The sequence below is a fragment of the Grammomys surdaster genome, unplaced genomic scaffold, assembly GCF_004785775.1.
Source record: "Grammomys surdaster isolate TR1022 unplaced genomic scaffold, NIH_TR_1.0 125463, whole genome shotgun sequence".
Taxonomy (NCBI): Eukaryota; Metazoa; Chordata; class Mammalia; order Rodentia; family Muridae; genus Grammomys; species Grammomys surdaster.
Genome location: NW_021620326.1, coordinates 831,166 through 886,781, shown reverse-complemented (window position 1 = coordinate 886,781; position 55,616 = coordinate 831,166). Strand labels below are relative to the sequence as shown.

General features: G+C 49.1%; 2 protein-coding genes and 1 pseudogene across 8 annotated transcripts; 2 read left to right on the top strand and 1 right to left on the bottom strand.

Annotated features, from left to right (window-relative positions):
* Positions 1–11,215: 11,215 nt before the first annotated feature.
* On the top strand, positions 11,216–11,453 carry LOC114637981 (annotated as a pseudogene).
* A 6,188-nt stretch (positions 11,454–17,641) lies between these two features.
* Positions 17,642–35,714, top strand: Adgre5 (adhesion G protein-coupled receptor E5). 6 transcript variants are annotated; one of them, XM_028786271.1, is made up of 20 exons: positions 17,642–17,725; positions 23,288–23,338; positions 23,538–23,666; positions 24,110–24,262; positions 26,357–26,491; positions 28,101–28,247; positions 28,886–29,032; positions 29,111–29,157; positions 29,262–29,339; positions 30,097–30,262; positions 30,333–30,449; positions 30,638–30,861; positions 32,868–33,032; positions 33,577–33,768; positions 33,948–34,177; positions 34,259–34,328; positions 34,418–34,509; positions 34,632–34,800; positions 34,915–35,013; positions 35,091–35,714. In XM_028786271.1, the coding sequence occupies exons 1-20, from the start codon at positions 17,695–17,697 to the stop codon at positions 35,118–35,120; spliced, it is 2,472 nt and encodes an 823-aa protein (XP_028642104.1). In that variant the 5' UTR covers positions 17,642–17,694; the 3' UTR covers positions 35,121–35,714. The 6 variants fall into 6 exon arrangements, with proteins under 6 accessions (XP_028642104.1, XP_028642106.1, XP_028642108.1 ...); XM_028786270.1 differs by having other exon boundaries at positions 17,670–17,725; positions 23,520–23,666; XM_028786273.1 differs by lacking the exon at positions 26,357–26,491.
* Positions 35,639–43,844, bottom strand: Ddx39a (DExD-box helicase 39A). Of its 2 annotated transcripts, XM_028786277.1 has the most exons (12): positions 43,684–43,844; positions 39,385–39,596; positions 39,026–39,153; positions 38,313–38,405; positions 37,805–37,988; positions 37,384–37,444; positions 37,058–37,176; positions 36,554–36,685; positions 36,359–36,468; positions 36,126–36,270; positions 35,877–36,024; positions 35,639–35,791 (listed from the first exon to the last, which is right to left on the bottom strand). In XM_028786277.1, exons 5-12 carry the CDS (start codon positions 37,832–37,834, stop codon positions 35,775–35,777), a joined length of 762 nt encoding a protein of 253 aa, XP_028642110.1. In that variant the 5' UTR covers positions 37,835–37,988; positions 38,313–38,405; positions 39,026–39,153; positions 39,385–39,596; positions 43,684–43,844; the 3' UTR covers positions 35,639–35,774. The 2 variants fall into 2 exon arrangements, with proteins under 2 accessions (XP_028642110.1, XP_028642109.1); XM_028786276.1 differs by lacking the exon at positions 37,384–37,444.
* Between the last annotated feature and the right edge of the window lie 11,772 nt (positions 43,845–55,616).

Here is a 55,616-nt window from a genome sequence, read left to right as displayed (position 1 = left end):
CACACACACACACACACACACACACACACACACACACACACACACACTAGAGGCAGAAGCTGGCGGATTTCTAAATTTGAGGCCAGCCTAGTCTACATAAGGAGTTCCAGGCTAGCCAAGATTATACAGTATGACTGTCTCAAACACAAGCAGGCTGGGAAAATGGCTCAGTAGTTAAAGTGCTCTTACAGAAGACCTAAGTTCAATGCCCAGTACCCACCGGGTGGACCCTGACCACAGTACCCACTGGGCGGACCCTGACCACAGTACCCACTGGGCGGACCCTGACCACAGTACCCTAGCTCTAAGAGAACCTGCACCGTGTGCATATATATACCCATGCACACAAGCATACATATCATTAAAAATGAGAATAAGCCAAGGAAGAGGCTCACATCTTTAGCCCCAGCACTCCAAGGACAGAGGCAGGTGGATCTCTGTGGGTCTGAGGCTAGCCTAATCTACAGAGCGAGTTCCAAGACAGCCAGGGCTACCCAGAGAAACCCTTTCTCAACCCCTTTCCCAATATCCATCTGTCTGTCTATCTATCTCTATATCTACATATTTATAGACATATAGAGAAATTTATTCTATAAGTTCTGGTCCTCTAGAGAGCCCTGACTAACACAGTGAGAGTGTAAGACATAGCAAGAGAGAGAGGTGTGAGCTTGGTGAGTCATAAGAAGGACGGGTAGCTGGCAGGAGGGACTCCCCCGAGCTGGATGGGCTTTAGATAGGGGAGGAGGTGAGAAGGGCAGGATTTGATGATACAGAAGAAGCCTTGGGGTCAGTGCGTGCTTTGATATGCTGATAGGTGCCACAGGTAGCCTTGTGTCCCTTCTGCTACAGGTAAGGCAAGTGACTTCCTTTTGATAGATGAGACTAGGTTTCACAGGTTTCAGAGGAAGGCTGGCTTTTATCTAACCACCAGAGATGGTTGATCTCTCCAGGTTGATCTCATTTCCAGATAGTTGGACAGCCTGAGAGACTTAATGTATACTGTTATCTCCTCCCTGTGAAAAATTCTGTGTGGCTGTGTTTTCTATCAAAGGTAGTTACCCCCAGGACTCAGATTCTTTCCTGAGTCTTCTGCTTCTCCTTTTCATGGATTAAAATACACCGAGGTCGTAAATTTCTGCTCCAACCAATAGGATGAGTCGCAGTCACCACCCACATCAGGAGTAAAAGACGGAAGTCTCGACTAAGTGTTCTTGCCAGCCTGGCCTGGATTCTGTTGAACACTTTCTTCCACAAAAAGGATCGCCTTGTCAAGCTATGTTGGCTTTGTGGGCATTCTCCTTTGTGAGCACCAAGATTGCTCTTTATTTCTAGTGTTCCTTAATAGTTAATCCAAAGGGACACGGGTTCAATTCCTGGCACCCACATGGCAGTTTACAACCTTGTGTAACTCTAGTTCCAGGGGATGATGCCCTCTTCTGGCCTCTGTGGGTACTGCATGCACATGGTACACAGTCATACACAGGCAAAACACCCCCACACATACAATACTTTAAAAATAAATAATAAAGCCGGGCAGTGGTGGCGCACGCCTTTAATCCCAGCACTTGGGAGGCAGAGGCAGGTGGATTTCTGAGTTCAAGGCCAGCCTGGTCTACAGAGTGAGTTCCAGGACAGCCAGGGCTACACAGAGAAACCCTGTCTCGAAAAACCAAAAAATACAAAAAAAAAAAAAAAAATAATAATAATAATAATAATAAAAGATTTAATGCAAAGGTGGGGAAAGTACTTGCATCTTCCAAGTCTGGCACCCACATATGGCCTCTAAGGGCAACTGCACATACATGCACGGGCGCAAACATGAAATAGTAAAATCTTTAAAAAGAGTTAATTCAGTTGGGTCTGTCAGTCACCTCAGGAAGGGGGATTCACTGTAAGCCAAGCTAAAGAGATTGGAGAAATGATTCTCCCCTCAATGAGATAATGTTATTTTCCTTCCCAGAAGCCCCTGCTCTCAGCTGTCCCTTACAGTGTACAGTGTAACTCCCATGTACTTCTGCTAGATGTGCCCACTTTTCTCACATACAAAAAAAAAACAAACTTTTTTTTTTTTTTTTTTTTGAGACAGGGTTTCTCTGTATAGCCCTGGCTGTCCTGGAACTCACTCTGTAGACCAGGCTGGCCTCGAACTCAGAAATCTACCTGCCTCTGCCTCCCAAGTGCTGGGATTAAAGGCGTGCACCACCACCACCCGGCTAAACATAACCTTTTCTTTTCTCTCTCTTTTCTCAAAATCCAGACACACTTGTCCTGACACTCCAGGCTTCCTTGAAGACAGTCCACCATATGCCACCAGGCTGCTTGGCCTCTCACTCAGAAAGCACAACCTCGCCTCCTCCAGGCAGCTGCCAAGGTGTACAACTCTCCTGCTATGTCGTTTTCCTCGTAAACTGATTAAATTGTCCCAGGCTTCCTCCCGCGTCTATTTCCAAACCTTTTATTATGAGACTAATAAACGAGAAAGGGCTCTTAGCCTGGTGACGTAGGGAGTGTATAGGGGCCAGGAGAGGGAGGTACAGCCGAGAGACTGAGGCCACACGGAGGGTTTGGGATTCTGCTCTCAGAAAGGAATCACAGAGGGTTCTGAGCTCAAAGGTATCACATGACCAAGGAGGGGAGAATCTGGATTTTTTTTTTTCAATTTTTTCTTTTAATTTCTGAGATGTGGTCTCACTGTGCATCTCTCAGACTGACTTGGAATTCAAAGAGACCTTCCTGTGTCTGCTGGAATTAAAGTTGTGCAACACTATGTCCAGTCTATTACATTTGTGTGTGTGTGTGTGTGTGTGTGTGTGTGTGTGTACAAGGGCCACAGCATATGGACAGGTGACAGCTTTGGGGAGCTGGTTCTCTCCCTCCACTATATGGCCTGGGGATTGAACGCAGGTAGTCAACCTTTATCTGTTGAGCCATCTTTCTGGCTCAGGGCATCTGGATTCTTGAATTTGCCCAGAAGTCCCACCCCTACCTCAGGGTAAAAGAAACTGTCATTGACCCTGCACTGTCCCATCCATGACCCTGAGCAATTTCTACTCCAGTCTCAATCTCCCCGCCTGAAAAGCTAAACACAGCCCTTCCTGCTTGGCCTTTTGAAGGCAGACGCTGCTCAACGTGGAGGGGCTAGGAGGGCAGGTACAGACAGCCCGGGGACCTGTGTCTTTCCTGCATCTATGCACATCCCATGCCTGGAACACGACAGCAGCCAAGGCCATCAGCAGCCTCCCTCATCGCTGAGAGTCTTGTTGGGACACTGAGGATCCCTGTTCCCCACTGGTGCTTGATAAGCAAGGGCTCTTTACTGGGTGACTCCCCAGCACGGGGTACAGATCTCTCATGCACCTTCGCCCTCCCTCATGTTCCCTGGTTCTAATCTCGGAACCTCCTGCTCCAGGGACGCCGCAGCCCAGAGCCCGCATGGCCTTTCCCCAAGCTTGGACATTCTTCCTAAGCTATTCTCTGGCTCTGTTCTTTTCTGGCTTTTTTCTTTTCTTTTAAAAATATTTTATTTATTGTTTTCATGAGTATGAATATTTTGCTTGCATGTATCTGTGCACTACATGGAGACCAGAAGAGTGTGTTACATCCCTGGAACATGAGCCACCATGTGGGTGCTGGGAATTGAACTCAGGACCTCTAGGAAGAGCAGCCTGTGCTCTTAACCACTGAGCCATCTCTCCAGCCCCCACTGACACTTTATTCAGGTATTATCCTTTCCTTCAGCTTTATTGTACTTGCACTCCCTGGTCCCCTCCTTCGCTTTCCCTGTTTCTCAGTTCCAAACATTCACCTTATTTTAGTATCTGCACGCATCGCCTTGCTTTCTGCCAGTCTGCAGTGTCTGCCCTACAGGCCAGGGGTTTGATAGGGTAGGTTCACATGTACATGTTTCCTAGAGTGTCAGCGATGTATGCAGTGGTCACTGGCTCACTGACTCAAGAGGGAGAGAATGGGTACCTTATCTCAGGACTGTGTCGCTGTGGATGACCTTTTTTTTTTCTTTTTTCTCTTTTTTTGGTTTGGTTTTTCAAGACAGGGTTTCTCTGTGTGGCCCTGGATGTCCTGGAACTCACTCTGTAAACCAGGCTAGCCTCGAACTCAGAAATCCACCTGCCTCTGCCTCCCAAGTGCTGGGATTAAAGGCGTGCGCCACCACCGCCCAGCGGATAACTTTAACTCTCGATTCTCCTGCCTCTGTAAGTGGGCCTGACATAGAGCTTTCTGAAAGCCTCCCAACAACCTGCGGGCTCCAGTGTTCAGAGTGGACAGTACACAGCTGACAGCTATCAGTACAGCAGCCCTGGATGCAAAAGAAACAAAAGCTCAACTGAGTGCCTGGTGTGGAGGTACACACCTTTAGTCCCGGCACCTGAGAGGCAGAGGCAGGCCCATCTCGAGTGTGAGGCCAGAGTGGTCTACAGAATGAGTTCCAGGACAGCCAGGACTACACAGAGAAACTATCTTGAAAAACCAAAAGTAAATCAACAAACAAAAATCATCTGGAGAGACAAAGCAAAATCATGGGGTTGGGTGGGGGGAGGGAGCAATGGTCCTCCCAGGAGCACTGTCATGGCTTCAGGAACTAATATTGTTTAACAAGTATCTGCAGAGGCAGACTCCTATAGACTTGGCTGGATACTTTTTGTTTTGTTTTTGTTTTGTTTTGTTTTGTTTTTTTTTTTTTTTTTTTTTTTTTTTTTTTTTTTTTTTTTTTTTTTTGGTTTTTCGAGACAGGGTTTCTCTGTGTAGCCCGGGCTGTCCTGGAACTCACTCTGTAGACCAGGCTGGCCTCGAACTCAGAAATCCGCCTGCCTCTGCCTCCCGAGTGCTGGGATTAAAGGCGTGCGCCACCACCGCCCGGCCCTTGTTTTGTTTTATTGTTCTTTGTTTTTTTCGAGACAGGGTTTCTCTGTGTAGCTCTGGCTGTCCTGGAACTCACTCTGTAGACCAGGCTGGCCTCGAACTCAGAAACCCGCCTGCCTCTGCCTCTCAAGTGCTGGGACTAAAGGCGTGCTCCACCACCGCCCGGCAGGCTGTATACTTTTAAAAATAGATTTTATTTATGTTTTTAAATTATCTGTGTATGTGTGCATCTGTGTGTAGGTGTGTACACGTGAGGACAGGTGCCCATGGAGGCCAGAAGTGGGCATCCTATCTCCTGGAGCAAAAGTTACAGGTGCTTATGAACCTGATGGTGCTGCTAACTAAACCCGAGTCCTCTGCACTGCAGCAAGCTTTCCTGAGAGCTTGTCTGGAGGATCTAGCAGGGGAGCACAGCTACTCTATACTCTTGACCGAAGACCAGGCCTTCTCTACTCTGGGAAAGTCATCTGCATCAACTGAGCATCCAGCTTCGGGCTGGATGCACATGGGGAGGTGAGGGAGGAAGGGGACACCGCCCTAGCCAGCCAGGTCAGCCAAATCAACCCTGGTGATCAATGGGGTGACAGAAGTCGTAGCCAGATTGACTTGACATCCCAGCAGCAAGCATTTTTAACTGAGCTGTCTCTCCATGCCAGACCGGGAACTTTTGGTGGGCTTAGGGTTCTTGCCCCCGCCACCAAGCCTGAGCACTCTTTCTTACTTTTTCCTCCTTATTTGTCTGCCCACATTCATCCAGCCGGCAATCTATAACCCTAGGCTCCAGCTCACAGGATGCTGTAGAACTCAACAGAGGAGGAAGGGAAGACTGCCTTAAACTTGCTGAGAAGGCACAGGCTGGAGGTGGAATTGCACCTTAGACTTTTCTCCTGGGAGTTCATTCAGGCTCCACTTCGGGACTCAACAGGACTCATTCATTCCTCAGCCTCAGAGACACCATGTTTCAGCTAAGGGAGGGAACTCTTCAGAACTTACCACCCTCTAGATGTGGAGACACACAACCTAGAGACCTGTTCCCCAGGGAGCCTTAGAGGGCTCTCAGGAGTACTCACTGCCACCAGGACTTCAAACCTTCTTTGTTTAAAACCAGCATGGCAGTTGGTTCTAAGTGGGTTTAATCCCATTTTCAAATTGCTAATCTGGGACTGACAATAAAGTGCCCCTGGTTTGCACTCTTCCAGTCTGCCCACTCCATTCCGGGAGGAAGGTAGGACAAGAGCCCAGTCGGGGACAGGAGATGGTCCCCACTGACCCCTTCACCCCACATCCTGAGTGCTGGGATTATCGGTGTGCTGCAGGAGTCTCGTTCTTTATTCCTTCTAATGACTGAATAATATTCAGCTACAGAACGGCCCATTGTGTTTATCTATTGGAATCTGCTGACTGACACTTGGGTTGTCCCGGCCGTTGGCTACTGTGAACTGTGCACCTGTGAATAAACAGATATGGGGTCCCTGCTGTCAATTATTTTATTTGAAAAAAAATTGCATTTGTTTATTGCATGTTTGTAAATCCATAGGCCTTAATATTCATAGCTAAGGAAGTCCAAAGATAGCTTCTGGAAGTTGGGTCTCTCCTTCCACCACGTGGCTTCTGGGGATCTGGGGTCCTCAGACTCGGAGGCAACTCACTGAGTCATCTCACCAGCCCAATTATTTTAAAATTACGCTTTCATCTCCATCCCCAGACTGGAGTATTCTAGGCAGATACTCTATGCTGAGCCACGCCCCTACCACCCCCCACACTCCCACCCCGAGTTGTGTACCACTGAATGAAATGGCAGTCTCTCTGGGTAGCTGAAAGCCAGTTTGTGTGTGAGAGGGTTTATAATGGCAGGGTCTGACTATCAGTTATGGAGACCTCAAAGTTATGATCCTCCTGCCTCAGCCTTTGGCTGCTGGGTCTGCTGGTGTGTTTGCTAGCTGACATCTTCCTTTTTAGGATTTGACACATGGTGGTCCCCAAGGCTGCATACCCACACCCCAACTGGATGGGTACTTGGCCCTGCCTCTTTCTGGGATGGTTGTAACCTTCCCCATTCCTGGTGCCAAGAAACCCCACACAGAGGTGTCTCAGAGGGAGGAAGCTGAAGCCCTTCGAGAAACTGACCCTGGAGCTCACTGTAAACCCCTTCTTCCCTAGCATCTTGCAGGCAGGTGCAAGGACCAGGACACCCCCAAAGAGGCCTGATCTTCACCCTGACTTTGCCATGAGTTCCCAGAAAGCTCCTGTAGAACGAGGAGGCAGGAGTCTTCAAGTCACAAAAACACACCAAGTGTCCCTGGTATCCAGCAGGGCTGCAGAGCTTCAAGTTGCCTGTGCCCAGCCCCACTCCCATCCCTGGCAGTGGTCTGGCAGCCAGCTGGCCCAGCCCCTCCCTTGCTAGCCCCTCCTCTTTCTTTTGTTTTATTTCAAAACAGGATTTCACTGTGTAACCCAGGGGGCCTTGATCTCAGTTTGTAGCTCAGGCTAGCTTTTAACTCACAGTGGTTCTCTTGTCTCCAACAGAGCTTCTCCAGTGTTGTGATCAAAGGGGTGTACCCATCCCCCCCCTCCCCAGCTCTCCAGCTTCTTAAAAAGAAAAGGAAGGAAGAATTGAGGCAAGATGGACCATGGGTAAAGGCGCTGGCTGCCAAGCCCAGTGACCAAAGCTAAAGGCTTAGATTGGAACCCATGTACTGAAAGGAGAAAACAAATCCCACACTGGTAAGTTGTCCTTTAACTTCCACACATGTGCCAAGACATGTGCACCCTTCCCACACACACCACACACCCACGGAAAATAATTGTTTCCTCAAGACTCACTTGGTCTTGAAAGTAAGGTTAGCCTTGGCCTCAGAGTTAGCCTGCCCCTGCCTCACAGCACTGGGAGGAAAGGAGTGTGTCACCACACCTAATGCCAAACAAAATTTTAATGTAAGTAAAGTCAAATATTAAGTCAAAAAAAAATTGTGCCAGGCACAAATTTTAGTCCCAGCACTTGGGAGGCAGAGGAAAGTAGAGCTCTGTGAGTTCGAAGGCTAGCCTGGTCTACAATAGAGAGATCCAGGACAGCCAGGGCTACATAATAAGAACTATCTCAAGAAAAAGAAGTGTGTATATATATATATTCACTTGCACAAATGTGTGTGTGCCAGAGTTCTATGTCTTCTCCATGTTCTCGGTGTGCATGAACTTACGCAGGCATGAAAGGCCCGAGGGCTGCGTCTTAGGCAGTCTTTCTCCTCGCCATTATTTTGTTGGAGCTAAGGATCAACCCCCAAACTCTGTAACCTGAGTCTTTGAGACAATCACTCTCTGAGAACCTGGAGCTTGCCTATCAGGCTAGGCCAGCCAGTCAGCGAGCCCCCTACCTCCTCAGTGCTGGGATGACAGGCATATGTCACCATGCCTAAATTTCTACACGGGTTCTGGGGGATTGAACTTGGGTCCTCAGGATTGTGTGACAAGCACTTTACTGACAGAGCCGTGTCTCCACCCCAAACTTTGCTTCTTCTGCTTCTCCCTTTCATATATTTATATCTTTTGTTTCTGTAATTTTGAGGCAAGCTCTCACCGAGTAGCCCAGGCTGACCTCAAGTTCTTCATCCTGCCTTGAGATTCCCCAGAGAGGGGATTTTAGGTGCACTTCACTCTTCCTGGCTTTTGTTATGTGTCTGTGTTGCTGTGGATACAATCCACAGCCTCTGGAATTAGCCCCTCAGCTTTTAAAGTAAATAAAAGGAATACAACATGGAGCCATCTTGCCGTCTCCCCTTTTTCACAACCATATAACATTCCAAAGTACTTTACACACTACCTCCGAGGAAGGGTTAAAGTTGCAACCACAGCTGTGCTTGGTTATGATCAACAGTCACTCACAGGACCAAGCCTGTGGCTCTGGGTGCTACCTACACTTCACCACTTAGTCTAAGTGAGACTCCGGGTTCCTTGTTGGCCCAGAACAGAAGGAAGAGGAGGAGGAGAAAGTCCATGATTTTCCCGTTAAGAACCTCAGTCTTGAATTCTCCCACCCTGCCCCAAATCTTGGTGATCAATGACTTCTGGATGGGGCGCAGCTGGCTGCGAGGAGCCTTCTCTGCAGGGCTTCCTGTGGAACTGTGTGGCAGCAGCTGCTTATATTTGGTCTATTTATAACCCACCCCCACTCCTGCCCCAGCCCCCAGCTGTTGCCACTAGTGAACTAAGAGGCCCATGGGAAAGGGGAAGTGTGTTGCTAGGTGCTAGGCTTGCTTGGGGTTCGGGGATGCCCCTGCAGCTTCCTGAAGCCTTCATTTCTTAGAAGCTGAGAACATTCAAGTCATGTCACCTTTCCCACGTTGGCAGGGAGGAGGTGGGTATGAGACCCAGAACCCTAAAGGGGTGTGCTCCCCCAAAACTAGTTTGTCTCTCCCAGGGACCATCACCCCAAGTGCCTTTCCATATATGTGGAAGTGACTGACTGCTGACTGCCCCTTTCCTGCCCCTTTCCTGCCCCTTTCCTGCCTCTCCTCTGCCCTCCCCTTCTTTCCTACCTTCTCTCCCCCTCCCCCACCACCATAGACTCTTCTTGCATAGCCTGGCTGTCCTTGAACTCAGGATCCTCCTACCTCAGCTTTACAAGTTCTGACAGGGAAGCAGGCCTCCCTCACCACCCCAACTTTCTACTATGCTTCTGCACATCCTTCGACAACCTCTCCCACTTCCCCAGGGGTGAGAATTCCCATGGCTCCAGCCCCGGGGAACTGTCAGGCCGGGTGACCTTAGGGACAACTCAGGTGGCAGGTGCGCTTCCCTTCACTCTACTTCAGGCCCAGGTCTCCAAAGAGCCTAGCTTCTATATTTAGGTGCTGTCGCAGCCCCGTCAATGACTATAAATACAGCCGCTGCGTTGACTGCCGACACGCAGGCAGACTGGGATTCATTACACAGGGTGAGGAGACCGCTGCGGCGAGGAGGAGTCTGCAGCTGTGAGGCGCCAGACTTGGGGGAACCCGGGTGCTGGGGACTGTAGGAGGAAGAGCATGCTTCCCGCCCTCTTCCCTCTCCCATGAGGCTTCCTGGCTCGGTGACAGCTGTCCCGGCTCACAATTGCGCGGCCGCCCTGCTGGAGCCCAGGGCTCGCTCATCTGCGCGGAGCTGCCCGGCCTCTTCCTCTGCCATTGTCTCCAGTCGGTGGCATCCTGTTATGGCCCCTCCGCCCGGGATCCTCTCCGACCCCTGCCCTGCCCAGGCTTGTGCGTGTGGTGTTGGACCTGCGCTGTTGGGGCATGGAGGCCCCAGCATGCTCGCCACACCCCAAAGGCAGCTGCTGCTCTTTGCGGTCGCTTTGATGCCAATGCCAGTGCAACAGAGTCACTCTGTCAGGATCCCAAAGAGCTTTGTGCCACCAAGCGAGTCATTATACTCTTGCTTGCCTCTGTTCCCCCATCTGTCAGGTGGAAATCATACTGCCTGCCTCCTGGAGCTATTGGGAGGATGAGTATGTTCCGGGGTTGAATCGCTTATGAAAGGCTACAAAACGAAATAGAAATGGCTGTCGGTCTAGTCAGTAAAGAACCGTGGATTCTAGGTTCCATCTCCAACACTTCAGGAAAAAGTGGGGTGCACAGTAGCTATCAGGAACTATTACAGTTGTAATAAGAATAATTATATTATGAAAAGGAGATTGTATAGCTTAGGGCTGGCTGCTTCTAGGCTGCTGGGGCATTGACTTTAATCCTAGCACTCAGGAGGCAAAGGCGGGTGGATCTTTGAATTTGAGGCCAGTATGGTCTGCAGAGTAAGTTCTACGACAGCTAGTGTTACATGGAACCCTGTTTCCAAAAACAAAACAAGCAAACTACAGTTCTGGTTGCTCTTGCAGAGGACATGAGTTCAAATCCCCACATCCACCCAACACTCTCTTCTGGTCCCCTTGGGCACCTGAAGAAACATGCACATATTCACACAGAGACACAAGTAAACAAAAAAAATTAAATTAAAATAAAATTTTACTAAGAATAAAAAAGATAGGAGCTGGCAAGATGGCTCGGTTGCTCTTCTGGCTTACACTCCCAGCACCTACGTGGGTGGTGGCTCCTGGCCTTCTGTAACTCCAGTTCCAGGTGGCCTCTGTGGCCATCAGACACACAGTGGTGCATATACATGTATGCAGGCAAACACCCATACACATATCATTAAAAAAAAAAAAAAAAAGGTATGAGCTCCTGAGTTCAAATTCCAGCAACCACATGGGGGACTCATAACTGTCTACACTGGGATTCTATGCCCTCTCTGCTGGCATGCAGGTGTACACGCAGACAGAGCACTCATACACATAAAATAAATAAATTAAAAAAAAATAGTATGAGGTCTCTTGCTGCAGCAACGCGAGTGGGAGCACCTGGAGCGCGAGCTCGGAACGAGAATCCACGAGTTGTAAGAAAATGGCAGACAAGCCGGACATGGGGGAAATCGCCAGCTTCGATAAGGCCAAGCTGAAGAAAACCGAGACGCAGGAGAAGAACACCCTGCCGACCAAAGAGACCACTGAACAGGAAAAGAGGAGTGAAATCTCCTAAAAGCCTAGGAAGATTTTTCCATTCCACCCCACCCCGTCATCTCCAAGACCCCCTCGTGATGTGGAGGAAGAGCCACCTGCAAGATGGACGCGAGTCACAAGCTACACTGTGAACCCGGGCACTCCACGCTGATGCCACCGGCCCGTGGGTCTCTGAAGGGGACCCCCCCCCCACTAATCGGACTGCCAAATTTCACCAGTTTGCCCTGGGATATTATAGAAAATTATTTGTATGATTGATGAAAATAAAACACACCTCATGGCAAAAAAAAAAAATAGTATGAGCCAAGTATGGCATTGTACCTGTAATCCTGCACTCTGGAGGCTGACACAGGAGGATCGTGGGTTCAAGACTAGTTTGGGCTACAAGGCCAGATTTCAACTCAAAAAAAAAAAAAAAAAAGAGAGAGATGACAAAAATCCTGCCTGAGGACTGACAGCTGAGAGGAGGGGTCAGATATACAAACAACATAACCCAAGAGACTGTATGGTAGACAGATGTTAGAACTGTGGAGAAAAGAGAAGACGCCCGGTCCTGAGAGTGAGGCAGAGTCAGGCGAATCTCAGGGCTCCATGTCTAGCCCAGTGGGTGAGTTTCAGAACCAGGGAGAGACTCTTGTCTCAGAAAATAATAAAAAGGGCTGGAGAGATAGCTCAGTGGTTAAGAGCACTGACTGCTTTTCCAGAGCAGAGGTCCTGAGTTCAATTCCCAGCAATGACATGGTGGCTCACAACCATCTGTAATGAGATCTGATGCCCTCGTCTGGTGTGTCTGAAGAGAACAATAGTGTACTCATATACATAAAATAAATAAATGAACAGTGTTTGAGAAAGACACTAGGCGCCGGGCGGTGGTGGCGCACGCCTTTAATCCCAGCACTTGGGAGGCAGAGGCAGGCGGATTTCTGAGTTCGAGAGTTCGAGGCTAGCCTGGTCTACAGAGTGAGTTCCAGGACAGCCAGGGCTACACAGAGAAACCCTGGCTCGAAAAACCAAAAAAAAAAAAAAAAAAAAAAAAAAAAAAAAAAAAAAAAAAAAAAAAGAAAAGAAAAAAGAAAAAAAGAGAAAGACACTAGGCATCCACACCAGCACGAACAGGCAAGAACACAAACATGCACATGTGCGTGCACGCACACGCATGCACATACACACACACACACATGCTGCATAGGAGAAAGAAAAAGAAAAGAGAAAAAAAGCAAGTAGCTAGGAAGGACTGCTGGTTCAAGCCAGGGAGGCCTGGGTGGACAGTCCTGATAAGGGTGTAGGAACTTCATCGATATTCAAACCCAAACCAAAGAGCAGGAAGGCCTTCAGAGGTTACAGTCAATGAGCCTTTCAGAATTCTCCAACTGTGCAAGGACCCTGAGGCCAGACACTCCCAGGGGCTAGGGATTTGGGTCAGTGGTGACCAGTAGTCTGGCATGCTTCAGAGCCCAAGAGTGTTCCCTAGTGCTGAGAAAACAACCACCACCAACAGAACACAAGCCAGGTACCCATTAAGTGCCAGATAACCCCTGTAAGACCTGTGACAACAACAGCAATGTGACTAAAGACTCACCAAGCAGGGTGGTGTACAACTTTAATTTCAGCACACAGGAGAAGAGGCAAATCTCAGTGAGTTTGAGGCCAGCCTGGTCTTCGAAGTGAGTTCCAGGCCAGCCGGGTTATGGTGCACTGGGGAAGAGATGGAGGATGGGAATAAGGCAATGAACCAGGGTAGGGGGTGAGAAGTGGAGCTGTGGTTCTGTTTCAGCCTGCAGACAGGTCAGACTTGGGATACGTAATGGCAGAGGAGAGGATACCATAGAGCCATCAGCCTGAAGCCTTTCTCCTGTCACTCTGTCCCCTCCTCGCTGTCCCTTAAAACACTGGAGTTTGTAGGTGGACCTGGCTGTTTTAGGGGTTCTTCTTTTTCCCACCCTTTATCCCCCTCCCCGTCTCACCTCCCATCACTAGATAGGAGAGAAAGAATAGAGGAGAGGGAGAGAGGGAGAGGGAGAGGGAGGGACAGAGAAAGAGAGAGGGGAAGGGGAAGGGAGAGAGAGAGGGAAAGAGAGGGGGTGGGGGGAAAGGGAGAAAGATAGGGGGAAGGGGACAGGAGGAGAGAGAAAAGGAGAGAGAAAGAGGGAAGGAGGAGGGAGAGGGAGAGGGAGAGGGAGAGAAAGGGAAAGAGAGAGGTAGAAGAAGAGAGGGAGAGGGAGGGAGAGAGGGAGACATCTATGGGGCACTAACATTTATATACCCTCTGAGAAGCTCCCAGAATTCCAAATGTCACACAATCACAGAAACTATCTGGAGCTGGCAGAACCTTCTAGCTAGAGCAGGAGGCGAGTCACAGTCAGCAGCTGTGGACGATCTGAAGTAGCCCCGCATCCCACACCTGGGATTAAAATGAAAACACACTTTTACAGTATTCTTGTGTTTTTAAAGAAACAAAAATTCCAGAATTCTCACTACATCAATCAGATCTTTTTTCCTGTTTCGTTTTTAAAGATTTTTTTTTTAATTTTGTGTATACATGTTGGCCTGCGTGCATGTCTGTGCACCATATGCCTGCCTAGGTGGTGCCTAGGGTGGTCAGAGGAAGGTCTTGAGTCCCCTGGACCAGGAGTTACAGATGGTTGTGGGCCACCATGTGGGTGCTGGGAAGCAAACCCAGGTCCTCTGGAAGAGTGGCAAGTGCTCTAACAGCTGAGTAATCTCTCCACCCTTTTTATTTTGTTTGAGACACACTCCATCTATAACTTTGGTTGGCTTGGGATTCCCAGCAACCCTCTTGCCTTTGCTGCTGAGTGCTGGGATGACTCCTGTGGGCTACCACACTTGGCTTTTTTTTTTTTTTTTTGAATCTAGTTTTTGTTTTTGAGACAGTATCTCATGTAGCCCTGGCTAACGTTGAGTTGAATTTGATATGTACAGTTGTCAGAGTTCAGAGTTCTCTAAAATAACACAGCTGATAGCATGAGAATTGTATGGGCTTTATTAGGGCATACAGGTGGTGGCTCAGGTAATCCAACAATGACTGTCTCCTGACAGGCCAAGAATCTAATAGTTGTTCAGTCCATGAAGCCATATGCCTCAGGTGCTCTTATGTCTCAGAATCCCTAAGAAGTAGGCTGTAATGTAAGTGAAGGAAAAAATTTGTCAGTGACATGGAGAACAGGCAGGCAAAGGACAAGAGCTTCCTTCTTCCATGCCCTTTATATAGGCTGCTACCAGAAGGTGTGGCCAGATTTAAGTTGGATCTTCCCAATTCAGATGACCTAATCAACTAAAATTATCTCTCATGGGTGTGCCATTGTCTTGGGCTTTTTCATTTATTTCAGAGGTAGTGAAGGTGACAGCCATCACACCATGTGAACTCATAAACCCCCGTCTCTGCCTTCTTAGAACTGAGATGACAACCATGAGCCGCCATGCTCGGTTTAATCTTCCATTCAACAGACAGGAAAAATCAAGTCCCAGGGAGGCTCTGCCTGCCAGTCCGTGGGGACACTGAACCCTGAGGTTACACCATGTTTGGAGAAAAAAGACCCAATTCCACTTAAGACTCGGAATGGCCCTTTCCCTTCTCATCCTCCTCTCTGCTGGCTCTTGTGCAAACCCCAAGGGATTAAACCTTGAACGGAGGGTCAGCTGTCTCACAGCGACTCGTGCCTAATGTGGCCACTGGTCACTTTTCAATGTCCCCTATGACTTACTATGTCCCACACATTTTCTTTTAAATCCACACACCAAGGTTTAAAAAGAAACTTCTATCATGCTTAGAATTCTTGGCCTTAGTCTTCATTCCACAAGCCTTAAGCTTCACGTCCTTTTCAAATAAGGGAGTGGGGATGTTTCAGTGCAAGGACAGATACACCAGAGTGGAATTGTCAATATTTTTTAACCCTTCTAAATAGAGGAAAAAAGATACATATATGTCACAGTCAACGAAATGCATTTAAAATACCATCATAATTAACATTTAAAATCGCCGGGCGGTGGTGGCGCACGCCTTTAATCCCAGCACTTGGGAGGCAGAGGCAGGCGGATATCTGAGTTCGAGGCCAGCCTGGTCTACAGAGTGAGTTCCAGGACAGCCAGGGCTACACAGAGAAACCCTGTCTCGATAAATAAATAAATAAATAAATAAATAAATAAATAAATAAATAAATAAATAAATAAATAAATTTAAAATCTATGTAAGAAATTGACTTTTCCCAAATAAAACATTTATTTTATTTCTATGAAATGCTTCTTCTTCTCTGTGTTCATTTGACAGGAATACTGTGTCTTTGCTTTTGTTATTAGTTTTCAGTTTGTCCTTTGTCAGTTTTGCCTGCCTGTTTTATCTGTGCACCAAGTATATGCTATGCCTGCGGAGTCCAGAAGATAGCATCAGCTCCCTTGGGACTAGAGTTACAGGCTGCTGGGGATCTAACCCTGACTCTGGAAGAGCAGCCAGTGCTCTCTCTCTCCAGAGCCATCTCCAGCCCCAATAGCACACATCTTCTACAACTTCCCTTCACCTTTTCTCTCACACTGTGGATCAGGATAGCCACAGACTCCTGGCAACCCTCCTGCCTCAGCCTCGTGAGCTCCCCATTACCATCATAATCAGCTACAGCCCTCACTCAGAACTTGGAGTTTATTTTTTATTTTTACACTTTGTTTTTGTTTTTTAAGATAGAGTTTCTCTGTGTAACAACCCTGGCTGCCCTGACACACTGTGTAGACCAGACTGGCGTCCGACTCACAGAGATCCTCCTGCCTCTGCCTCCCAAGTGCTGGGACTAAAGGTGTGTGCCATGGCCTGACTTGAACCCAGAATTTTTTAAGGTAAAAGGGAGACCTGACACCCCACCCATCCCCGTGGTGTATGCCTGTGATTGCAGCAGACTCGGGCTTTGGAGGCAGAAAATCAGGAATTCAATGCCATCCTAGGCTACAAGGAGTTGAAATCTAGCCTGATCTATTTGAGACCCTGTTTCAAAGAAAGAAAAGAAAATCAATAATATTTTGAAAAGTCACTAGATGTGTCTGGAAATGTAGTTCGCTTGGTAGAGTGCTTGCCCAGCATGCACTGGGTTTAGCATCCTTCCAGCTCCCAACACACACACACATAAAAAGAAACCATAGTTACACAAGTAACTTAAACAGGAAGCCAGTGTACATCACATGATTCTCTATAGATTGTAGCAAGGTCAGCGTGTGTAACCAAAAAACCCCCACAGTGGTTAGCGATGTCAAAGCTCTCTCTTCCTCTACTTTAAGTCCTTATTACGTTTTATTTATTGACCTTTTGGTTTAGTGTTTGGATAGATATCTGTATGCACAGTGTACCTGTGAAAGTCAGAGGACAACTTTCAGGACTTGGTTCTCTCCTTCCATCCTGAGGTCCTGGGTATCAGAAATCAGATCGTTAGGTTTTGGAGAAAGTGCTTTTACCCGCTGAACCATCTTGGGTGTCAGGCCTCCCTTTTACCTTAAACCCTCCTTTTATTATTTATTTTTGAGATGGGCTCTTGCTTCATACACCTGGCTATCATGGAACTCCTATGTGGTGGGCAAGGATAGCCTTGGCTTTAGCCTCTGCTTCCCAGAATAATTACTGTAGGCCAACGCAACCATGCGGTATCCCTCTTCTTCTTTGTGGGACAAAGGTCTCTTTTAGAGCTGGCAGGCTTCAAAAGTCCTGATCAGCGCTGGGATTACAGGTCCTCCGCCGGTTCATGTGGCTTTGAGGCTAGACAGGGCCTCGAGCAGGTTAAGCCACTGAGCCACATCTCCAAACCATAAGGTTTCTCGTTCCCTCCCTGTCATCCCGGCCGGACTCTCAGTCTATTCCTCTAGTTATTTGGCCTCTGGCTTCTCTGTGCCTCAGTTTCTCTTTTGGAAAAGAAGCCGGCAAGTCCTGCTGATGGGAATGGGGCGGGGGGGGGGGTGTTGCTTAGGAGCCCAGGACATCGCTGCGGTGGGAGCTCCACCCAGCTCTTTCCAATGTGCCTGGTCCCTGTCCCCGGGCGCCTGGTCCACACCAACCAGCTCCCCGCGGGGGCGGGTGCCGGGGCCGCGCGCGCGGGGGCATTGCGTTTGTTCCAGACGCGGTCGCGCGCCGCGCCCTGGGTCTGTTTCCCCGGCACTTTCCTGTTACTTTCCAGCGGGGAGGACAGTTCCGGGGAGGGCCCTGCCCACGCCCGCTGCATAAAGGCCCAGCCCAGCCGGCCGCCACAGCCCTCTGTCAGCCCAGACGCTGTCCGGTCCGCGCCACCATGAGGGGCGTCAGCTGCCACCTCCTGCTCGGTGAGACCTTGGGGTTGCGCGGGGCCGGGAGGGAGCTCGCGGGACGTGGCCGGGTGGGCCAGGGACAGGCAAAGCCCGCGCACCTGTGCGCCCCAGAAGGCTCCCAGGGGGTGTCAGGTCCTAATGGGCTTGAGTGTTGCTAATTTGGAGGCTAAGAGGGAGAAACTGAGGCAGGAGGTGGCAACGCGGGCATGGTGTCACAGGGCATTAGGGAGGCTGAGGCAGGTGGGTCACCAATTCCAGGACAGCCTGGGCTACACCGCAAGACCCTGTCTCAAAAGAACAAAAGAAAAAGAAATTCAGGCTAGGGGCTGGGGTGGTGCCGAGGTTAAGAGCTTTAAGAGAGGACTTGCTTGAATCCTAGCAACTATAATGGTGGCTCACAAGTGTCTGTAACTCCAATTCCAGGGGATCCACACTCTCTTCTGCTTCCACAGGCACCAGACATGTAGTGCACAAACATACATGTAGTGCACAAACATACATGCAGATCACAAACATACATTCAGGCAAAACACATACAGTAATAAAATACAAAGCTGAAAAGAAATGTAGGTTAAAGTTCACTTTGCAAACTGTTGCCCATACAGATGCTCTTAAGTGAAGTAAAACCCGTGTGAAGATGCACATTTCTTTGAGGGTGGGCACTCCTCCTCCAGTGTGTCCCCTGCTGTCTCAGTGCCAGGAACACTGCAGAGACTGTCCTTAGGACTTGCCTGGAACTGAGCTGCTGGCTGAACAGATCTTCTCAGGCTGTGGTTTGAACTTGGCTTTCATTGTGACTTTCCTGGTCTCCTTTCCCGCCCCACCCTGGACACCTCAACCGTCGTTTGACTGCTAAGTTACCTAAGTAACTTGACAACAAACAGTGAAAAAATGGAACTTGGGGCACACACTGGAGTTACCCCAATATATGCAACTTAGGGAACAAACTGGGGTTACCCTAACCACAATGACTGGCCTGTGTACTAGTAGCAGGTGGCAGGTGGCAGGCCAGTGGCCATGGGCTCTGAAGCCAGGAAATAGAGTCCCGGCGGCGTGTCACAGTTGGTGACAAACAGCTGCAGAGGCCTGCCTGGCTGGGTCACAGTGACCTTGGGCTGCACTTTGCTCCTCTGTAAAATGGAACAAGACCACCAGCATTTGCCCCTAGTGTTTCAAGGGCCAAGAGTTTGTATAGTAACATTCTAGTTTACAGTTTGAATTACCTGAGCATGTGGCTGTAGTGTCTGTGTCTGCTATGGTAGTACCCAGGTAGTAGAGGCAGGAGGCTCAGAAGTTCAAGGTCATTTTCTGCTGCACACTGAGTTTGAGGCCATGTAAGACCTTGTCTGGAAAACCAACTAACCAGCCTAGCTAGCTTGTGTCTCAGGTTTTGAATCCCAGCACCAGAGAGGCTGAGGCAGGAGACTTCTGTGACCCTGGGAGTTGAAGGTCAACCTGGTCAACATAGTAAGTTCCACGACAGCCAGAACTACACAACGAGATACTATCTCAAAACACGCCACGCACCACACACAGACACACACACACAGACACACACACACACACATGCACACACACACTTAAGTGGACACTGTTTTTTCATTGTGATTATTTTTTCTGGGTGAGATGCTGGGATGTCTCTGGCAGGAAGCACAAAGGCTGCCCTTCCCCCACTTCTGGATTCCCTAAGCAGGAGTCCCCGGCTCCAGTCTCAGCTGGGGAATTTGAACCAGATGTGTCTGGGAGCAGAAGGGAACAGCTCTGCTCCTGTTTGATTCACTTCCAAGTCTCCAGATGTGGGCAGTCTGACCAGTGGCTGGGGTAGAGCCCAGCCCAGCCCAGGGGACAAGGAGCCTACCCTGGCTCTGGGACTCTATTACTCCAGTCTCTGGCCTTTCTCTGGCCTGGTTTGACCACTAATCTTTTTCCAAGCTCCAAGCCTCAGTTTCTCTTTGTGTAGAACAGACGTAACCCCAGCCCCTACCTCCTGATCCTCCCGATGGCTGATGTTGCTCTGAGTCTGTTTGTTTGTTTTCTTTTTTTGCAAACAAGCTTTCAGGGTGACTAAGATGACTTTGTACCTCTGGTCCTCCTGCCTCCACCTCTGGTTGCTGAGATTACAGATTTGTGCAACAAGGTCTGGCTTCATTCTGAGTCTGTTTTGGTTTTAGTTTTGAGACGCAGGCTTTGGCGTTGTAGCTCTGTGGCCCTGACTGGTTTTGAATGTGTACTAATCCCCTTACTTCTGTCTTGTTAAGATAGGGTCTTCCTACATAGCCTTCACTTCCTGGGTAGACCAGGCTGGCCTCCAGCAGAGTTCTCCCATGGTGCTTCAACAGTGTTGGCTCTGAAAGTGTGCATCACCAGGCACAGCCGAGGTTCTGAGTCTTAAAGAAATTACTTAAGGGGCTGGAGAGATGGCTCAGTGGTTAAGAGTGCTTGCTGTGCTTTCAGAGGACAGAGATCATCTCCTTGGAACCACACAGTGGCTCACAACCATCTTTAACTCCAGTTCCAAGGCCTCCAGTGCCCTCTTCCTCCTTATCTATGCGCCAGGCAATATGCATCCAGACAGAACATCCATACACCCAAAAGTAAATCAATATTATTTTTTCAAAAGTGACTTGAGGGCTGGAGGGAGGGCTCCGTCAGTAAATGATTTCTGTGAAGGAAGCTGGATGTGGTGACACACACTTGTGATCATAGTGTCTGTCCCTGGGGCTTGCTGGCTAGCTAGCCAAGCCTGCTTGATGAGGTCCATGGTGAAGGTACCGAGGCTGTTCACACAGACACACACACTGGTACTGGACTTTAGGAACTGTGAATTATGCCAGGGCCCAGCATGAAGGAAAGGTCATCTTGTGGTCTGTCCCACAAAGAGGAACTGGGTTCTGATGGGTGTGGTAGGAGAAATCCAGCTCAGTGGCCCAAGTGGAGGCAGAAAGAATTCTGACAACTGCCTGGCTGGAGTGCTCTGCCTCAGAACACCCCAGCTTTGAGGGGGTGAGTTTCACCTAGAGCCTCTCCATTGGCCTGAAGGAAACCCAGTCAGACAAACACCAAGCTTTCAGGGGACCCTCTGAGTTCACTGCCCCTGCCCCAACAACCCTGCTCATAGTGGCTGACCCCAGAAGTCTCCTGGGAACCTGGCATGCAGCCAGCCCAGTGGTGGGTGAATCATCAAGGAAGTGAGTCACCCATCCCCCCCACCAGCCCTTCTCCCGAGGGCTCCCTCTAGGATTCCTGTTCCTGGGATTCTTTTCTTGATTCTGTATTCCCCATACTGGGATCAACTCTGTCCCCTAACTGCTCTCCAGGCCTCCTGCTCCCCGGGACACCTTCCTTCCCAACTTTCTGTCAGTAACCCCCAACCCCCACTCCTTTCTTCTTCTGTACTGAGAGGGAAACCAGGGAGTCGCAGCTGCCAGACCAGCACCTTCACAGGTACTACACGTCAGTTTTTTCTTGTTTTTTATTCTGAGACAAGCATCTACGTCCTGTAGCCCAGGTTGGGGACTTCCAATCTTCCTGCGTCAGCACCCCAAGTAGTTGGTTTTGCATAGCAGCTCCGTCTGGGGGGGGGGCCCGCCCTTGGTTTGTGTTTATCAGTGTTCTGCTTGCTTGCATATGTGTGTATGCACCACGTGCATTCCTGTGCCCTTGGAGACCAGAAGAGGGCACCGAAGTCCCTGGAACTGGAGTTACAGGCTGTTAGGAACCACTGTGTGGGTGCTGGGAGCTGAATCCTGGGTCCACTGGAAGAGCAGCCAGGGGCTCTTAACTGAGGAGCCATCTTTCCAGCTGCCAGTTTGTTTTTGTTTTTGGTTGTTTGTTTGGCTTTAGTTTTAGTTTTATGTGGGTGGGTACGTACGTGTACATGTTCGTGTGTGTGTGTGTGTGTGTGTGTGTGTGCGTGCGTGCATGTGTGTGTGCTCACATGCCATGACACCCATGGTGAGGTCAGTGTTCTCCTTCCATCGTATGGGTCCCCACCCCCTTTCATGTTTTGGTCCTGGGCATGGAACCCAGGGCCTTGGTTCAATCAGGTTCCCAAACTATCCAGGCTGCCCTTGAGTTTTGTGTAGCTTTTAATTGAGGAGCCTCCTGCCCCTGCAGCCTCCTGCCTCAGCCTCCAGCCACCGGGTCACGGGTCACCCTGCTTGCCTTCATGTCCTGCTTCTCATCCTCCCTTCCCCCCCCCCCAGTCATGTCCACCTCTGCTTTCTTAGATGCCTGTCTCTAGTGACTGCTCTGTTACCCAGTCTTGCCTTGGGTGGGATGCCTGCCAACAGCAGCCAGCAGTCACCCACCCTCCACCACAGCCACTTCCTGTGAGTAAGGAGCCCTCTCTGACATGCGGCCATGGGGTCACGCGGTTAACAGTAGGTACACATGCAGTGTTGGAGTGTCAGAGCTCGGATGGGACCTGGGAGATGTAGCCCAAGCTTTCATTCTTCCTTAAAAAATTACAAAGGTCCGGCCTGGTAGCATAGGCCTGTACCAGCTCCACAGAACACTGAAGCAGGAGGATTTCAAGTGAAAACCCAGCCTGAATTTACAAATAAAGTAAAAAGAGGGGTTGGGAATGGGCTCAGTGGTAGAGCACTTGGCTAACATGTAAGTGCTGGGTTCTGTCCCAGCATTTTGAGACAAAACAATAGAAAACAAATTAAAACAAAGAAGTGTAAAAGACAGTATCACACTGAGGTGTGGTGGTGCACCTCTAATCCCAGCACTGGGGAGGCAGAGGTATCTGGATCTCTGGGAGTTCCAGGACAGCCAGAGCCAGTGTTAATTGTGGGGGATTGGTCTGGTGCTACTGTATATTCAAATGCTGTATACTGGCCCCCAAGATCTGGTTGCCCCATGAGGAGATTCTCATGTACACCAGTTTTGTTGTATAAACCTTGACCCCCCCCCCCTTCCCAAGTTATCCTTCATTGTTTGTATTATTCTGTTATTTTTATTTATTTAGAGATAGGATTCATGTAGCCTAGGTTGGACTTAGCCTTGATATGTGGGGTGATTTCAGACTTCTGATCTTCCTGCAACACCTCCCATATATTGGGGTTTTAGACATGAACCCCATTCTTAACTGTGCAGTTTGTTGTCATTGTTATTATTATTTGCTTGTTTAGTTTTTAAAAGATCTATTTATTTATGTATATGGGTGTTTTGTCTGCATGTAACCTCTGCTTACCAGGAAAGGGTATCGGGTTCCATTACAGATGGTTGCTGGGAATTGAACTCATGACCTCTAGAAGAGCAGCCAGTGCTCTTAACTGCTGAACTATCTCTCCAGCCCTGGCTGGTTGTTTGTTTGTTTGTTTTGTTTTTGAGATGGGGTCTCAGTATGTAGCCCAGAGTCAGCTTTGAGCTCCTAATCCTCCTGCTTCAGCATCCTGAGTAATTGAATTATAAGCAAGTGTCGTTAGGCCCACCCCCTGGGTCTGTCATTTCATATTAGCTACAGAACCTCAGTCTGGGCAAGGTAATCACCCGATGCCCACAGATGCACAACTTGGGCCTCCTGTCCCTGCTCTGGCTTCCCGCTGACCGTCTTTTACTGTTTTGCAGTGGTGTGCATTTTACTGAATCTCTCAGAAGCTGGACCCCAGAAGGCAGAGAGTAAGTCCACTGGACACAAGGGCTGCACAGCCAGAGCTGGGGAGAGAATCCCGCTCCCAACCACAGAGCCTTGGGAGGAGATGAGCAGATGCTGGGGAACTTTAGGGCCTCCTTACACCTTCCTAACATGCGTTCTCGGTGCCACTTCCCCTCTACTGGGCCTCCTTTACTTTCTTACCAGGGTATCTGTCCCCCACAGACTGTGCCAAGTGGTGCCCTGACAACTCAATATGTATCAGTAACAGAAGCTGTGAATGCAAGCCAGGTTTCAGCTCGGACAGCGATAGCAACAGCAAGTTGGTCACTAGTCCCTCAGGGAGCTGTGAAGGTACAAAGGCTGGGGGATGGGCACGTGAAGAGATGACAGTGTTTGGTCTGGGGCCAGGGGGTTAGCCTTTGTCAAAGACAGAGAAAGAAAGCAAGGTGGGGGAGGCAAGAAATGAAAAGATGGGCTCCCTGCGAGGAGTTCAGGGGTCTGTGCCTGAACTTGGCTTTAGGAACTGGAAGAAGAAGGCCGGCCTTCCGTTCCACTCCCACATTGGTATTGTTCAACCCTGGGTTCCATCCAGAGGACCAAGAGGAGCAGAGCGGACCAATCAGCTTCAGGAATAGCTTTCTAGACCTATAGCTCAGCCTTATGAGTAGAGCCCATAATTTTCCCCAGAAGATACTAACTCATCAGCATGTCCCAGACCGGTAGTCAGGTAGGGATGGGAGTCTCCTCCTTGGGAGAACTTTCAGGTGTGGGAGGTGACCCTTGTTTTGTTGTAGACATCAACGAGTGTATACAACCTGACTTTTCCTGTGGACCGCATGCCATTTGTGAGAACTCAGAGGGGAGCTACTCCTGCACCTGTAACCTGGGGTATAAGCTCCTTTCTGGAGCAGAATCTTTTGCTAACATGAGTGAGAACACATGTCATGGTAAGACCGCCCGCCCTCTATGCCTCACCTCACCAATGTCAGCTTCAGGGTCACCAGCATATGTACTGTAGCAGCTGCAGGGATCTGATGTTGGTTCTGCCACTGTGGTTTGCTCTGGGTCATGTGTCACATCCACAAGCAGGGAGGAGGGGAGATTCGGGACACCCTACCAAGGCCTCATCCTGATGTCTATGTGTGACTCAGAAAGCCCTGTTTAGTTAGGTAATGTGGCACACGTCTGTGATCCAACACTTTGGAGTTTGAGGCTAGAATATGAGCTAAGTAATGCATCTGTAGCAAGTTCCAGGACAACCAGAGGTTTATGGAAAGACCGTGTCTCAAAAACCCAAAAATAGCCTGGTGGAGGTGGTACATACCTTCAATCACAGCATTCGGGAGGGAGAGGCAGGAGGATCTCTGTGAGTTTGAGGCCAGCTTGCTCTACATCATGAGTACCAGGATAGCCAGGTTTACACAGAGAAACCTATTCTTGAAAAATAAAATCAATCAATCAAACAATCAGAAAGAATTCTCCACTTCTCTCCCAGGGTCTTCTGTCTGTCTTTTGTTTGTTTTGTTTTTTTGTTTTGTTGTTGTTGTTGTTTTTTGAGACAGGGTTTCTCTGTGTAGTCCTGGTTGTCCTGGAACTCACTCTGTAGACCAGGCTGGCCTCGAACTCAGAAATCTGCCTGCCTCTGCCTTCCTAGTGCTGGGATTAAAGACATGCTCCACCACTGCCCGGCCTTCTGTCTGTCTCTAACAAAGAGATTTGTTCTGTATTTATTAAACAGCATAGAAACACACAGCATGGCAAAGGATTGAGGGCTTCTCTACAGAAGTCTTTAAAGAATTATACAAGGGAAAAATAACTTACTCAGAACACCAAACAGACATCACCCTATATCCACATGCTATTTCTAGCATCTCTGGGGAAGATTTGTTGTATAACATTGTTCTCAACCTACTGGTTGTTTTCAGGAAATGATTACCACAACATGTGCTCTCACTCACAAAGGCACGCGTACATTATTCTGGGTCAGGAGCATGGAAGAGTACCTAACTTAAGATTGACGCTATGCATTTAGCTTAGGTTGTAAAAGTTGATTAAATGGGAAATCTAAGGAATAGTAAGGTTGGCAGCATTGTTCTCTTAAAGGTAGGTTAAACTTTTAACAGGCAGAGCACACAGTAGGGCAGCAGGTTAAGTACATAGTCTTAAGTGATCTCAAGGCAAATTATTAACTTGATAGCAAGATCTTAGAAAAAGTTTGTTTTCTTTTTTTTTTTTTCTTCTTCTTTTTTTTGTTTGTTTTTCGAGACAGGGTTTCTCTGTGTGGCCCTGGCTGTCCTGGAACTCACTCTATAGACCAGGCTGGCCTCGAACTCAGAAATCCGCCTGCCTCTGCCTCCCAAGTGCTGGGATTAAAGGCGTGCGCCACCACCGCCCGGCAAAAGTTTGTTTTTTTTGAACACAAGAGACATTTGCAAAAGGAGTGAGGCATACTCCTTTAAATTCAACACATTAGAGGCCGGCAGATCTCTGTGAGTTGGAAGCCAGCATGGTCTTCAGAGTGAGTTCCAGGATACCAGAGCTACATAATGAGACCCTGTCCCGAAAAGAGAGACCGAGAGAAAGAGATTGATTTTCAGAAAAATGTTACCCTACATGAGGTGACACAGGAGTCTCCACAGACCCCAAGGAAGGTGGTAGAGAACATCCAGCTTAGAGCAGAGCTCATTCGATGCCCCACGGTGCTGAGCCAGCACCGAGAACTCCCGACATCACCGAGCACTCCCGAGTCCATCCTGCATCACTTGGAAGCCATGCTCATCTGGACCGCACTCAAAAGATGGCAGGATTCTTCGGGCCATATCCTCTTCTCCTTCTCTACTATGTTCTGGAAGTTCAGAACTCCTCGTGTCCATCTGCATCTCATTTGCATAACCCACCATCCTCCTGTCATCGTCTCATTTGCATAAGCCACCATCCCTCTGCCCATCTGCATCTCATTTGCATAAACCAAAGGAATGGCATTCAGAATGCTCTGCATCTACCACAAGCACGTTCCAATGCAGTGTCCGTCCTCTTCCCAGCATCAGTGGACACTGGGATGACACCGGTGCCCTCCAGGAGCCACACAGTTACTACTGCACCTGGAAATCTCCCCAAGCAGCCAACTACAGTGCACCATTCACAGCTGGGAGACTCAGAAGAGAGGACACCCAAGGGTAGGCCACACTCCCTGCCATTACTTCTGCTGGAAGACAACACTTGATGCCCGGACTCCCATTTTGGTCAGCTTTATCCATTGCTCTACCCAGTCACCATTCTGACTATCCCCAGCAATTCTGGTTCCTTGACTACAACATGGTATGGTCAGATTGGGCAGGGTGACATTAACCCCCGCCTCGCCAACACATACCCAAGAGAGTTGAAGGCTAGCACAGTGCAAGAGAAGGTGTTATGGAGGGTCGTTGTTTCGTTTCCTACCCTTACCTAATGATGCCAACCAACCACCCACAGTTGCCAGGCCAGACAAGTCGATAGAAGAAAGCCTGGCTACACTCAGCACATCCCCTGGTCTGTGGCCATGGCAGAAAAAGAGAGGACAGAAATATCTACCACTCCTGCCCCCAGCAGCACATCTCCCTCTCTGGGCACTGTGATCTTGAAGGGCTTCAGTGGAATCGATGTTCTTACCCTCTGTAACTTCTGCCAAGTGATGCCTGGCTGCCCAACAGCTTGTCAGCCCAGAGCTGGCTTCCACTGTGTGGTGTCGTGGCCTCTCTAGTGCTATCCCTCGTGCCCTACCTCTCCTGTTGAGTTTCTAGAGGGAGTGTGGCTTGGGGACAGCACTCAGTCCTCCACTGACAGAGGTCTGGGGCCCTGGTGTGACTGAGGTTCCTGGAAGTATGTAGAACTCTGCAAGAGTGCGACAGAGGCTACCATGGGGAATACAGGGCACCCCCCAACCCCTCGCACTGATTCCTAAGAGTCATATGTAGTCTTAACCCCAAATCTTCAGGCTGGGATACTGATGGCTGACACATTCCTATTGCTGGCAGTTAGGGAACCCTTGACTGCTTCCCCCCAATATCCAGACAATAGAGTCAGAACGACCATGGACCCTATTTGATGTCTTTATATGAATTAGAAGGTGGTGGTCTTCCCACAAGGCGGAGATTGAAATGTTCCAGATGCTTCTGTGTCATGGCTTCAACTTCAAGGACATAATCCCCTCTGTTTCTTCTCATGAGCAGATGAGGGTCTGAACCCTAGAGTCTGTAGGAACACAGCATTTGCACCAACCCAGGGCAGCTACTCATACACGGGTGTGTACCCTGAAGGTATACAGGTGGAAGTCCACCCAGACGAAGCCGTAAGACAGGACCTGGGGGGAGGCAAGGTCTGTTAGCCTGAAGAGGGAGATCTGCAGGGTCCCAGCAGCTCCAAGAATTATGAAGACTCCCCGAGGACTCAGCTCCTAGCAACATGTTACTACATGTTAGGGAGGCCCCAGGAACTCCATGGAGCTCTCAGGCCTTCCTCAGCTCTGAGAGCAGTATCACATCCTGTTCTGAGAAAGAGTCAAAAATAACAGAGGCCTCGGCTAAGAAGTCCAGTGCTGTAACTCAGTCTCCATCCTGGTTTTACTCCTATAAATTGGGTCCCCTGATCTTTGCTGGGCCTGTCCTGCAGAAACCACCTTGAGGTGCTCTGTGAGTAAAACTGCAGACCACCAGGTGGTAGCAATGGCAGGAGAGAGAAGATGGGAAACTGTCACAGTGTACGGACGAGTGAGTGGGGGCAGAGATGACCCTTTGGTTTTGTTCCCAGATGTGAATGAATGCACCTCAGGGCAAAACCACTGCCACCAATCCACCTACTGCATCGACAACTTGGGTAGCTATTCTTGCATCTGTCGTCAAGGCTGGAAACCTGCTCCTGGATCCCCCAATGGCCCAGTCAACACAGTGTGCGAAGGTCTGAGTGCAACCTTCTGAGGACTCCCAATCACAATAGCTAATCTCATGTTCAAGATTTGTTTATTTTAGCCAAGTGTGCTGACACTCATCTTTAATCCTCACTCTGAGGGCAGTGGAGGCAGGCAGATAGATCTCTGTGAGTTCCAGGGCCGTTTCATATGTGTGTGCCTTGGGTGTGTATCCATACACCACATGAATGCAGGTTCTCAAGGAAGCCAGAAGAGGCTGTCAGATCCTCTGGGACTGAATCCACAGGTTACAGGCAGTTGTGAGCCACTTGATGTGGGAACTGAATCCACAGGTTCAGCTCTCTCTTCAGCTCCAGTGTTTTATCAAAGGAATGAAAGGAGGCTCTGTTGGGCCAGGGCTTAATCTCCTGAAGCTAAATTTGAAAAGGTGTGGGGTCCAGGGAAGGAGCTGGGATATCAAGGGGAAGCCCCGGGGGACCCCAGATGCCTTCAGTTACTAGAAGTCCATGGTTCGTATTTTCTCATGGCATTTATAAGCCTTAGGCTCTGCACATTCCCTGCCCATTGTGTATCACCGAGTGAGGCCACCAGGGGTCAGTACTGTAGCAGTACCACACAAGAGACTGGGAGACAGGACAAGCTCCTAACCCCTTCCTTGTATCCCCAGATGTGGATGAGTGCAGTTCTGGACAACATCAATGTCACAGTTCCACCGTCTGTGAAAACACCATAGGCTCCTACACGTGCCACTGCCGCCCAGGTTGGAAGCAAATTTCCGGGTCCCACAATGAGCCAAAGAACACCATATGCCAAGGTACCTGCCCCGGCCACCCAGACTCCATGCCCCAAAAGTGCACCCTAAGATTACTGAACTGTAGTCCTGTCCCCACAGAACCACTTTTTCCTACCTGGACTCTGCTGCCCACAGCCCACAGCCAGGTGAGTAGCCAATGGAGACTGGGAGGTTGGATTCTTCCACACAGCCTATCCATCCCCGTCAGCTGTGCTGCTGCCCACCCATGAGCCACCCTTTCCCTTCCCAGACTCTCTCGAGATTCTCTGTCGAAGTCCAGAATCTGCTCCGAGACTTCAATCCAGCCATGGCCAACTACACCATCCAGGTGAGGGGGACTCTGAGGACCCCAGTGGAGTGGGGAACAAGCCACAGGCTCCAGGGCAGACTGACAGCATTCCATCCGTCCGAGCAGTCCTTCTGGTTTGGGGCATGGGTCTGACATGTGCAGCCATGTGTGTGGCTATTACACAAGGGTTATAATGGTAGTGACAGGGGCAGTTGAGACTGGAGTTAGGCAGAGCGTGGTTGCCCATGACGTTTGGGCCTAAAGAAGGATTTCAAATTCCTGAGCTACACATTGAGACCCTGAAAACAAACAAACAACAGGACTGGGACAGCACAGTTGGTAGAATGCTTTCCCAACATGCAAAGCACCGTTGGGTTGGCCCCCAGCAGTGAATAAACAAGGTGTGGTGGTATATGACATATCTGTAACCCCAGCAGATAGAGGCAGGAAGATCAGAAGCCCGAGGTCATAAGTAATTCCAGGTTTATAGGTCTGGGGCCACGGCTCGATGGAAGTCCCTCACAAGAATTCCCAGTGAGGGGCTGGGGGTGTGGTTCAGCAGAGCCTTGGCAGTCACTGTACCTGCTGCTGTGAATGTGCTGTTGTGACATGCAGGTGCACAGGGTCATAGACTTCCTTGTTTTTCAGCTACTGTGTAAGTCTTAATGCATCCTGACAGCTGGTTCCCCTGGGAACCCACGAGGCTCTCCAGTGTGGGCTGGTGGGAAGAGTGGTCAGGGTCCTTCATTTAGTTCCTGTGGTTACAAACCTCAACAACTGTCGCTCATCACCCCAGAAACTCATTGAAGCTGTGGACAAGCTGCTGGAAGCCCCCTTGGATATAGAGACTCAAACCCAACAAGTAGCCACTCTGTTGCTCTCGAACCTGGAACAAAGCCTTCGGACCTTGGCCCAGTTCTTACCCAAAGGCCCTTTCACCTACACGTCCCCTTCAAACACTGGTAAGCCTTCTTCCTGCCCCACTTCCAGGTACCATCCTTGGTTTCTCCAATCATGTCCCTGTCTCTTCAGAACTGTCCCTGATGGTCAAGGAGCAAGACAACAAAGATGTTACCACAGTGAGCCACAGCCAAGTTTGGATGAAGCTGGACTGGGGTGTGACAGCTGGAACCAAAAGCTCAGAAAACGGTAGGGGTCCAGGGAGGGTGTCTGCCAGGGAAACCAGGGTGACGTCTGGAGTGTGGTAGGGGTCCAGGGAGGGTGTCTGCCAGGGAAACCAGGGTGAGGTCTGGAGTGTAGGACAGGTAGACAGACACCAGCCCACTGGGAGGAGTACAAAGAGAGGACGGGAGTTGAGCCTGCATGTCTGCCCCCAGGCTACTCGGTGGCGGGCATCCTGTCCAGTCCAAACATGAAAAACCTGCTGGCCAAAACCTCCTTGAACCTGGAGCAGAGGAGGGCCGCCTTGGAGGATTTCTATGGAAGCCCGGTTCCGAGTATCACACTTAAGTTCCTCTCAAACATCAATTCCATCTTCCTGACCAACACGGACACTGAGAAGCTCACCTCAAATGTCACATTCAAGTTCAACTTTACTTCTGTGAGTCCTCCAATGGGAGGGAGGGGAGGGTAGAAGATTCTTGGTGGCTCACCCCCTAACCAAAGTCAAAAGTCAGGGCAGCCTCTCTGACCAACATGGTACAAGAGAACCAACTCCCAAAGTGACTCCTGACTCATTCCTCCAACACACACACAAAATAAATGTAATAAAAAAAAACACTAAAAGTACATAAAAAATGTAAAATTATAGCTGGGTATGGTAACACATGCCTTTAATTCTAGTACTTGGCAGGGTCTCTGAGTTTCAGGCCAGCATGGTCTACAGAGAATTTCAGGATAAAGCTCTATAGAGACCCTGTCCCAAAAAATAAACAGCAAAACCCAAAACTAAATACAGATAAAAAAATAAAATCTGAGCTGGGTTTTGTGGCATAGGCATTTTACTCTCAACTGCTGGGAGGCAGGAGATTCAAGGTTCAAAGCCTGCCTGAACTAGAGTGAAGTTAAGGCTCACCTGAGCAACTTGGCAAGACCTTGTCTTCAAACTCAGTACTACAGTTAGTTGGCATTCAGAAAGTCCCTGGGGTCAGCCCCTAGTACTGCTGAATTGAATGAATGAATGAATGACCAAACAGATAAGTAACTGTCAGACAAGGCCAGTAGTTGACTCAATGGTACAATGTTTACTTGTCATGGTAAGGTCATAGGGTTTGGTCCTCAGTATCATAAAATGTTTAAAAAGGGCTGGAGAGATGGCTCAGCAGTTAAGAGCACTGTAGGCTCTTCCAGATGTGCTGAGTCCCAGCAACCGCATGGTGGCTCACAATCATCTGTAATGGGATCTGATGCCCTCTTCTGATATATTTGAAGACAGCTACAGTGTACTCATATACATAAAACAAACAAATCTTTTTTAAAAATGTATTCTGAGCTGGGCAGTGGTGGCGCACGCCTTTAATCCCAGCACTTGGGAGGCAGAGGCAGGCGGATTTCTGAATTCGAGGCCAGCCTGGTCTACAGAGTGAGTTCCAGGACAGCCAGGGCTACACAGAGAAACCCTGTCTCGAAAAACAAAACAAACAAAAACAAAAAAAAAATGTATTCTGGATCTGACAAGGTGGCTCGGTGGGCAAAGGTGCTTTTCACCAAGCCTCAGTTTAATTCCCAGCCTAGTTGGGACCTCCATGGCAGAAGATAACCAGTTCTCATGAATTGCCCTTTGCCCTCCGTATGCTTGCTGTAGTACAAGTGCAGCCCCCATCAATGGAAGTTTAAAAATTGTGTTCTGGTGTTTGCCTGCATGTATGTCTGTGTACTACATGGATGCCCAGTCCCACGAAGGCCAGAACGGATATTCTGGAACTGGAGTTAGACAGTTGTGGGTGGGGTGAGCCACCATGTGGGTGCTGGGAATCGGACCCGTCAATGCTCTCAACTGCTGAGACATTTCTTGAGCCCTCAGACCCCCATCTACCCCTGTATATAAGACAATGCCTCACTGTGTATTTCTGGCAGGCCTGCAACTCGGAGATCCACCTGTCTGCTGTAATTCCTTAGATTAAAGCAGTATGTATATGTGTCTAGCCACACCTAGCTATATACATGTTAATTTTCAAAGTTAAAAATTAATCCAGGCTCGTGATAAGCTCTGGTGCTATTGGTGGACTATTTGTCTAACATGCATGAGGCCTGGACTAAAGTAGCACATAAGCTGTAGTCCCAGCACTCAGGAAGTAGAAGGAAAAAGTCGGCCTCAGCCTCAGCCGCAGTGAGTTTGAGAGCAACCTGGGGTACATGAGACATTATACATATAGTCTGAGGACATCAATAAACCTTTTTGTTTTTAAATTACAATCTGTAGGCAGTCATTCCCACTGGCTCTTTCCATTTCTTTGGCATTTATTACCTGTGACTGCTTGTGATTTGCTTCAACTCAAGGCAGAGACTGGGGTCCTGCTGTTCCATTGCTGGCTTCCCACACTCTCTGCTCACCACAGACCGGCCCTAAGTGTGCTTCTGACGCCTCACCACCTGTCTGCCCCATAGGAGAAGATTCAGGCACGTCAGGAGCTGATGTGCGCCTTCTGGAAAGACCATGACAATGGGAGTGGGTACTGGGACACCGACGGCTGCTTCATGAATGACACTGGCTTCTGCCACTGCGACCACCTGACCAGCTTTGCCATCCTAATGGCTCAGTACCACGTGCAGGTAAGTGGTAAGCCTTGGATGCCCAGGTATTGTTTAAGCAGACCCCTTTGGATGGCCCCATGCCCTGCTTCTAGGTTCCTCCCCTGGAATCCTCTTTGTGACCCTGTAGATGAAGATGATGCAGGCCTCTGTCTGAGTCCCTGCATAACTGTCAAGTACTGCTAAAAACACATTCGTCTGGGCAGATGGGATGGGTCAGTGAGTAAAGGTACCTGCAGGCAGCCAACCTAATAACCTGAGTTTCATCTCCAGAAAACACAGTGGCAACAGATACTTCACCTCCCAAGCCCCTGCAAATACATGATTAAAAGGCCCCGTATAGAATGTCCCATGCAGTATAGCTTCCTGAACATGGTTATAACCTGGGCCACATGGTCATCGGCTTGAATTAGCCAGTTGGCCCTGTGGTTCAAGACAGGAAGTAGGATCTTTGACTTTTCATAAGTAGGAAAGGATCAACTGGGGTTTTGAATGTAGGGAAAGAGCAGCCCCCCCCCTTGGAGGGTATGAGGGACCACCACTCATCCTGGTTGCCTGTCCCTAGGACCCCAGGCTGATCTTGATCACCAAGGTGGGGTTGTTGCTGTCCCTGATCTTCCTGCTGCTGTGTGTCCTGACCTTCCTGCTGGTGAAGCCCATACAAAGTTCTCGGACCATGGTGCACCTGCACCTGTGCATCTGCCTTTTCCTGGGCTCACTCATATTCCTGGTTGGCGTTGAGAATGAAGGCGGTGAGGTACGTTCCTGTCCTAACCTCACCAGAGCATGAGGTCAAGTTCTAGGAGTAAGGTAGCCTGGTGTAGGCCTGGGGCTCAGTGTGGATCCAGAACCTGGAGCCCTTGCTGTGGTCTGCTTTCAAGCCCAGTGGTCCTGCCCTGCAGTGCCGCAGGTTCCTAACACTCTCCGTACCCACAGGTGGGCCTGCGCTGCCGCCTGGTGGCTGTGATGCTGCATTTCTGCTTCCTGGCTGCCTTCTGCTGGATGGCACTGGAAGGCGTAGAGCTCTACTTCCTGGTGGTGCGGGTGTTCCAGGGTCAAGGCCTGAGTACGTGGTACCGCTGCCTGATTGGCTACGGGGTGCCCCTCCTCATCGTGGTCATCTCAATGGCGGCTGTCCAAATGGATGGCTATGGGCACGCAACATAGTGAGTGTACTGATGTGAGGCCCAGGCAGGGCTGGGGCAGGGGCTGAGGCTGGGGCACTGAGGAGGCACCTTCTCTCCCAGCTGCTGGTTGGACTTCAGGAAGCATGGCTTACTCTGGAGCTTTTCGGGACCAGTGGCCTTCATCATTTTCGTAAGTACTCTCTGGGAATTAGAGGCCAGGGCAGCAAGACTGCTAACTACTGGCAGCCCTATAACCTGAGATCCGTGATTCCCACCCAGTGTAATGCTGCCATTTTTGTGATCACTGTCTGGAAGCTCACAAGCAAGTTTTCTGAAATCAACCCAAACATGAAGAAATTAAGGAAGGCGAGGTAAGAGGGGCAGGGAGGGAGGCTTTGGGCAGAGCCAGGTTGAGGGCTAGCGTTGAGCAGGTGGAGTTGGAAGGGCTGGAGACCAGGCTGTCAGCTGCAATTGTCCACCCCCTCCCCCCCAGGGTGCTGACCATCACTGCCATTGCCCAATTCCTCGTGCTGGGCTGTACTTGGGGCTTCGGCCTGTTCCTCTTCAACCCTCACAGCACATGGCTATCTTACATCTTCACCCTGCTCAACTGCTTGCAGGGCCTTTTCCTCTATGTGACCCTCTGCCTGCTCAACAAAAAGGTAGGCTGACCAGAGCTGGCTATAGGAGGAGCCCAGGGTGGGCGGAGGCAGGGCCAGGCCTGAGTCCTGAGGCCAGCTCCTTTCTTCCCATAACTTGGTGCCTTGGGCCCACAGGTGAGGGAAGAGTACTGGAAATGGGCCTGCATAGTTACTGGGAACAAGTACACAGAGTTCAACTCTTCCTCAACAGGCACTGGCACCAGCCAGACCCGGGTAAGGGGCTAGCCTGCAGTAGGCTGGGGGGGGGATGTATGGGTGAGCTCAGCCTCAAAGCCCTCCTTCCTCTGCAGGCTCTCAGGCCCTCAGAATCAGGGATGTGAAGGCAAGTTCCACGAAGGACGGCAGCACACACTCAAGGCCGTCACTCTGCCTTCTGGTCCTGCTCCTGGTTGCCTTGGCCTCACCACAGCTCCTGCCTACCAGAGACAGAAGCCAGATAGCCCAGACCTGCAGCCCTCCATCTGGGACACGAGGCAGGCAGTCCTAGGACAAAAGTCCTTTGAGACCTGGGCTCTTTGCCAGGGTGCTGGGTTCAATTTCCTTAAGCTAAGACTGACAGTGGGTGCCATGTCACCACTGAGGACCTGCCTGCTGCTGAGGCTCACGGTACAGAGGCCTGGCTGCCCCATATCCAGGGCAGAGGGTCGCACAGTTCAAAGACTAGTTTTGTAATTTTTTTTTTAACCCGTAAACCTTTTAATGTTGACACACAAAATTAAATATACTGATAAAAAAAAAAAAAAAAAAAAGATGGCATACTTGCTGGTAGAGAGGTCTGCTGGCTTGACAAACCCCCATGAGATGCTGACCTAAAGAAAGATGGGGCTGGAGGCAGGCATTCACAATAAAAGTTTATTCTTACATAGCTAAAGCTTTGGAACAATAAAAAGAGACACCGATTTGTCACCTAGAAAGAGGATCTGAAGCAGCAGCTGGGAAACAGGGTGGCCATGGTGCCCTGGCTACACATATGGTTACCGGCTCTGCTCAACTGTGAAGACAAGAAAGACACAGTAAGGATAGAGGGCCTTTGCTCCTGAAGCCCAGCTCCTGCCCAGAGAGGCCCAGGCACTCACTGTATGTGGAGATGTCTATTTCTTCTGGAAGTTCAGCCACATTCACTTCAAACCGGTCCTGAACATCATTAAGGATTTTGGCATCATTCTCATCTGATACAAAAGTGACTGCCAGGCCCTTGGTACCAAAGCGACCAGCACGAGCCACCTGCAGAGAGATGGGGTCAGGAGACAGGCACTCCTCAGGATCTGACAAAGGGTGAGGGAGGCCCTGACCCCACCCACACTGGGGTCGGGGGGAGCACTCACTCGGTGAAGGTAGGTATCCGAGTCTTCTGGCATGTCATAGTTGAAGACGATGTTGACTCGCTCAATGTCCATACCTCTGCCGAACAGATTAGTAGCCACCAGGATGCGACGCTGGAAGTCCTTGAACTGCTGATACCGGGACAGGCTAGAGCAGGAGAGAACAGCAGAGGCATTAGACCTGAAGCCCAGCGCTCAGCAAGTGCCCTCGGCCCTGGGGGATATCATGCACTCACCGCTCCTCCTGGGCCATGCCTCGGTGAATAGCGATAGCTGGGAAGTTCTGCTCCACTAGGAGCTGGGCCAGGGCCATGCAGCGTTGCACAGACTTGACAAAGATCACCACCTGAAGAAAAACGGTGTTTAGGCCCATGGACAGATAATCACCCCACAGGCCCACCCACATCTTAGTGTGGGTAAGGAAGCATCACCTGGTTAAACTCTAGCACGTCGAGGAGGTCGAAGAGCTTACGATTCTTCTCACTGTCCTTGAGCTTGACGTAATACTGCTGCAGCCCATGCAGTGTGAGCTTGGTCTCGTCGTCCACAAACACCTCCATAGGCTGTGTGGGAAGGGAAGCAGGAAGGGGCGAGTAGGGCTCACTTCTGGGCGTCTCATGTGCCCGGAACCTTCCAGGGAGCAGCTCCTCTGTATTGATGACTCCCAGAGGGCCTGTTGCACCCAACCTCAGTAAACAATTCTCTCCCAAAAGCCGGATGTAAGCTCTGCCTCTGGCTCAGGTGTGGACCACTCAGCTCCCAGTTTGACAAACCAGGGGAAATAAGGAGGCCAGCGAAGCCTCCTGGCATCCTCCAGGCCATGAGAGCAGTGTGCTTGTCGCAGAGTGGCCCAGCCCATCAGGGAGGGCCAAAGCTGCGGCGCTGAGGTGTTGGCCACGGTGGCAGGCAGCCAGCTGGGGCGTCACCCTACTCACATCCTGCATGAACTTCCTGCAGACTGGCCGGATCTCCTTGCTCAGGGTGGCGCTGAACATCATACACTGCTTCTCATGGGGTGTCAGACGAAAGATCTCCTGTACATCCCGGCGCATGTCTGGATGGGATGCCAACAAATAGCAAGCCTGAGTGTCTTGTCTGACTGAGCAGACCCACACCAGAGAGGAACCAGCCCTTCCCAACCTGGGCCAGACAACACTGGCACCATAGCCGCGGTGGAGTGGGCCCCGGGCGTCCCGCTGCCTGAGGGGCTGGGCTCGGATGGGCGGGAGCGCAGGCATGGGAGGAGCTGCGGTCCACTTACTCGCTGCCAGCATGGAGCGGCCCTGCCAGTGCGCCTGGAGCCACGCTTCAGGAAAGGGAGCCTGAGGCAGAGACAGCCACTGGCGTGAGAGCTGCAGCTGCTTCCCAGGACACATGCCCATCTCTCCCAGCCCCTGATGGGTGGCAGAGGCCACTCTACTCCTCTACATTCCCTGGATGTGCCTACATGTCCTAAAGGGATGGATGGCAGCTCATGGGGCCTATGGTCCCAACTGACTCTGGGTCAGAAGCAGCACACACTCTGTCAACCTTACATTTTCCCTCAGGCTTCTCCTAGGAGCCCTGAGCTTGGCCACCCATGTGACCCACTATGAGAGCTACAGCCTGCCCCATCAGGGCCTAGAAAATGCCTGTGACTCTGTGAGTGGGAAGCCAGCTTGACAGGCCAGTAGGATGCTCACCCAGCTGTTCCAGCATCTTGTCACATTCATCTAGCACAAAGTGCTTCACATTCCTCAGGTTGAGGCTCCTGCTCCGCACGAGTGCCAGGATCCGGCCTGGTGTCCCCACCACAACATGGGGACAGTTCTTCTTCAACACATCTTCATCCTTCTTAATGGAGAGACCTCCAAAGAACACAGATACCTATGGGGACAGAAAGAAAGTTGTTTCCACCCATCTGGGGGATAGTGAGCCTTACAGCATAGGCCTCACCCATCCTGAAGGGACCTGACACTCCAGCCCTACTTCCTCAAACCCAGGGGAGCCTGAAGAGCAGGGGGCAAGGCTGAGGTATGTGGGACCAGCACAAGCCTGTGGGGGCTGGGCGTAACTCATCAGGCTTATAAGGAACATAAGTTACCACAAACCTTAAGATTGATAAATGCTGTTTGAGCTGAAGCTGAGTCCAGCATGGCTCCAGAAGGCCACATGGTACCCAACACAGCACCTGAGGATGAGGAGGCTTACCTTGACACTGGGCATGTACTTAGAGAAGCGCTCATACTCCTTGCTGATCTGGAAGGCCAGCTCCCTTGTGTGGCACATGACCAGTACTGATACCTGTAGAGCAACAAACAGGTCTTCTTTTCCAGAATCTGCACCACCCTACCCCAAACCCACAGCAACCTATTACAATAATTAAGCCATCTGAAGCTCAAACATCTCCACTTCTCCTTACCCTGACCTATGCTCCTCATGGCTACTGAGGCCTGTCTCCCTCAGTAGGCCAGGAACAGAGAATGGCACAATTGACTCTAGATAAAAGGGCTACCTCAGGCTGCCATGTCTTCTCAACCACAGCATAGCCCTTCCCTAAATGTTCTTGTCAGACCCTGAGGACAAGCAGACACCCACCGGAGAACACAAGCTAAAGCCTCACTCGGGCTCCCCAGAGCTCTACCACACAACCACACTGCAGCCCACCACAACATGACTTGTTTCTCCCTCAGCTTCCTATCCTGGACTCCAGCATAACTCTTAAGACCGTACAATTTATCTATAATGGTGGTGTTACAACACCTGCAAAGCTAATCAGTAGCAACCGTGGTGACTGCAGTCAGTTTAATTTCACTTCCCAGGTTAAATTCAAAAGCCCACAGAGAAAATGGAAGCAGTTTCTTTCATGAGCCCCAAGGCTATACTGTCACATGTAACTACCCTAGAGAAGAGCCCACATGTACCTGGCCATTGATAGGCTCGATCTGCTGCAGGGTGGCCAGCACAAACACAGCTGTCTTGCCCATCCCAGACTTGGCCTGGCACAGGACATCCATACCCAGAATGGCCTGGGGAATACACTCATGCTGGACTAAAGAAGAAAAAAAGTGTATGAGTTAAGAAACTGGCTGCTGCTTCTCTGCACACGCCTCAGCCAGAGAAGGTCAGAAGAGCCAGGCCCAATCATCTGCTTGCAGAGAGACTGCTGATCTGACTCATGGGGAGGTCATACCCCTATCCAAGGCACAGGAGAAGCTCAGGATGAGTAGGATTAACTCGGGGAAGAGGGCCTAACTGGGGCGCACCAGGGTAGCATACATACCCTCTGAAGGATGCTCAAAGCCACAGTCTACTATAGCTCTCAGGAGCTCCGGCTTCAGCAGAAAGTCCCGGAAGCCAGAACTGTGGATGGAGACATAAGAGCCTTTGACATCTTTCTTTGGGGGAGCTGGAGTGCTCTCCTGGGGTGCCTGGGGCTCTTCATCTTCATCATAATCCAGAAGCTCATTTTCCACATCCTGTTCTGCCATGACACTGAGAACAGAAGAGAGGGAAGGCAGAAATGCATCGAGGAAAAGCACACTTGGCAGAGAAGGCACGTGAGGTTGGCAGAGGCAAGCCCTGGAAACAAGCAGAGCTCAGTGGTGTGCAGGACTTCATCAGCCTACTGTCCTTTGTCACCATCCTCAGCAACCTCCCATCTGCTACACACCACTCTCCCATCCAATCACTGCATCCTCAAGTCTACAGTGACATACCCATTCCATGCCAGATGGGGGTGGGCCCAGGGGTAGAGCACTTATCCACCAGGTTCTATCCCCAACACCACAGATCAAATAAGAGATAGTTATCACACAGATTCTCCATGGCCCGAATCCTGCTCACTTCCCCAGCCTTCATCCAATCACAACCTCTACCTGAAGAATGCCCTGTTCTGGGTCTGCACACACATTTTTTTATAGACAGCCCCAATAGTACTGGCTGGTCCAGAACTGGCCATTACAGGTTGACACACTTCGCCTGGCTGTGTCCTCCCTGACATTCAAGTTTTGGCAGTAATAAGGCTTCTAAGAGCACCCTCCCAAGGAGCTCCTGGAACCCACAGCTTGGACTTGAAGTTGTACCTGCCTTGGTGCTGAGACAGGAGTAGTGAGTGGTCAAGAAGCAAGCAGCATTTTCCTTACCATGCCCAGCCCAGCCTCCCTGCTATTTGTGGTCTACACAGGGGAATCATTAAGAGCTTTTATGAAGAGGATTCCCATTGGGCTAGGCCAGCAAGAAAGCCAGCCAGTTGAGATGCAAAGTAGAGCTCGCAGGAGCCGAGCTCATCCCTCGCTTTATTAACCATTTACATACCAAGGACAAGGCACACACCAGCCAGGCTTGTCTCTCCTCTTCCCTAGCCTCAAGAATAGTTCCATCTTCCAGAGGTCAGATGCTAACATACTAGGACCCACTTCTAGCCCTCTGATTCAATCTCCCCATGACTTTATCCAATGATATTCAGCCATTTCTATGTTGAGTTTCTCCAACTTTGTCTACAGTCATAAAACTTTCCCATTCCAGAACATTCGTCCCAGCTGCTTCCCTATATTCTTACAAGTTAAATTCACTCGGCCTACAGCAAAGCTTTTTGTTTCACTTCAGGGGCTATCCCCCATCTCAGAATTAATTATTCCATTCTCAGGGGGCAGTCTTGACTGACAAGCAAATCCTACTCAGTAAATCCCACTTACCAAAATCCAGTCAGGCCCACCTAGCCACTTCTCAAAAAGGCTACACGCTGGTCCCAAGTAGAAGTGACCTTTTGTTTGTTTGTTTCTTTAAAATTAAAAGAGCTTTCCCGGGCAGTGGTGGTGCACGCCTTTAATCCCAGCACTTAAGAGGCAGAGGCAGGTGGATTTCTGAGTGAGGCCAGCCTGGTCTACAGAGTGAGTCCAGGACAGCCAGGACTACACAGAGAAACCCTGTCTCGAAAAACCAAAAAAAAAAAAAAAAAAAAAAAACCCAAAAAAAATACAACTTAAAGTACAATTCAGGAGTTACAAACATGCTTACACAATCAGCTCTAACTTACTTCACCACCTTTAAAAATGAAAACCTTCTGGATGGGCTAGAAAGATGGCTGATTAAGAGCTCATGAATCTTTCAGAGCACCAGGTCTCAATTCCCAGAATTCACATGATGGTTCAAAACTGTTCTTAATTCTGGTTCCAATGAGACCGAATGTCCTCTTCTGACCTTCTGACCATAAAGCATGCACTCGGAATATAAATGTATTAAGACAAAACACTTCCATAAAACAAAATTACTAAACCTAAAAAAAACCAAAAAAACAAAAAACTGGGCCTGGGGTGTGGCTCAGCAACAAATGCCTAGCATGTTAGAAAACCCGGAACTCCATCCCCAAAACCACAAAGTAGCCTGTAGTCCAAAACCATCGCCTAACTCTCAGAACCACTAATCTGCTCTCGTCTCTGCAGACTAGCCTTTTCTGGACATTTTCTATAAATAGGTTCAGACAGCATCACTGGGCCTTTTACTTTTTGATTCCCTTACTCTACCACTCTCAACACTCACCCACAATACAATGGGAATAAATGCTGCATTTTGTGAGCAAAATGAGATCATGGGAATTAAACCCTGGTGCTCTGACAGATCATGAGCTCTTAATCATCTCTCTAACTCATCCAGAAGGTTTTCTTTTCTAAAGGTGGTGAAGTATGTTAGAGCTAACTGTGCTGATACCACAGCATGTAACACTGTCACACGGTGTCATCTGGAGAACATTGTTTTGTCTGGATTACATCAACAGCCTACTCAGTGTCCACTGATCCCTACGTGCTACACAACTCCCACAGAGGCAGAGGGGGCCTACTCCAGCTTGTCACTGTGCCGCAGGTAAAGGTATGAGCCCCCTAAATCCACATAGCAAACTGACAAACTCTCCTCTGATCTACATACACACACCCCTACACATACACAAAGTAAAAATGCTTTAAATAGGTATCAGTCATTAAAGCACTGACTCCAGCAAAGGGTTAAAGCAGAGACAGCTAGGAGCGGAGCGGAGAGTGTGTTGAACTTAAATTGCTAAGCCATGAAGAACTGCTAACTAGACCTGGAGTCGAGTGATTCAATAAGAATTTGCTCTAGATGGAGTGAAAGATAAGAGCCACAGCAGGGAGAACAGTCCACTGAAAGGGAATTAGCTGGGGTGGGGAACTGAAGATGAGTCAACGAAGAGCTCAAAGCCATTCCTGGGGAGAAAAAAAAATCACATCTCTGGGTTCAAACACCTGAATGGCCAAGATGTACCTATTTTTATTTGTAATTGGGTCTCTCGTGCAGCCCCTCAGACTTGCTATGTAGCTCAGGCTAGCCTTGAATTCCAGATCCTCCTGCCTCCACTTCCCAAATGCTAGAATATATTAAAAATGGATTTTAAAAAATGCCTGAGACAAAGACAGGCAGATCTCTTGTGAGTTCCAGGCCAGTCAGGGCTACATAGTGAGATTTTGTCTTAACAACAACCAAAAAGACCTTAGAAGTTAAGTTCCAAGACTGGCCAGGCAAGGTGGTCAATGTCGCTGAAGAGTGCTTGATGCTATTTCTGACAGTCTGAGTTAGGTTTTTCAGTTCAAAACAACCTCCTAACTCCAGGGACAGTACTTCTGGCCTCCAAAGCACCTGCACACAGGTATTCACTCAAACATATACACCTAAATAAAAAACTTCAAGGACAGCCTCGATCTCCGGAGAACCTATCTTCTGGCCTCTCAGATGTATACTCTGTTTTTAGGCAGTACTGCTTTAAAAACATTTATTATGCTGGTTAAGGATAAATAAATGTGAAGCCGGGCACAGTGGCACACGCCTTTAATACCAGTGCTCCTCGGACCAAGGCAAGTGGATCTCGGTGAGTTCGAGCCCGACCTGGTCTTCAGAAACAGTTCAAGGACGGCCAAGATTATGTAGAGATCCTGTCTCAAGAAGCGAGATACACACCACGTTCCAGGAACTAGTTGATGTGCAACTCGGAGCGTATACCACGAAATAACGTCAGGCCTTGGTTCAATCAGGAAAAAGAAACAAGTGAACCCAGGCTGTCACAGACCTAATGTTTCAACTAGGCCCAGGAAGACGAGATGCAACGGGCTGAACCTGCCTCACACCGGGAAAGCGCCACCGGGTGAGTAGCCACGTTCTTATGGGCCGCCACACCGGCCTTCCGCTTCAGACTCTGGAGAATCTCCTGGGAGAGCGGCGGAACAGGACGGGAAGCAGGTGACTGCAGACTCGGGACGTCTGCCCAGATAGCCTGGGTCCTCTCGCCGCGACCGAAAACGCAGCGTGGATCTGCCCTGTGCCTCAATCCCACCACTGTACCCATGCGGGCCTCCGAGTGCCGCCATGACACCATTCCCGGAAGCCGATGCACTAACGGCTGGCCCGCCCCTGGCGCATGCTCACTGGAGCCCAACGGCTACCGGCTCGAGGTGGGTGCCTAACCGTCCCGCCGCTGCGCGCCCACTCCTCCTCTGCACCGCGCCCCGCGGCGTCCTTATCGGCAAACCCACAGCCCCGCACCGTGGCCCGGGCCTCGGGACACGCCACTTACCTGCCGCCCGGTTCGCCTCCGCGAGCTGCGAAGAGAGCCACCCGTCCGGTTGTACGCCGCGCCCCTGGACGCGCGCTACAGCGCTTCCTGCCTGGAGCCCAACTCGGGTGTTGCTCACTGGACAACTGGCTTATCACTCAACAGAGGAGGCAATGATGGTTGGCTTATAAGGACGCTGTAGGCCCGTTATTGGTGAAAAGGGTGTAAGGGGGCGTACCTAGAGCCTCAGGTTCATTGGGCAGTCGTAAAGAGTAGGCGTGTCCGAAGGGGGAGTGGACTAAACGGCGGTCCCGCCCAGTCACGTGGTCTGAGTTAAGGGCCTGAGTGGATGCTGCCACATTTAGTACTGGCAACCGCACGTTAAGTGCGCATGTATGTGCCCCACCCTTTTAAAGTATCCCTTTCTTCCTTGCTTAGAAACCCCGACACTTTTGTTTGGTTGTATCTTCGAGACAGGTTTTCTGTAACCTTGCTGTCCTGGAACTCCTCCATCTGTGACCAGGCTGGTGTCAAGAGATCTGCCTGCCTCTTCCTCCGTGTGATTAAAGGTGTGTTGTGCCTGTGTACTACTACACCTAGGGAAGCCTTGTCTCCTACATTTCAATCCACTGCCTCACCTGCAGAAAGAAGCTCAGAAAGGGCATTGAGGATGGAGAGATTGAAACCAAAGAGTAGTTTGGCTTGTTTACATAAACGAAAAGTGCTATTTTGGTAAAAGTCTTAATCTTACGTTTCTTTCTACTTATTGGGGAAAGTGTACCAGCCTCACAATTGAAATACTCCAGCCGGGCGGTGGTGGCGCACGCCTTTAATCCCAGTACTTGGGGAGGCAGAGGCAGGTGGATTTCTGAGTTCGAGGACAGCCAGGGCTATACAGAAAAACCATGTCTGGAAACTCCCCCCTCCCCCCCCAAAAAAAAAGAAAAAAGAAAAAACAAAACCTGAAATACTCCAGATCCAATTCTTTGTATTTTGAGACAGGGTTTCTCTGGGTAGCCCTGGTTGTCCTAGAACTTGCTCTATGGACCAAGCTGCCCTTAACCTCACAGATTCACTTGCCTCTGCCTCCTGTGTGTTGTGATTTAAAGGCAGATGTGTGGCATCACCGCCTGGCCCAATTTTTAAAACGTTTTTATTTGTTTTTAACCGTTTTTTACCCTACATTGTACCACCACCAAAACAAACAAACAAACAAACAAACAAAAAACCCAGGCCATAAACTGAGCTCATAGTTCCAGGAAGCCAGCTCTTTGGGGATTGCAGGAAAAAAGCAGCTCCCGGACCCCAGATACCCTGTGATACAAAAAGACCTTATCTAAGGAAAACAGCTAATCCCCATTCTGCCCTATGGAACCCTCTTCTCCCTTCCCCATCCTTAGCTACAAAAACCCCAGCCTGAAAACACAATTGACATTGTCTAGATCCCAGTACTGAGAGGCCACCTTTCAGATGAAGAAAACCTACTCTAGCTGTTAGTGCCATCTACCCTTGTCCTTTCTTTCTACAAACATAATCCTTACAACTAGAAGCTGGGAGCACAGGAGAGCACTACTCTGCCTGGCTTGACAATAGTTAACAAAATTTGCTGATTTGTTTTTTTCCTAACCGGGTTTCTCTGTGTAGTCCCTGGAACTTACTCTGTAGACCAGGCTGGCCCTGAATTCATGGAGATCTACCTGCCTCTGCCTCTTGAGTGCTGGGATTAAAGCCATGCAATACCACCTCACCTCTCCATAATTAACAAAAACGTTAACAAGAGCTAGGGTGTAACTCAGTGGCAGAGCACAGGTCCACAAGGTCCTGGGTTCCAATCGTAGATTGAAAAGAAAGGGTTGGTTTGTTGTTTTTTTTTTTGGGGGGGGGGGGGAGTTGTTTTGTTTTGTTTTGTTTTGTTGAATTCTAGTACTTGATAGGCAGAGGCAGGCTGGTCTTTGAATTTGAATCCAGCCTGGTCTAAATAGTTCCAGAAGAGCCAGGGTTACATAGTGAGACTGTTTCAAAAAGCAAAACAAAACAAATGAAAAACAGTCATAGTGGCACAGACCTTTAATCCCAGTTCTCCAGAAGCAGAGAACTCCGTGCATTCAACTAGTCTGGTCTACATAATATAGTTAGAGGAAGGCAGAATTCTTTATGAGTCCAAAGCCAGCCTGGTCTATACAGTGAAGTCCATGATAGCCAGGCTACAAAGAGAGACTCTGTCTCAAAAATACAGAAACAAAATGAACAAACAAACTGCCCAAACAGGTCTGGATTCCATTGCTGCAGAGCTAAAACCACTCTTAGTTATGACCATAGCAACTCATAAAAGAAGGCATTTAGTTGAGGGCTTGCTAACTTTTTCAGAGGCTTCATCCCTTATGTGAGGAGCATGACCACACATATGGGAATGTTTTACTTTGTACATTTCTTTGTTGGCATATATGTATATGTGCAGTGGAGGCCAGCGAGTCCTGAAGAGTACACTTGGGGTGTTGAGGATGGCAGCACCATCTCACTGGCCCTTTATTTTTTGTTTGTTGAGTAACCTTGTAGCTCTGGCTGGCTTGGAAATCATTATGTAGATCAGGCTGGCCTTGAACTCCGAGGTTCCGCTGCCCCTGCCTTTCAAGTGCTGAAGTTAAAGGTGTGTGCTACCTTACCAACATATTTTATTTTATATCACTCACTTGCCCAGGCTACCCTGAAGTCACTATCTTCCTGCCTCAGCCCTTCAAGTGTGCCTTGCCCAGCTAGCTACATCAGGTGCTTTGTAATCAGCGGGTTCTCAGTGATTCTAGTTTCTTTATTTGGTGTACTGAGGATGGACTCAGGGCTGCATATGTCTCAAGTGAGCCCCTCTGCTCCTGACCTACAACCCCAGTCATTGTTTTGATATGATTTGTTTTGGGGGTTTGTTTTTTAGATTTTTTTTCTTTTTGGTTTTTTTGAGACAGGGTTTCTCTGTGGAGCCCTGACTGTCTGGAACTCACTCTGTAGACCAGGCTGGCCTCGAACTCAGCCTGTCTCTGCCTCCCAAGTGCTGGGATTAAAGGCGTGCGCCACCACCGTCCAGCTTGTTTTTTAGATTTTTAAAAATATTATGTATATGATCCTTTTGTCTGAATGTATACATGTGTACCACATATGTGCCTGGTAGCCCCAGAGGTCAGAAGATGCCATTGGAGCCCCTGGAACTGGGGTTACAGACAATTGTAAGCTGTCATATGGGTACCAAACACAACAAAGCCTCTAACCATTAAGCCAACTCTCCAGCCCTGGTGGTTTTGCTTCCCTCCACCCCATCCCACCCTCACTCTACCCCCCCCCTACCCACCCCCACCCCCCACTGGCTATGGTTTTGATTTTTTGAGATAGGATTTCATGTACTCTAGTCTGGTCTGAAACCTTTTATTCTCTGAAAAACTACATAGATGTAGGTATGGGTCCCACATCTGCTCCGCCACAGGGATTAGGAAGCAGGAAGTGACTGAGCCTACCCCATACTGTCGCTGGGCAGGTGCTGGGCCATAGGGAAGCCCGGGATACTGCTCTAGGGGTGGGAAAGTGAAGTCTGAGGCATGGGACAGCAGGAGTTGGCTGGGGGTTCCCGGGCCTGCAAGAAGGCCAGACTGTCTGGTTCTCAGGCTCTTGGACATCCAGGGGCCGCCAGAAGCAGTGGAATGGAGTGGGGGCCCACGGGCTGGATCTGGGGGGGGGAGATGGGAGCTCTGGCTTCAGTTCAGTTCCAAAGCTTCTGACACCCACATGCAGACAAAAGACCAATCACCATAAAAATAATATAAAACAATAAAATAGCTTAAAAATTCTCCCAACATGCACAGACACCCCCAAACAGGAACTGGAACAATGAAACTGGTTTTATTCTCAGGGACACATGCACGAGAGCTGTCAGTGCTACAGTTCAGTCCAGTGATCGCAGCACTTGGCAACTGGAGGCAAGAAACGTTTAAACTCCAGATTAACCTGGGCTATACAGTGACGTCTTGTCTCCAGAGGTGCATTTGGTTTGATTGAATTAATAATTAACTCAGTCAGCAATAATGCATCTGTGTCACATTAAGGAAAGAAATCAAAGCACTTCCTCTTGGTGTCATTAAATCAAGAGCAAGCCCTGATTTAAATTCCCTACTCTGCCCTCCTTGTCCTGCCATTCCCATCTGTCTGTTGATTGAGCCTGGATCTGCCTATATGAAGGTTGTCCTGAGAGTCTGCCCCTGTGTGTGTGTGTGTGTGTGTGTGTGTGTGTGTGTGTGTGTGTAACAAAGAGCTTTCCTCTCTCATTGAGCAGCACAGAGAGCATCACGTGGGGAAGGAAGGAGAGATACCTCACAGAAATACTAAACAGTTTTACAAGGGATTAAGTCAGCAAATCCAACTGACACAGGTTAATGAAAAGTATTACAAATATCATTGTTTGTCAGGCAATGTCCATACATTGATTTCAACATTTATGGTGCGTATTCTTATATTGTTTCCAGCAAATGATTATCATAAGCAATATTTAAACACACATGCATTATTCTTGGGTCGAGGCATAGACCAGTACATAATTTAAGATTACAGCTATGCATTAGCTTAGGTTGTAAAAACTGAAATGGAAACAGGAGCCAACTAAGGCTGACATATTTTTCTTTTAAAGGCATTTTAAACAAGCCAGGCAGTAGTGGTAACACCTTTAATTCCAGCCCTGCCCCACCGGGAGGCACAGGTAAAGACAGAGGCAGAGGCAGGTGGATCACTGTGAATTTGAAGCCAGCCTGATCTACAAAGCTAGTTTCTAGGCCAGCCAGGGCTGTTACACAGAAAAACCTTGTCTCAAAAAACCAAAAACCAGCCGGGCAGTGGTGGCACACGCCTTTAGTCCCAGCACTTGGGAGGCAGAGGCAGGCGGATTTCTGAGTTCAAGGCCAGCCTGGTCTACAGAGTGAGTTCCAGGACAGCCAGGGCTATACAGAGAAACCCTGTCTCGAAAAAACAAAACAAAACAAAACAAACAAAACAAAAAAAACAAAAAAAGAAAAACCAAAAACCAAAGCAAAACATATTGAGTGGAAGAAGACAGTTCTGAAGAATGGTGTGTTGATTGTTGATTGATGCCCTGGAAAGTTTGAGAATAGGATCATTTATAGTGATGGAGTCTTTGTGGCCTGTGAAGCACACAGCAGAATTTAAGGTGGAATAGGCCGAGTAAAGACAAGAGGGCTAAAAACTGTGAAAACCAGCCTTGATGGATAAAGGTGACTGCTTCCAAACTGGACAACCTGAGTTCAGTCCCAGGAACCAAAGAAAGAAGAAAATCAATTCCTACAAGTTATCCTCTGACCTCAAAACATATGTGGTGTCATCCATATGTGTACATATATACATACATACATACATACATACATACGATTGAATAAATGCAATAAAAAGTAAAAATAGCCGGGCGGTGGTGGCGCACGCCTTTAATCCCAGCACTTGGGAGGCAGAGGCAGGTGGATTTCTGAGTTCGAGGCCAGCCTGGTCTACAGAGTGAGTTCCAGGACAGCCAGGGCTCCACAGAGAAACCCTGTCTCGAAAAAACAAAAACAAAAACAAAAACAAAAACAAAAAAAAAAAAAAGTAAAAATAGTGGGGCTGGAGAGATGGCTCAGCTGGCTGCTCTTCCAGAGGTCCTGAATTCAACTCTCAGCAACCACATGGTGGCTCACAACCATCTGTAATGGGATCTGATGTCCTCTTCTGGTATGTTTGAAGACAGCTACAATGTATTGTATCAAAGATAAATTAATCTTTTAAATACTGAGCTAGTGAACTTTAGTTAAATTCACCTGGGCTGGGATAACCGTCCCCTGCCAAGACCCTGCTAAGCCGTGGCAGTCGACCTGCTGCTAGGGTGCCGGAGGCAGCATCACTAAAGCCCACCAGTAACCGGAGACCCAGAGCTGCTGTTATCAGATGTTTGTGTTCAGTTTGGTTTGATTTAGTTCAAGACAGTTTTTATGTGTAGCCCTGGTTATCCTGGAACTTGCTCTGTAGACCAGACAAACGTCAAGGCCACCTTTTGGTTTGGTTTGTTTCCTTCTAGACTGTGACAGTTCTACATGTGGCACAGGTGGGAATGCTGGAATTAGGTGTGAATTACTGCATGATGGTGGCAGGTGTCGACCCCAAACACAGTTCTCACTTCAAAGGAAGTAATAGTTTATTCTACAGCCATGAGTGCTCATGGTCCAGGAGCACAGTTAGGTTCCTCCAAAGTCCGCTGTTCCAACATGGAAGTAGCTTCATGGAGTTCTTATAGTCACAGGACCAAGAAAGTTATAAATCAAGGCACTTTTACTTACCTTGTTTCTTGAGTTTTGTTTCTGAGACAAAGTCTAGTCCTGGCTGTCCTGGAACTGACTATGTAGACCAGGCTGGTCTGGAACTCAGAAAGAGATCTAAGCCTGTGCCTCCCTAGAGATCAAAGGCCTGTGCTCCCCCCTCCCCCAGTGGAAGGATTAAGGACACCAACCCACCTATGAAACTTTTGACCCAAAATTTATCCGGTCTAAAGGAAATGCAGGAACAAAAATGGAACAGAGACTGAAGGAATGGGCAACCAATAACCAGCCCAATTTGAGACCCATCTCTTGAGCAGGCACCAATCCCTGACACTGTTATGACTCTGTTATGCTTGCAGACAGGAGCTTAGTGTAACTGTCCTCTGAGAGACTCCACCCAGCGACTGACTGAAACAGCCATATATAACCAAGCCAACCAGTGGCTAGAGTTCAGGGACTCTTGTGGAAGAGTTTGGGGAAAGGTTTGAAGGCCCTGAAGGGAGATAGGAACTCCACAGGAAGACCAACAGATTCAATTAACCTGAATCCCAGGGGCCTTTCAGAGACTGAGCCACCAACCGATGAGCATCCTCAGGCTGGATGGGGGCCCTCAGCACACCTGTAGCACATGCGTAGCTCAGTCTTCATGCGGGACCCCCAATGACTGAAGAGGGCATTGTCCCTGACCCTGTTGCCTGCCCGGGCATCTTGTGCCCCTAACTGGGCTGTCTTGTCTGCCTCAGTGGAAGAGGACATGCCTGGTCCTGCAGTGCCAGGATGGGTTGGTACCCAGGAGCCTCCCCATTCTCAGAGAAGGGGAAGGGAACATGGGGAAGGGGCCATGAGGGGTCAGAGGGGGCTGGGAGGAGAGGAGCGCTGTGATTGGGATGTAAAATGAATAAACAAACAGAGAGGGAAAGGAAAAGGCCTGCGCCATGATGCCTAGATAAATAAAAGCATTTTAAAAACACATCCATAGAAACATCAGAGAGGTGGGCCACCACCAGGGAGACCACCAATGACCGTCTGTCATTGCTGTCTGTCAGCATTCTTAGCCTTCCACTGAGAGGAGAGGGTTTTCTAAGTTAACACATTCCACTGTTTTGTTTTTTATCAATGTATCAGGCTGTCAGGTCTGACATAATAGACTGGGTTGGCTCTTTCAGGTGGAAAGATAGCCTTGGAGACGCTGTAATTATTCTCAGACCTCCAGCTTTCCAAACTCCACACAGGCAGTGAAGTTTTAATCAGCCAGCCTTTAATAGACGCAGCTTCTTTTCAGGAATCCTTGTCACACAGGGTTTATTCCCAGGCTTCCAGTTTGAACTACATGAGCCACTCCTTGCATATGGGTCTGTTGTTGAGACACAGTCCCCCTCACCCTAAGCTGGCTTTTAGCCCGGGGTCCTGTTGCTTCAGCCTCCCTAGATACGCAGCACCACAGTGGGCTATGTACCAGGTGTCCCTCACCATAACACACCATTTCATTTTGTTTTCGAAGGGGTGGTGATGGAGCCCAGAGTCTCAGAAAAGCTAGGCAAGTGCTCTGCCACTCAGTCCACCCAGCCCTGCCAAATTTGTTCTTGTTGAGGTAAAGTAGTTAAGTAGGCTAAGCAGCCCAGGCTGACCTGGATGTCTTAGACTCTTCTGCCTGAGCCTCTAGAGCGACACATTTAGTATTGATGGGATGGTAGGTAACCTGTCCTATGGTATATATGCTCCCTCCCTCTATGTATGTCAAAGCCAAACAGGACATCAGATGTCTGCCATTGCTTTCCATCTGTTTCAACAAGATGAGTTCTCTCGATGAAGGAAGCTTGCCACTTCTGCTCGGCCTGTGCCTGTCTCACAGTGCAGAGGCTGCAGGCACCCCCATTCATGTTCGGCGTGTACAACCGTGCTGGGGATTTGAGGCACCACTCACCTTACACGTCAAACTGTCCCCTTTGTTTTCCTTTATGCAAAAAGGTAAGGGTTAATTTCTCTTCGGATTCTTTTTTATTTCTGTGTCTATATGAAGATCTCCTTGGAGCAGGGGTTACAGCCACTGGGAATCAAACTATGGTCCTTTCGAGGAATGGTAAACACTCTTAATCAGGGATCTCTCCAGTCCCTGGTGTTTGAGAAGTTTTGCTTTGTTTTAGTCTTTTTAAAGATTTTTTTGTTTTTGTTTTTGTTTTTCGAGACAGGGTTTCTCTGTGTAGCCCTGGCTGTCCTGGAACTCACTCGGTAGACCAGGATGGCCTCGAACTCAGAAATCCGCCTGTGGGATTAAAGGCATGCACCACCACCGCCCGGCTAAGATTTATTTATTATTTATTTTATGTATATGACTACACTTCAGCTGTCTTCAGACACACCAGAAGAGAGCATCAGATCCTATTACAGATGCTTGTGAGCCACTATGTGGTTGCTGGGAATTGAACTCAGGACCTCTGGAAGAGCAGTCAGTGCTCTTAACCACTGAGCCATCTCTCCAGTCCCTGGCATTTTGGGGGTTTTGTTTTAGTTTAGTTTGATTTTTGAGACACAGCTTCTCTGCATAGCCCAGGCTGGCTTTGAACTCACACCAGTCCTCCAGCCGCAGCTTCCCGATTGGATGGATGACATCTCACACCACTGTGCTCGGTTTTATATTTGGTTGGCAAAGAACTTTTACCTCTGGAGAAATTCAGCCTCATTTAACTCCACCCTGATAAGGATTTTCTGATTTTCACTGACTCAGAGCACAGATACTATGGCAGTGCCCAGGAGTTGTGGCACTGGATTCCGGGTGTGAGGCTGTGGATTCCTTCCAGCTCCTGAAAACAAAACACCATAACACATGGAGTGGAGCAACTGTCTCTGGAGCTGAAGCCTCTTCCCCCATGAGCTTCTCTTCAGGGTCATCTTTTCAGGCCAGCTTGTACATAGCTATCAGCATGTTTACTCAGACTAGATTCTAGATGTGTCCAGTTTATCTCTCTGTCCAGTCACTTGGTAGCTATGCTATCATTGTTGTTGCTTATTTATCCTTTGGTGGCCTGGAACATGGGTCCCCAGGTCCTAAGTGCCTGTGTTTCACCATTGAGACAAGTCCCTAGCTCCTCACGGGAGGATTCTAGGTCAGGGCTGTCTGCCACTGACAGTTGTTGACAAAGTTTCTAGTACGTTCCAGACTTCACTGTAGAAGCTTGGAACTCAGTTATGAACAGGATAAATCCCTAACCTCATAGAGACAAGGAATAACGGAGAAAATTTATTAACCTATGGGGGGACTTAGTCACACAGGCTGGTAATCCCCAGTTACTCCAGATGCTGAGTCAGGAAGACAAGGAGTTTTGAAAGCTGCCTAGTCTACAGGGTGAGTTCAAGGCCAGCCTAGGCTACGTAGCAAGACTCTGTCTCAAAATAAAAGTTGGGGCTGGAGAAATGTCTCAGCAGTCAGGAGTGCTATTCTTGCAGAGGACATGAGCTCGGTTCATAGCTCGCATTCAGAACCATGTATAACTCTAGCTCCAGGAGAGCTTATGGCTCCTGTCTGGCTTTGGTGGACACCTGCATGTGTTATATAACATACATACATACATATAAAAATTCTAAAAGTTACTTTTTTTCTGAGTCGTTTATCTGAATGCTAGGAGAATAGAACAGCTCTCAACTTCTTTCTTCCTTCCTTCCTTCCTTCCTTCCTTTCTTTCTTTCTTTCTTTCTTTCTTTCTTTCTTTCTTTCTTTCTTTCTTTCTTTCTTTCAAGACAGGGCTTCTCTGTGTAGCCCTGATTGTCCTGGACTCACTCTGGAGACCAGGCTGGCCTTGTCAGATATCTGCCTGCCTCTGCCTCCTGTGTGCCTGGGTTGAAGGCGTGGCCACCACCACCAGCTCATCAATTTCTATAATTAAAAAAACCAAAGAGTCCAGGTCTAGACTTCCTAGAGTCATCTTGTTCCAAGACCTAAAAAAATCTTGTTTTCAAAATGAAAATTATTTTTAAAAGGGGAGGGGCGGAGCTGGGAATACAGCTCCTTGGGAGAGCACATACATAGCATGTGGTGTTCAACCCTACAGTACTGAAAGAGATTACAGTTTGCAGGGAAGGGAGCTGGCTCAGTGGTTGAGAGCACTGGCTACTTTTCCAAAAAGACCTTTTCTTAGCACCTGCGCTGTGGATCACAATTGGCCGTGACTGTGATTCCAGGTGATCCAACACCTTCTTCTGGCTTCTGAGGGCACCAGGCACACACGTAGTACACAGACGTACATGCAGGCAAAATACCTACACAAGCAAACTAAGTGAAAAAAACTATTTACAGGAAAGCAGAGGGTGTAACTGAGCAGTAGAGTGCAGATGCACAAGGCCCCAAGTTCAGTCCCAATTACCACACAAAAACGTTGTTTGTGGGTGCTGGTAAGATGGCTCAGGGGTTAAGCGCATTTGTTGCTTTTGCAGAGGACCTACGTTTGGTTCCCAGCACTCACTTGGTGGCTTACACTTGTAACTCCAGTTCCAGGGGATATGATGACCTCTTTTGACTTCTGCAGAACCAGGGATACATATGGCACACAGACATACATACAGGCAAGACACTCACACACAGAAAAGTTATACATATATACACACATATGTACATACACGTACATATATAGTGCATGGAGCTTATTTTAGGTGAAGGCACCAGAAAACAATTCGGCTTAGGAGATGACATTTGAACAAAAGTGGGAACGAAGGGACAGAGAGAGACAGTGAAGACGAAAAGGAACAGCATTACAGACAGAGGGGACTGCCAGTTCAAAGGTCCTGTGGTCAGGACAGGCTTGTTTTGTCTGAGGACCAGTACGGAGACCCCTATGACCACAATGGATTGATGGAGGCGAGAGATAGAAAATGGGGGACAGAGAACCCAGTAAGTACCCCAGAACTTCACCGTTTTCCTTAAGGATCTCTGGACATCTCCCCCTGCTGTTTCTTCCTTCCTTTCTTTTCTTTCTTTCTTTCTTTATTATTTTTTGAGAGAAGGTCTTACTATGTGGCCCCAAATTCAGAGTTTTACCTTCTTCTACTTCTTTGGTTCTGGAATTTTCTAACCATTGGGAATGTTTCTACTCATTCTTTAACACTCAATGCCAGGGCCAGCTCCTCGGGGAACCCTGGCCTGCTCACCACCATGGTGTGGTTGTCGTCAGGCCTCCATTGGCATAGTGTTCCACTGCCACTGCTCACTGTGTCCACTGCTCCATCCTACAGATGGAGACAGCAAGGCCTGTATCTAAGTCACTGTTCTATTTCTGTGAATCGACATCATGATAAAGGCAACGTATAGAAGAAAGTATTTAAGTGAGATGTTGTGTACAGCTTCAGAGGATTAGTCCATGATCATAATAACCATGGTGGTGAATGGTGGCAGACAGCAGGCAGGCAGGCAGGCAGCAGGCAGGCAGGCAGGCAGGCAGGCAGCAGGCAGGCAGGCAGGCAGCAGGCAGGCAGGCAGGCAGGCAGCAGGCAGGCAGGCAGGCAGGCAGCAGGCAGGCAGGCAGCAGGCAGGCAGCTGGCAGCAGGCAGGCAGGCAGCAGGCAGGCAGGCAGGCAGCAGGCAGCAGGCAGGCAGGCAGCAGGCAGACAGCAGGCAGGCAGGCAGGCAGCAGGCAGC

Coding starts and splice junctions, on each gene's coding strand:
- Ddx39a (XM_028786276.1), bottom strand. CDS start 39,592: ATGGCAGAACAGGATGTGGAAAATGAGCTTCTGGATTATGATGAAGAT. Junction 37,989..38,312: donor AGTACATGCCCAGTGTCAAG/GTAAGCCTCCTC, acceptor CTGTCCCCATAG/GTATCTGTGTTCTTTGGAGG. Junction 36,025..36,125: donor CGGATACCTACCTTCACCGA/GTGAGTGCTCCC, acceptor ATCTCTCTGCAG/GTGGCTCGTGCTGGTCGCTT.
- Adgre5 (XM_028786270.1), top strand. CDS start 17,695: ATGAGGGGCGTCAGCTGCCACCTCCTGCTCG. Junction 26,492..28,100: donor AGAAGAGAGGACACCCAAGG/GTAGGCCACACT, acceptor TTTTGTTCCCAG/ATGTGAATGAATGCACCTCA. Junction 28,248..28,885: donor AGTCAACACAGTGTGCGAAG/GTCTGAGTGCAA, acceptor TTGTATCCCCAG/ATGTGGATGAGTGCAGTTCT.